Source organism: Microcebus murinus, chromosome 11, assembly GCF_040939455.1.
Source record: "Microcebus murinus isolate Inina chromosome 11, M.murinus_Inina_mat1.0, whole genome shotgun sequence".
Taxonomy (NCBI): domain Eukaryota; kingdom Metazoa; phylum Chordata; class Mammalia; order Primates; family Cheirogaleidae; genus Microcebus; species Microcebus murinus.
The window spans coordinates 33,496,401-33,568,489 of NC_134114.1; the positions used below are offsets into that span (position 1 = coordinate 33,496,401).

Sequence of the window (72,089 nt, forward strand, 5' to 3'; positions counted from 1 at the left end):
AATATTAGGTCATTAAATATGAAATGTCCGATTTTGAATCAAAAGTGTAGTTTATTATATCTCAAACAAGAAGCAATACAATTAATCAAAGTATGTGCCTAAACCATTGACACAGTTTTGCCACCTTAATGGTAGCTTGTTTATTCCAGCAGCAGAGTAGCCTGGAGAATGAATGGCAATGAAATTGCAAAAGGCGTTTTCCACAGCGTGTTGAGAATTGAATGTTTTTCCTTGCAAGAAATCATCCAAAGCCTGGGTGAAGTGGTAGTCAGTTGGTGCAAGGTCTGGTGAATATGGTGGATGACAGAGAATTTCCAAGTCCAGCTTCTGTAGTTTGAGCAGCATTGTTTGTGTGATATGTGGTTGAGCATTGTGTTGCAAGAGGATTGGCCTGTCTCTATTGACCAATTTTGGCTGCTTACTGAAAAGTATCCTCATTATTTCATCCAATTGGTTGCAGTAGACATCCACTATAATGGATTGACCAGGTTTCATGAGGCTATAGTGGATAATACCAGTGCTGGACCACCAGACAGACACCATTAGATTTTTTTGATGAATATTCAGTTTTGGACTGTGTTTTGCCACTTCATCTTTATCCAGCCATTGTACCAAATGCTTGTGATTGTTAAAAAGAATCCATTTTTCATCATATAACAATATGGTATAGGGATGGTTCACCTTTATGTCGTAACAGCAAAGAAAGGCAACCTTCGAGACCATGTCTCTTCTGACACTCATTTTATTCATGCAGAACCCATCTGTCCAGGTTTTTTACCTTGCTGATTTATTACAAATGGTCCAATATTGTTAGAATAGTAATATAGAACCTTGCTGCTAATTCACACATAGGTTAAGATGGATTTTTTTCCACTACAGCTTTCAGCTTATCATTATTCACCTTGGTCTCAGGTTGCCCACATGGCTCATTTTCAAGACTAAAATCACCAGAATGGAACTTCCCAAAACATTGACATACTGTGAACTTCATGAACTATATCCTTCCCAAACACTTTGTTGATATTCGGAGCTATCTGCACTGCCTTGCTTCCATGATGGAATGCATATTAAAAAATAACACGAATATGTAACCTTAACACTTGTACCCCCATAATACGCTAAAAAAAAATAACACGAATTTTTGACTTATCTATGGTTTCACAAAACTTCTCTAAAAATATGAAAGATAATCACAAGCCAAAACATGCTTTTGAAAGACTAAAGATGTAGCTTAACAATAAAATTAAAACAAGTGTCAAAGTGAAATGTCAGAGAGATCAACTGTCAAACTTAGTACTTAAGGAAATTGGACATTTTATACTTAATAACCTAATACCTAAGTAATCAGTGAGATAGATCTATGGTCCTCACGGCTGAGATTTTCTCTTTCCCATAGCATATAATATCCTCAAAATTCCTAGAGCTCTGTATTTTGATACTAAATCTTAAATGATTGTTCCTTTGGTCATTTCAAACTTATCTTTGAATACATGTCACTAGCTCATTTGCGACATCTCATTGCTAGTATTTGCTTTCATAGCTAGATTTGGTGTTTCTCATTTCACATTTGCAATTGTTAACTTAACCTATGATCAATTAGACAAATTTCCCTGATCTGCATAGCAATGGGACAGCCTTGGACTGCTGCCCAGTGTACTGGCTTCTCCTTCTCCTTTCTGATGTTGCCTAACATCTTTCCATCGACTCTACAAAGTCCAAATCTAGTCGGACTATTATTTTCTGTGCCTGTAGTCGAACAACCAAATCTATTCCACTTGGATTGCTCTTAAGTCTATGTAGAAATTCACTATGCCCAGAATAAATTATTTTCTCTTCTGAGACTTGCCCTCTAACCACAATAGGGATCCTATGCTACATGCTTACAAATAACTAGCAAACAAACCAATTACTCTGCCCTTTTCACACTTCAGAGTTTCCCAATAGGATAAGCTTATTGTTATACCCAGAAAAAAATCTTTCTCAACCGGCATATGCCTTTAGGCATGTCTTAGGTTTCATTTAGGTCTTTAAAAAAATAGATGGATGACTTCAGTCAACTTTTCTCTTTAATTTCTACTCGGATTCCTGTATATTGACCATCATTATTTACTTCTATGCACTATGTGTTGAAATGTCAATAAATTAGTAGTCTAGTACCTGTCTATATGCAATTAATAACTCTTTTCAAGCATGTAAGATTTTCTTAAAATAACATTTTTTAAATGATGAAACAATAAATGTTCATCATATGCAACTTGGAAAATAAAAAAGAGAAAATTAAAAATAAACATAATCTTACCCACCATCTGGAGATAACCATTGTGACTGCTTTTTTTGCAGTTCCTTAAATATTGATTCTGTAGGGTATTTACATTTACCCTAGAAGACTGGGGGATGGGTAAAAATGGGGGAAAATTCCAGAATGAGGAAATAGGATAAGCATATAAGAAGAAAAACTTAGAATGTAAGTAAAATACTGTTATTCTAAATTCACTTGAAGTTATAATGTATAAATGAAAGCAAGAGGTGATAAATTGAGCCAGGTTGATTATGGACAGAATGGGGGGAGGCGTTGGGGTAACAAGAAAGGGACCCCAGCTTTTACGTGATAGGATTTAGGGAACCAAGCTAATAGAAGAATGTGAATGAAAGATGATGAGATAGTCATAAAAGTGAAGGCGTGCAGAGACTAGAGTCAATGAGACAAGAAACAGAATGATTACAATTTCTCAGCAAAGTATTAAGGACTGTTGAAATGGGAGAAGAAAGAGGAGGAAAGATACTAGAGTTATTTCAAAAGATTACTGATGTAGAGGGAAGGAAATAACACTAAGGATTTGAATGTGATGGTTCAGGTAGCAGATAAAAGAAGCCTGGGAGAACAGGAATGTCTACGGTGAGAACATTTAGTTTAGAAATGTGCTGGAGGCAGTATTTGGACGTGGCAGATATGGCCTGAATTCCAACTTGATCACTTATCAGCTGCACGACATTGAATACATTGTATAATCTCACTGAGCCTTTCTGAACTTACTTTCCCATATGTCAAAATGATGTTATATTAAATTGTATCTTTCCCAAAGCATTGTTCTGAGAATTCTGATTTAGGATATATAAAAGTACTCAGTATTTTGGGGTTTGAAGTACAGTGGGATATTAGACAGTTCAACAGAGGGTTTACAATTTATTATTGGCATTTTATAAGCTTATGCAGTTATAGGCAGTTCATTGAGTTTTTACTGTCTCATGGTTAAATTATTTCACTCTGGCATTGAATTTCTTCCAACTTCATTTATTGTAATAAAGTTAAAATGAACATCTTTGCATATATAGCATAGCATTTTCATTTTGTTAACATAACCCATAACTTTTCCCCAATACTTACTAGAAAAAAAAATATATGGGAAATATCTGGTCAAATTTATGGAGTTTTGTTCCCCCAAATCTGACATTTGATTTCCCTACACATTCTAGAATTGAGTGTAGGCTCTGACTGTACTAAGAAAATGAGGAGCCAAAATCCTAGAATGTACATCTTCCAACTTTTTCGAGCCTGTAGTCTGTCTTTGGATCAGAAATAATTGCCTGGACAGCTATAATGCTTTCATTAATTTTTGTTTGTGTTCTGGGTTCTTTATGCAGTGATGGAAGAAACCCATCTCCTGTGTCAAAATCTAAATGTGCTTGTCTAAACTTAACTACATCTGATGTAAACACTCCTGATCTAAAATTCAAATTGCTTTAGGAATTTCTGTGTAATCACTGGGACAACAAAACTGAAGTTTAGCCAAAACCATTAAACCAGCTTCAAAATCAGGCGTATTTACATTAAAATTTATTTTTTAAGCTGCATTGTCAACATTTTTTGGTATTGTCAGGCACCAGAAATTTGTATTTTTCAGCACTTGTTAGAAAGTCTATATCCTTGTTAGAAACTTCCATCTAACTGAAAGAGCCAGCCAATAGCTCTTTATTGATGTGTGTTCTCAAAGGAACAGTTAACATTTTGGGGATTTTTTTTTAGAACTTGTCCAGTCAACTGTTGTACATGGATTTTAAGTTGCCTCAATTTTAATCTTATAGTATCTGATATTCTGGTCTTTAAGACAAACAATACAATTTGTAGTTTCTGTGTCATGTTTGCAGTTGAATTCAGCAGCATTCTAACATATATAGAATGCTTCACAAGGTTTTGTGCCATCTTTATGGTAGGCCATATCAGTTCCCTCTCTATTGTTTCACTTTAATGTAAATGCTGCCAAAGCTAGAGCTTGTTGACTAGATTTATGTTTTTATTTTTTATTATTTTCCAGCATATTGTGGGGGTACAAATGTTAAGGTTACGTATATTGCCCTTGCCCTCTCCTTCCCCCTCGAGTCAGAGCTTCAAGTGTGTCCATCCCCCAGTTGGTGCACATTACATTCATTATGTATGTATACGCGCAACCCCTCCACCCCACCTGCCCGACACCCGATAAATGTTATTCCTATATGTCCACTTAGCTGTTGATCAGTTAATACCAATTTGTTGGTGAGTACATGTGTCATGGCCCGTTTATAGGACAGAGGATGAACACAGAACATAAATCACAAAAATGCAGAACAAAAAGAAAAACGCGGACACACAGATAGACGGTTGACTAGAGTAATAATACACCGGGTCCGTTTTATTTTTATACTCTAAAAGATTAAAGTTAGTTCCTTGTATGTAACCGCCCAGGCATGGCAGCGATAGCCATAAATTCCGGAACTCATAGCCTTAGGGAAGCAAATATCCCCTGACTCAGAATTTCAAGGTGATTGCTCTAGGCACTAGGCATAGATAAAGGACTGAGATTAGCAAGGATGGGCAGGGTGAGCAACAGGGGGCATTTCTCATCCCCAGGTTCTCTTAGGGTGACCCCCTAAGATCTTCAGCTGAACCCCTGTGGCTGTGCATGGCTTAGGTCGCCTCTCCCTTGAGGGGTCTTACCCGTCATTGACTAACCAGCCATCTTATGGGGTGTATGCAGCAATCACAGGAACAATATGTTTATCATGTGGCCTCCAGACCCCCAATGCCGTGGGGCGGGGCCACTCTTGCTACTCGCAGCTCAGGTCCTTTGTTATGCCTCTAGGCAACACCTTTGTTTATCATAGGGCGTCTGTCTGGAACACATTACTTTCAAACACTCTGGGCAAAACACGTACATTACTCACTAACTTTAATTCTTAAACTAGGAAAATATATGTCAGTCCCCTACATACATGTGGTGCTTGTTTTTCCATTCTTGGGATACTTCCCTTAATAGAATGGGCTCCAGCTCTATCCAGGAAAATACAAGAGGTATGTCACCATTGTTTCTTATAGCTGAATAGTACTCCTTGGTATACATATACCACATTTTATTAATCCACTCATGTATTGATGGGCACTTGGGTTGTTTCCACATCTTTGCAATTGTGAATTGTGCTGCTATAAACATTCAAGTGCAGATGTCTTTTTCATAAAGTGACTTTTGTTCTTTTGGGTAGATGCCCAGTAATGGTATTGCTGGATCAAATGGTAGATTGACTTGTATCACTTTAAGGTATCTCCATATTGCTTTCCACAGAGACTGAACTAGTTTACAGTTCCACCAGCAGTATAGGAGTATTCCTATGTCTCCACATCCACGAAACAATAAATGTCCACTTGATTTTTAAAGCACTTTGACACCATGATCCTAATTTACTTCTAACTTTCTGCATCATGTTGTGCTCTATGGAGTATGTTCTTACTTGGTTAACTATAATAATATTAATATCACATTTATTAAAAAGTTAATATTTTGTCAGGCACTCTACTAAGTACTTTATTAATATTATCTCTATAAGAACCTTATAAAGTTAGAACTATTATCTCTGTGTTAGAGTTAAAAAAACCTGAGGCATCAAAAATTTAATGAGTTTGCTCAAGATCATCTATTTAGTAAACTGCATGTTTTAGACTTGAACCCAGTCTGGTTCTAAACCCTTCAGTAAACTGCATGATTTAGACTGAACCCAGTCTGGTTCTAAATCTTATTGTGTTGCTTATTATACACTATATTAGTAGAACACTAAATTGTCTTCCAATAATCTACAGAAACTTAAAATTTCCTATAGAGGTTTACTGCCTCTAGCAAACATTTGCATGGCCAAAAGCTAAGCAACAACACAACTTTGAGGGCATTTTTTAACATTCAGTTTCAGTTTCTCAGAATACATCTTAATTACTTTAAGTTTGAACACTGGATCATAACCCACCAGGTTAACTATGTCCAATTTCTGAGGCACTGAAGATGGTAGGAATTTATTTTGTTATAAATCTATGATAGTTTACAAATTTATGATAGTTTACAATATTTCTTTCCTGAGTTAAAAGAAATTTTACTTATTTTTAAAGATCAGCTTTGAGATTAGCAATTAGATATCAAAATTATTCTAAAAGTATACTTAAAACATACTTGTTTTTGTACACCAGATTTGACTATACTCACTTTTAAAGTCAGCAAACAGTGTCCCAAAAAACTAACCCAATTTCGATCAATTTGGTTAAAAATTATGTATTTACTTTTGGCAAATTTCTCTAAGATTAGTTCACCACATACATTATATGACTATATGGATTTTAATAGATTTTTGTTTAAAGCATTTACTATTTTGCAAATTCAGAGAGAAAACTTCAAGCCTGTTAAAGTTTTTCAATGCAATTTTGGAGTCTTTATTGATCTCTTTATTGTATCATTGAACTTAACTGTATCAAGGGTTTATTTCCTCTATAGTCATCTTAGATTTGTATAAGTAGAAGCTAGAAGACTTATATTACAAATAGGTAATTTTTTCATAATAACTGTTTTATAGTTGGGTATATTGTGATAGTCTGAAAATCTTGAGGGGATGAAGTTTAGCTACTTCTCTAACACTACCTCCCATGTATAATGAAAGTAAGTTTTAGACAAAAAAACTGCAATATATACATTTATTAAACTAACAACTATTAGTAAGCAAGCAAAAAATAGTTTATACACCATGTTTCATAAGCTTGATGAAGTTTCAGCTTTCTATTCTTTCTGGAGCTCTACTATCTTTGTAGAGTATCTTCTGTCTTACATGAAAGATCACTTTAGGAATACACAACATTTCAGAGGGAATGTTACCTTGACAGTAACATTAGGTCAACACAAATCCTACTAAACAAATGCTTGGATAAAGGGCTATTTGGAGATTAAATCTCAAACACCATTCTTAAGGGGAAAGCTGACAGACTTTGTTGGATTCTTATATTCTGTTCATAGAAGTGTAGGAGATTATTTCCAAAATAGTTTAAGCCAATTCACTTTACTTGAATAGCTTCTGATTTAACTAGTGAAAGCTAATATCTAACAGTTATTCCACTAATAAGAAAGCCATTATTTTTATCACTAGAAACATATTTTTGACATGTAGCATTCAAATTAACAAAGCTTATTTACATAAAGTGAGATGTGAATAAGAGATGTGAATAAGAGAATGTGGATTATTATCAAGCACGATGTGAATAAGATATACACATATATATAAAATATGTGTATCACACTGTATGGTCTATGGTGAGATATGTATGTAAATCACAGATATCACAAAAGCTTGAATTAGGAGGAAGCAAATAAAACTGGAGGTATGTGTTCAAAATTTCTTATATGTTAAATGATAATATTTTGGCTATATTAGGTTGAATAAATACTTTTTAAAAGTGGCTACTAGAAAATTAAAACTTACATACAGGGCTTGCATTTGTGGATCATGTGATACTTTTTATTAGGCAGCTCTATTCTCTATTCATACAAAATAGATGACCAGGTTCACCATCCTTGCCATTGTCTTTCAAGACCACTTCTGAGGGTAGGGTTGTGATACACCTTCTAACAATTTTTTATTTTTATCCCCTTACTGGCTATATCCATTCAGAATCCAAACTCAGACCTTTTCAAGATCCTTTTGGTGATTGTACAAAATTCCCCATTTACCCATCATTGTGCACTAAGACAGAGGCATTGATGCAACTGTGATGGGCAACATGTGAGTCTGCATTACCTGCTCTTGCAGCTCACTTGTGCTCTCTTGGCCTGCTCATCCTTGGTACTGGGTGTACCATTTTCATATTGTGACAGATTGTGCTAGGCCTGCCTGACTTTATGACTTGGTGGGTCCAACAGGATAGTTCCAGGTGCATGGTCACTTGGTGTCCATATGTTCTAGCATTCCCTTGTTACCAGGGCCCAGTGGCATGCCAGAGGCTGTTTTTCTAATAATGTGTAACTCTTCACTGCAGATGTCATCGCCTTGCTCCAAAACCCCAGGAGACTGCTTTGTGATTCTCTCACTGGGGCTTACCACTATATCCACACTGCATCTTTTTCCACTACTGATGTCTCCAGTACCACAGGGTCGGCTGGATAGTATGGTCCATGTGACCTCTTTCATTGCAGTCTAGACTTCTGCACAGGCCTTTCCTGCTAGAGCTCCACTCATACTAGTAGCCTTCCATGATAAACATATATGGACTGGAATACTATTTCTCTGTGTGGAAGGTATTACCTCCAGAAGACAAAAAGGCCTCCCAGGCATTGTAGTTCCTTCTTCATGATAGAAAATGTACGATGGAGGAATTCTGTTTTGTACTTTGGAGGGGATATCCTGGTACTACTGACCAGTAGACCCCTAAACATTTTATTGAAGTGGCAGAGACCTAAATCTTCATAGGGTTTATTGCTACAATCTATAATACCTGTGTCTCACCAAGGTCTCCAGCATGCTAATGACGTTTTGCTTGTCTTGATGGATCAGCATGATGTATTTGATGTAATAGATCAATATGGTGTTTTGTGTGATATCTACGGGATCCATATTTCTTTGGATAAAATTGTGACAAAGACCAAGATAGGCCAAACTGTAAATTAAGATTCTTGTATATTATCTATGTATACAAACTATTTCTAATCCTCTTTCCTGATTTTGATGGAAAGTTGCATTCATTATATCCGGGGCCACATGCTATGTACCTCAGGTTATATTAATCTGCTGTAGCATTGTTACTGTGTGTGCTTGGCAGTTGTAATCAGGGATAACTTTTACTTGATTGAGCTTGTGGTAAGTAGTACAAAGTCAATTTTCATGATCCATCTGGTTTAGTGGGTGGTTTCAGCAGGGTGCAAACGTGAATTAAATGAGAATATGACTGTTACCCTGAATCCTTTAGACTTTTTAAGGTAGCACAAATCTCTGCCATCTTTCTGGATGTGGTATTGCTTTTGATTTACTCTTTAGCTTCAAGTGTGTGAGTGGACAGTTTCACTTAGCCTTATACACAATAACTCATTCAAAAGGCTAAGAGCCCAATGTGTCCTTATATTTCAATATAAACCACATATTAGGGGATTGGAGAGGAATGACCTCTGAGTGGGTCTGTGGACCCAGTCGACTCACTGTATATCAGACTTTGGTCAAGATCCTATTTATTATCTAGGTCCCAATGCCCCCACTCTACCAGAGGCATTAGTGTTATTTTTGGTCTCCAGGTATCAATATCACCTTGAACTCTGTGTCAAAAGTCTTCTAAATATTGGGGTATTCCCTTTGACTCAGTGTACAATAACACAAATAATGGCTACAGGTCCCCTTAGGGAAGAACTGGAAAAATTATTACAGTGTTTATATTTACTTACCCTGGTGTTACAAAGCCCTTTCCCCTGGGGACCTAGAGATGTTTTAGTCAACAGATCCTAGACTTAAAAACTAGCTCAGGTCTAGATATGGGACAAGGGATTATACATTTTCATTTTGGCAACTTCTCATCCATTCATGATTTCTTTGGATTATATACGTAGTTCCATTGTTGGCTTTCCATCTATTTTGCCCTTGGCTACTGTGCTCTATTAATAATCTTCTATTACTCTCTACAGGTGGGGCCTACTTAGCTGCCATGCAGATGTGTTGATCCTTACCATAATCACAACCCACTGGAATCTGTTGATTAAGGACAACACCTGACTACTATTATTTCAGGGTTGTATTAATCCCTTGACTATCAGTGAGTGAAACTGCAGACACACTTGCCTACCATTAGCCCTGGACTGTGGAGGAGAGCCATCAATGAACTTCTTAGTGATGCTGGTTCCCTTCTCACCAGTGAATTCATGGTGGTCTTGCTGAATGATATGATCTCTAAATCACAGTCGCCCTGTGGAGTGTAATCCTTTGGTGGGTCTTTGCCCTTATATGATGTGTCCACTTCGGAATGCTCACTTCTCTGAGCTTTTTATTGTCTGCCACAATAATTCTAGCACTTAAACTTCTCTGAAAATGAATTATTTCTTTTAACAGACTACGAAAAACCCTAGCAGGAAGTTTGCACCAACTCCTGGGATTATTATTAGGGTGTTTCATCCTCTAATCCGAAAGAGAACTACCAAGATCACAAATTGTTTCTTAGATAGTCTAATATGAACCCTTTAATTTGGTATTTTCAAAATCCAGTCCCATGAAACATGCTTTCTAGGACTTGCATCTACTTTGGAACATAGTCTTTTCCTCCTTCATCAGACCCTTGCACTTGCCTGTGTATATTATCTTATGCTTTTACTTAACTTTGATTATGGGCCTAGTAGCCAGAATAGGTAGGAACCTTTAGAGAAGTACATTTTGCCTTGTGAGGGAAAGTCTTCTGAATTGTCTTTTGTCATGGGGTAAAAGTTAGCTCTTAATGGGGATTGGTGGTCTAATTGTGCAGGTTGTGAATATTCAGAGAAGTCTTGGGAGTCAAATCTTAGGGGATAACCACCCAAACTTTCCCAAGTGTCAGATTCTCAGGCCTGTTTTGATTAAACATTCAGCAATCTTTGGAGCTCAGCCACTTTTATTCTCAAATTCTGGACTTGATTTTCAGTTTTTTCTGCTTGCACACTTCATGAGATGAGGGCTTCTTTGTAAGTATCAGAAAGCTTGCCTGTTGTCTTTTTATCGCTTTCAATTTTTTAATGTCAAGTCTGTAACTTAATAACAACCATTCAATCCTAATATACTTGTATTTATTATTTATTTCATATATTTCTAACTACTAGTTATGGCAACTTGATACTGAATTCCCTACCATAGGCAGGCCATCCCAGATAAAAATCAATAAAACTTCTAAGAAGTGCATGGCAATCTTGTGCAAGGGGTCAATTGAGCACGACATACCATCGGAGATGAGATTCTCATTATTGTCTGCAATGAGTGATCAAATCCACAAATTCCATTTACCACATGATGTTTTGGATTATTCTTAGTGCCAGTTGTCACAGTTTGGGTCCTGCCAGAAGCAGACTCTGTAATGGAGTTCGAAATGGAAAAAAAATTATTGAGGAGTAACGCCTGTGAAAGGAAAAGAGCGAAAGTAGCATTAGGCAAGGACACCATGAGTTGCAATACCTGAGAAAGTGTCCACCACTCCAAACTTTTGAATTTTGATTAAAACTACTTTATTTTTTCTTTTGTTACTTGTGCTTTTTCTGCTATATCTAAGATGTTTTCTAACCCAAGGTCATAAATATTTACTCCTATGATCTCTTCTGACATGTTTTATAATTTTAGCTCATATATTTAAGTATGCCATTATTTTGCATTAATTTTACATATGTAGGTTTCTGACCTGGTAAATAACTTTTTCCTTTAGTAGTGGACAAGCCTTTGGTGTTGAGAGGCATCAGATAAAGAAAACTTTTTTTCAATGTATTTTCTAAGTGGTGCAAAACTAGATCTGTCACACATGTCAAAATAAACCTTAAACTATTATTGTGCTTTTGATAAAATTCAAGTTACTATCTCATTTCTGAAGTTGTTATATGAATTATTAATGTAGTTAGTAGTAACTATGGTAAGAATTTCAGATATCCAAGAGAATTTTGTTAATTAATGTATTTCTTGCATAACTCATTTTTATTTTTCACCAGAAACAGAAAGTTTTGAAAAATATCAGTAAGAAAATGCCAGTTGTCCTGGAACCCAGCCTAAGAATATACATATGTAAAAGTGCCACAGTTTATGAAAATACAAAGTTTAGTTGATTTGCTTCTGTTGGATCTCATCAAAACACTTTCTCCTTGTTGAAGCATTTGGGCATAGAGGGCACATATTTTCATTTAAAATGTGTTTGAATGCACTTTGACCACAACTCACTGAAAAGTCAAAATTTAAACCACATGTTAATGAATAGAAATAGAGATCACAGGGCAGATATTGCTCATAAATCAAAATTTGTTGGACATTTTTACACCTTCTTTCCATTTGTTTGCTAAACAGGTCTTATGACTCCAAATTTGGTCTAATTGATTAATGTATTTTGTCAGATGAAATGACCCAAGGAAAAATAATATGTTTTGTGAACTAGGTGATGATGCTAGACCTATAATTTTTGTTGTTTCAGGGTTGTTTGTGTCTTGTGGGGAAATCCTAATTTTTTTTTCAGAGTTAGAATTACATAATTCTGATTACTGTCACCACTTCTATTCAACATAGTACTGGAAGTCCTAGCCAGAGCAATCAGGCAAGAGAAAGAAATAAAGGGCATCCAAATTAGATAAGAGAAGGTCAAACTACCCAAGTTCACTGATGATATGATCGTATATTTAGAAAATCCTAAAGACTTTTCCAAAAGACTCTAAGAATTGGCACATAAATTCAGTAAAGTCTCAGGTTACAAAGTTAATGTACACAAATCAGTGGCATTTCTATGTACTAATAACAGTCAAACTAAGAGTCAAATCAAGGCCTCAATACCATTTACAATAGCTGCAAAAATAATCTAGGAATATACATAACCAAGAAGGTTACAGATCTCTACAAGGAAAACTACAAAACACTGATGAAAGAAATCATATATAACACAAATGGAAAAATGCCCCATGCTCATGGATTGGAAGAATCAACATTGCTAAAATGTCCATACTTCCCAAAGTGATTTACAGATTCAATGCAATTCCCACCAAAATACCAATGTCATTTTTCACAGAACTAGAAAAAAAATTCTAAGTTTCATATGGGATAACAAAAGAGCCTGAATAGCCAAAGTCATCCTAAGCAAAAACAACAAATTTGGAGGCATCACATTATATGATTTCAAACTATACTATAAGACTATGGAAACCAAGACAGCATGGTAAAGGTAGATACATAGATCAATGGAACAGAATAGAGAACCCAGAAATAAAACCATATAGTTACAATCAACTGTTTTTTGACAAAGCAGACAAATACATACACTGGGGAAAGGATGCTCTATTCAATAAATAGTGCTGGGAAAATTGGAGAGCCATATGCAAAAAAATGAAACTAGATCACTATCTCTCACCATATACAAAAATTAATTCAAGACGGATAAAAGACTTCCATGTAAGGCATCAAACCATAAATATTCTAGAAGAAAATGTAAGAAAAATTCTTCTGGACATTGGCTCAGGCAAAAAATTTATGACTAAGACCCTGAAAACAAATACAGCAACAACAAAAATTTTTTAAATGGGACTTAATTAAACTAAAAAGTTTGTGCACAGCAAAGAAAACAATGAATAAAGTAAATAGACAACCTACAGAATGGGAAAAATATTCACAAACTATATATACGTCCTACAAAGGACTAATATCTAGAATTTACAAAGAAAACAAATCAGCAAGAAAAAACCAAATAATCCCACCAAAAATTGGGCAAAAGACATGAACAGATTATTTTTAAAAGAGGATTTACAAATGGCCAACAAACATATGAAAAATTGCTCAACATTACTGATCACTAGGGAAATGCAAATTAAAACCGTAATGAGATACCACCTTACCCCTATCAGAATAGCCATTATTAAAAAGAAAAAAACAACAGATATTGGCATGGATCTTGTGAGAAAAGAATGCTTACACACACATGTTGGGGAGAATGTAAATTAGGACAACTTTTATGGAAAACAGTATGGAGATTCCTCAAAGAACTAAAAATTGACCTACCATCTGATCTTGTAATTAGCAACTTAATCAGTTGCTGTTCATATGCTGTTCATATGAACAAGACACCTAAATTCTCTGAGTCTCAGTTTCCTCATCTATAAAACTGGGAAAATTCTACCCACCTGGCATGATTAAATGTGAGACAATATGTGAAATAGGGACTAAAAGTTCATCTCTTCTCTCCTTTCATTTAAGCAAAACAAAAAGCTACTGGTAAAATAAGCCCTGTTTAAAAACATTAGAATTTTTTTCACATTAAAACTTCCACAGTTTAGCAATTAAATTCTAATTTTCAATTAATATATATGTGTGTATATGTATATGTATATGTATGTATTTCTGATTTAAAAGTAGCATAGTTTGTTGTCTTCTTCTACAGAGTTAGGGTAGATAAATGATCAAGCAAATCATATGGTTGTGCATATTCTGTAGATAATTCCAAAGGTAGAGTTTCAAAAATGTTTTGAGCAACAGAAGCATCACTAGAATCCGCATCAAAATGGAGATTTTTCATTCATTCTTTATTTCCTCAACAAATAGTAATTGATTAACTTGTGTGATAAGTCAAAGACTAAGTGGTAAAGAAACCAAACATGTTCCTTGCTTTAATGGAATTTATTCTAATAGCGAGAAAAAGATTAACCAAATAATCACACAATTAAACATAGCATTACAGCTGTGAGGAGTGCCATGAATGACAGATATATACACGGTAATGTTTTGATTTGAACTAGTTTGGAAGGTGAGGAGAGTGAGGAGATAATGATGGAGCTGACAGGTGACAACTCAGTGGGGGTTATTTAGATGAACAGAGGTGGAAATAGAATTTTGGCAGGGAAACAGCATGCATAAACTCCTTAATGTGAAAGTCCATACAATACATAAATGAGACCTAAAATATACTAGTTTAGCTGGAATAGAGGGAGAAAGGAAAAGATGATGAAGCTTTAGAAATCATCATCCCCATAAGACATGACAAGAATGTTTATTCTTGGTATAACTGCAATGGAGAGCCATTGAAATAATTCAAGCAGGGGTAGGTAAAGTTGTACATGAGGTAGATGACAATGAAATTATCATTTTTTACAGGTCACTCTGGGTGGGCAAGAGTAGATTTATTTAAACCACTAAGCTATCTATTTCAGCAGAGCAGGGGTGGAGGTATCAGGGAAGATAAATTTAGTCAGTGGTGATGGTGATGGAGATGGACAAATATTCAGAGGATATTAATAAAATAATCAGATCTTGGTGATGAGTAGGGTAAAAGGTAGTAATGAATAAGAAGCACTTTTAGGTTTTTGAATGGAATAACATTTATTTGCTATATGATTTGTCATCTTTATTTTAAGCTAGTCTGATTTCTTGAGTTATGTCTTATACTATGGAGAAATTTATTAATTTGTCACATCATGAAATTGCTGTATTAATGTTTTTGATATTTGTTTTTTAGATAATATATTACTGTATTTTTCATTCCAGATTATTCATTGCCAGGTTCTGCCAGTATCAATCCATTTGAATTTGGCAGAACTAGATAATTACTAAAGCTATTTTACTTTTCATATTTTGTACAATTATTACTGTTTGGAAATATACTCTGCAAAACTGAAAGTTTACCTTTACTATGAAGTTAATTAAAAAATTAGGCATAATTACAAAAGCAAACATCTTCACGATGGCAGTACTTTTCTAGAAGCAGGAAAAAAGCAAACCCATTGCAAAAATGTTTATGTCATTTCTTATGCACAATTGATGATTTTATAATTTTAAGAGATTTTTCAGAACACAGTCCAAGAGCATTTGCTATGGTCTCTGTTAGCTCAGTATTGCTTTCAGAAGAAAACACAAAAGCTGATTAGGTGATGAGATTAAACAGCAGCAGATGGTATTCTGGAAAGAAAACCCTGATAGGAAGAATAAAACTTTAAAGAAATGATTTAAATTGTTAGTTGTTATAAATATACTCAACTAATCAGAATTGGATATATTGGTTATTGGCATTTTTTGATTGATCGATGAAGAAAAAATGTTTTTTAAACATTTGGTACTGTAAATCTTATTATTTTACACAAAGATTCATTTTCTTCTCTTAATGAACAAAGCACAATGATCACAAACTAAATTTTTCTTGATCCTCGAAAGTCCAGGGTCATTGCTAAATGATCAGTTGTCATTACATATTGTCATATTATTATGGACATGGAAGTCATAAAGGCTAGATGTAACATGTATTAACTTCAGGCTATACACCAAAATTATGTTAAAATATAAAGCACAGATCAGTTTTTCTTTCTGCATGTCTCCCTGACTTTAATAGAAAAGACAAAAAAAATATTGCTACTTGAAGATTCTGTTTGTTAAATGAAGCTTTTCTTATGTCTAATCTTGGAAAGGAAGAATCCTAATGCAGAGATCTAGCAACTCTCAATTGCTAAAATATTGATTCCATATTTTCATTTTTAGATTGAGATTTGTTATAATAATAATTTTGTTGAGATATGGCTCTAGTTTATAGTCAATGAATACTAGTTTAGAGCCCATCTCTAAAAATATTGAAATATTTGTTTATTTAAGTTGATACTGGGCCCAGTTCAGTTACCTTAAATCTAGTCAAATCACATACTTTTTTAAAAAGATCTTTATTTTGAATGTCTGTTTCTACAGTTCTTTAAAATTAAAAGGAACCTCCATGTTTGCTATAGCAGATGTTGCCCTTCCATACTGTTTTAAAGATGGCTCATAGACAAATAGTTTTATCTTTTAAACATCTTCAAATAGATATTAGAAATGCTTACTTTTTCATAGATATGAATTAATTCATGGATTCAAAATTTCTTAACTTATCCAATCAGTTAGCTACATATTCAACAAATATTTATTGAGTGCTTACCATGTACCAAACATTGTTCTAGGTTAGTTGTAATCTATCATGCTTAAATATTATATTTTAATATTAAATATGTGTTTAATTAATATACGCTATTTATATATTATATATTTATTAAATATTTAAAAATACCTGCTATTTAGTATTTTCTTATATTCACAAATATAAATATTTATACCCATTAATATCCAATATAAATAATATATTAAATGTATATTAGTGAAATGTAGATTTTATCTATGTAAATGGTACTTACACTTCTCTAGCAGTAGAAAAATAGAGTTTTTGGCTATGAAACTCAGGTGTCATGAATTTCTTCTGTTGTCATAAAGGATTTTATTTTTCTTATCCCTACTTCAAATGAAGTCATGTCAAGATTAGAGGTATAGGTTGAAGATGTTAGAAGTTGGAGGCTAGAAAAGTAAAGTTGAAAATTACAAGAGTTAAGACTATAAGATCTGGGGAAAAATATTTTTGTTTTGGTGGTTTTTAGCATTAAGGTTTAATGTATGAAATAGCTTCATATTGGGAAAATTTCCTTTATATAATACATAGGTAATTAAAGATAACTCTATCAAGCACCAAGCAAATATCTCACTATTCTAACACACCATAGTTCCTGAAATATGCTATAGGATTAAAAGGACAAGAATGGAAAAACAAAAACCACATGTACTTACCATTAAATTGGTACTAACTGATCAACACTAATATGTACATATGGGAAGTAACATTCATAGAGTATTTGTCAAGTGGGAGGGCAGAGGAGGAGATGGATAAATTCACACCTAACAGTTGCAGTGTTCACTGTCTCGGGGATGGACACACTTGTTGGGCAGTGCAATGGCAATTTATGTAACTAAAGCGTTTGTAACCCTGCAATATTCTGACATAAAAAAAAATAAATAAGTAATAAAAAAGAAACTTCTAAGTGAATTTAGAACACTTCTAAAAATTTAGTAGTCTAGAATGAATTAAAAATTAGCTTATCAACTTTTCATATATGATTACACATTCAACTATTCTGAAAGAGTAAATAGTTTTCTCTTATGAAAATACTAATGACACCACATTTGTATTATTTCTCTCTTTAAATAAACCTGGTTTTTACAGAGGCTGTCCATGTGTAGAAAATAGATAAAAAATAAAAAACAAAACATTCACAAACTCATTGCTAGAGGAAACTATTGCAAATATTTTATTTATCGAACTTTTTTGGTATGTATATAAACATTTGAATCATTTTAAATCTATGTGTAATATGTAAATGTATTATAGTTTCTTTAATCCTCATTGTTGGGCATTTACTCCATTAATCTTTAAGACTAATATATTAACTTCCTTTAAGATTAACAAAGAATTAAATTTTTTTCTATAAAGTTTTAAAAGAAATTAGCCTTCAAAATTTACAAAATTTTAAGATGCATTGTGCCCTTGGGCAACTAAGAAATTGCCAATGTATATTTTAACCACATGGTGAAAAAATGTTGCCTTAACTGTTCTTGCCAATTTCATAGCTATAGAGTAAAATTTATCCTTACTAACTGATAAAAATCAATTGAAGTTAGAAGACTTATAATCCCTAAGCAATCTGTGGTGTTCTAGATCCACACCACAAAATCTGTGAGGGTTGCCATTTCTCCACAGTGTTACTGCACTGTCTTTAAGCAAGAAGTAGAATTGGTTCTGATTCCCTGGTTGTAAAAAATTATATGGTGAGTGTCTTCTATACTGGTGGTATTTACATGTCACAGTGGCTGCTCGAGGTGAATGAATATACATAGCCTTGCTGTCTCTTATACAAGTCTTGCCAGTTGTGCTTTTCCATTCCCATCCCCATGTGGCTATTTATTCAGAATCTGCCTAATGTGATTAGAATAAAGTCATCACTAATTGTGAATTAAATTTGTTTTGGTGGAATTCTACAAAACCTTCCTTCTTACTCACATATCACGGGCTTTAAACAAAAGAAATTATTTCTTTCTCACTCTACATGTCCAATATGGATTGACTGGAGATTCTGGTCCATGTATTTCTCCCTCAGATTCCCAGCTGCAAGAGCAGCACTATCTAGAAAGTTGCCAGATGCTATATCAGAGGAAAAGCAAGAGCATGATGAATCATGTACTAGTTCCTGAAGCATACACCCAGTGACGTTTGTTCCATTTCATTTGTCAAAGCAAGTCATGGGGCCGTATGTAACTATAGAGAGCAGGATATTATAGTAAGGAGAGCCAAAAGTACTTGGTGATCAGCACTAATGACTACTTCAGTCCCCCTTCACTCTCCCAACACTCCACATGGAGGGTTAAGAGTGTGTGAAGGAAAGGGGAACTGATACTTAAAAGTATGCTATGACTTTATGTGAGAAGAATAACAAAGAATAACCCACTGAGATATCTATTATCTTTTAATCAATAAAATAGCAATATCAGTTTTTCAAGTCATTCAAAATATTCCATTATTTGGACAATAACTTGGAAGCTTTTGGAATCAGAAGGTGAACTTTGTTGACTATTAATTTTGAAGGGTTAATGTACAAATAACTTTCGTAAAGAAAATATGTGAAATTTGAACCTCGATGGCCCTCAGTCTGGTATAGGATATAGTGGACTTGGAGTTGTTTGTAACATTCTTCATGCCTGGAGCTATCCTTCGATAGCATAGACTATGATTCTGTTGCTCTAGAGGAAGATTTTCATCACTGGAGTAGCTGTAGCTTCTATACAAATAACCTTGACTTTGGGAAGGAAATTTTCCTGAATACTACATGGAAGAGGTAATTGTGCTAGCACTTTTAGTAGTTCATTCTCGTGATGTTTTCTAATCAGCCCACTGGGAAGTTGAAGTCCTTATTCTGATGGACCACTGTATGTACTTTAAATACTCTATGTACTTTAACACTGTTGACCAGTCTTACTGCCTTGGAATATTGCCTCCCTCTGGTTTCTATGATATCACTCTTTTCTCTTTTGCTGGCTACTCCTCAAGTTCTTTCATTTGCTTCTCTTCACCTCTCTGCCCTATCAATGTGGGCATTCTACCCACTTGCTTTTGCTTCCCTTTTCTTCCACAATTTCCTTCAAATCTTTTTCTTTCTCAGTTGTGCCAGGGTGACTGCTTTAATTCAGACATTCAAGTTGCTCACTGGAACCATAATTCATTTGCCTTTTTAGGTTCTTCATTTTGATTCTCTGTCTGTACTGGCTCTTTTTTTTTTAGCCACTTTCCTTTTTACATAGGACAAATGAAAACTACTTAATGTAATAGCCAATGATGTCAGCAAAGTAGCTAACTTTTATTATTTTAAGTCTAATTTCCTGTTCCTCTCATAAAAGGTATGTCTGCAATCACATAAATGCACCAGGTTCTTTTATGGCTTCAAGGAAACATCATGCAACAATGGAAAATCATAGGGTTTTGAGATTGAGTATACTCAGACTCAAATCCTGGATTTGACAATTATGAACCCTTTGACATTGTGCAAGTTACCTAATCTCTCTGAATATCTGTTTCTTCCTCTATTCAATGAGAATGATAGACATGATTCACATGATTATTTTGCATATTAGGCCTGGTACACATAAAGCACTTATCATAATAATGATTGTAGTACATTTTCATAAATGGTAGTTGTTATTATCATCATTGTTATTGTTATGTCTTTATATCTACATGTCTACATAGGCAATGTTGCTTAGACGTAACATTTCTAACCTTTTCTACATGGCAAACTTATATTCATACTTTAAAACTACATAGGTCACAATGCTTAACACCTTTAACTGTCCTTCTGGGAAAAATTGTTTTGCTCCTTATCCCCTTAATCAGTACAATATGAGTGATTCTTATATAGGGGATGTCAGTGACTAAATCAGACTAAAACCTCAAAATAGTCCATCTTCAGATCGGCTGGTGGCCAATCTGAAGTGAACTTGTGAAAAGTGTTCTTCTGTCCAATACTCTGGTACTCTCCAGGACCTGGACTAGAAAATATGGATAGGATTGACCACGAGTAGCAAATGTTCAAACTACAGTAAGGGGAGTGTCATGGAGCAGGAACATAAAGCAAAGCAAAATCCTTATGACAAGAGAGACTATGTGTCCCTTGGAAAAGGATAGAGAGGGTGATTAGTACCTGGGACATTTTTGGTTCCAGGCAATTTCCTAATTCTAATTCCAGTTAACATGCATCTGTGCAAAATAAACAAACAAACAAGCTCTCAGGGCTAGCACATACTGAGCGTCTGGTCACTGCAATTAACTTGAAGATGTGCCTCATATGTTACCTTTTAGAAGTCTTTCCTTACTCTCCCCATGAATAGCTTTTTTAGGATCCCAGAATATTTTGTACATATATCCTTTATAGAACATATTCTAGTAATCTATATTATTTGCTCCAACTAGTGAGAGTTTCTATTTTTCTTTATAATTCAAGCACATAATCCATTGTCTGACATTCAGTAGGTGATAAATGAGAACTGATTTATGAATAATAAATGAGTACATAAAATGAATTTTCACTTTTCATTCTCATAGTACTCAGAAAGTGCATCACTTAAAGGTTAAGTGATTTAAAAAGAGTGTACCTTTATTTTTAAATTAAGAGCAATTACTTAAGCTTCTTTTCAAAATAAATGGCATTAGTTCACCCTAATGAAAAAGAGAGGTAAAAAGAGGAAGGTACAGTCATAAAGCCATTTTTACCTTCTTCTTTAATCTGAAATTCATGTAAGGCATTATGTAATGCATTCCTACTACCTGGCTTATGAAAATAGAGAATTGTGAACTATACTGAAGTAAGAGCAAAACCTTGGTTAAGTGAATTATACAATTTAACTCTGCATCCTAACACTCCATGAATTGATAGGGTCTGTTGTGTAATTAGTTTACAAAAGCAAGAGCATTGGAGTTATTTATGACAGATGTTCACCTAACTTAAAACAGGAAGAGTATATTTACTTCCATGTAGTTATTACAATGTAATTAAAGCCATAAAACCATATTATCTGACTTTCAAAGATGGGCTTGGTTTTATTCTCTCACTTAGCCCTATTGATTTGCAGTACTCTTCAGTGACCAGGCAAGGATCATAGATAAGGGCTGTAGATTGGCCACTGTGGACTTGCCAGGTATTTTGTTTATTCTTTTGCTCCATTTTTTTCAATACAGTGATGCAGATAGCCCTCTGAAAAATTGTATATTTGTTGGCAAAAACAAACCTAGGATATGGCTGATGAAAAAAGTCATTTTAGTTAATTTCCTTCCTCAGTGTTTCATAGTTCTTCCTGTAGAAGTCTTTCACCTCCTTAGTTAAATATATTCCTAAGTATTTTATTTTCTTTGATGCTATTGTGAAGGGTATTGAGTCTTTGATTTGATTCTAAAGCCTCTGCACAGCCAAGGAAACTATCATGAGAGCAGACAACCTATAGAATGGGAGAAAGTATTTGTATGCTACACATCTGATAAAGGGCTGATAACAAGAATCTATATAGAATTCAGGAAAATCAGCAAGAAAAAAAATCAAACAACCCCATTAAAAAGTGGGCAAAGGACATGGACAGAAACTTTTTGAAAGAAGACAGACTAATGGCAAAAAAAAAAAAAGAAAAAAACATATGAAAAAATGTTCAACATCTCTAATCATCAGGGAAATGCAAATCAAAACCACAATGAGATATCGCTTATCCCCAGTGAAAATGGCCTTTATCAAAAAGTCCCAAAACAATAAATGCTGGTGTGAATTTGAAGAGATAGGAACACTCCTACACTGCTGGTGGGACTGTGAACTAGTACAACCTCTGTGGAAAGCAATATGGAGATACCTCAAAGAGCTACAAGTAGAACTACCATTTGACCCAGCAATTCCATTACTGGGCATCTACCCAAAGGAAAAAAAATGACATTCTGTGAAAAAGACATCTGAACTAGAATGTGTACAGCAGCACAATTCACAATTTCAAAGATGTGGAAACAACTGAAGTGTCTATCAATATATGAGTAGGTTGATAAAATGTGGTCTATGTGTACCACAGGGTACTACTTAGCCACAGAAAACAATGGCAATCCAGCACCTCTTGTATTATCCTCGATAGACCTGGAGCCCATTCAACTAAGTGAAATATCACAAGAATGGAAAAACAAGCACCACATATCCCTCCATCAAATTGGTATTAACATTTATGTGCCATTATAGTAGTAACATTTATCAGGTGTTGGGCAGGTGGGAGGGGGAGGGGGAAGCAGGGCATGGGTATATTCACACCTAATGGGTACAGTGTGTAACGTCTGGGGGATGGACATGCCTTAAGTTCTGACTTGGGTGGGGCAAAGGCAACACATGTAACCTGAACATTTGTACCCCCATAATAATGATGAAATAAAAAGTCACTTTAGCTCCCATGTTCTGGTAATAGTTAGGAAGGAAATGGAGTTGGATATACCAGCAGATGCTAAGAAGAAATCTGAGTTTTATGTATAGATTTAGAACATAAACTACTGCTATCATTTTCAGACAATGAAGAAGCAGGGATATAATTGTCCTCTAATCTTCAGGTTGTCATTGTATATTAGTCTACATATACTTTAAAAAAATGTTGATATGGACTATCCACAGTTTGACCTTTACCATGTACCTTTCCCAATCAAGATAGCTTTGGTTACCTACCTTCCATGGTAAATCTGCTGGAGGGAAAGTTTTTGCAGGAAATAGTAGTTGAATTTTCAGAAAATATGAACCATCTCTTTATTCAAGGCATGGGGAAATATGCCCAGATGTCAAATGTCTGCTCCAATCAATTCAGCCCATTCCACCCATAATTATTTGCTTGTTATAGGAGATTTCCAACTCCTCCATAATGGCTCATTTGAGCCAGGGTAATATTATTCAGGGATTTGACAACATGTGCAAACTCTTTTTGAATTAATTTTCAAAGTCTTTTGTGACTGGTGTCAATTTGGCAACAGCATTCTTTCATATTTGTAGGCTCAAGGTCTAGAGTTTGGAGGTTGTTAAATTTAAGAATTTCCTCTCCAACAATTTCCTTTCACCTTCTAGAAGACAGAGGTACTGTGAGAACCCAAAATATTAGAGTTAAAATAGGGAGAAAGATCTAAGAGTCTGGGGTTATGAGGTTGACTTTTTGACTCTGAAAAGAGCTTTTAATAGCAACACAATTTGAGAGTAAGACTGGAGCTTAGAATCTGCCTCATTCAAGGCCTCTAAAGGCTCAGAATGAATAAGAAACTTTTTACATGTAAACATGGCACTTATTATAGAATGTATCATTTATACTACAGAAAAATCATCATATCTATATTGTACAGAAAAAAATAAATTATAGTGGAGACCAAATATTTGCTGATGTTTAAAAATTCCTTTTAAAAATTATTTATAAAAATTGACCTAAAGGAGACAGAAACATTTCACAACTTAATTTTACTCACTGTCACCCTGAAGAACTCATGAAACTCATAAAATGATATGATCCTCATGCACGTACACTGCATTGGGTTAAGCACAGTATAAAGAAAGCTAAACCACAATTCACAATTGCAAGGATGTGGAAGCTACCCAAGTGTCCATCAATACATGAGTAGATTTATAAAATGTGTTATATGTGTAACATGGAGTACTACATGGCCACAAAAAAAATGGTGATCTAGCACATCTTATATTATCCTGGATGGAGCTGGAAGCCCATTCTACTAAGTGAAGTATCACAAGAATGGAAAAATAAGAACAACATGTACTTACCATCAAATTGGTATTAATTGATAAACACTTATGTGCACATATAGTAGTAACATTCATTGGGTGTTGGGTAGGTGGGAGGCGGGTTGAGGGGTTGAGTATATTCACACCTAATGGGTGCGGTGTGCACTGTTTGGGGGATGGAAGCACTTGAAGCTCTGACTCAGGCAGGGTAAAGGCAATATATATAACCTAAACATTTGTACCCCCATAATATGCTGAAATAAAAAAAAAGAAAGAAAGCCAAAGCAACAAAGTTCTTTTCTAACCAAACATTTTGGTTTTGTATCTAGGGAACTTGGAAAGCTCTGTGACCCAATGTCCCAGAGAGTCTTTTCTCTTTTTTTTGGAGCCTGTAACTAATGTTAGAATTTTGTAGAACAAAGGGAATGGACAGCAGGATTGTGCTTTAGACGGCACAGTATCTTCTTTGCATTAGGCAGTTCATATTGTCGACAGACTCATTAGAGGTACTTTCACAGATACCACTTGTTTTAGTTGGTGATCCACAAATAAGTCCATGAAGATCCTCTACTTATATTTTAAACCTTGGATTAAGGATAAAAAATATGCCTATTTTGTTGTATGATGTATCCAGATGCAATTGCAGGAGTCTATGATCAAAGTTGGGGTTTTAAAATCCAACTTCCTTTTTGGGTATACATTTAACTAAATAATTCATTTAGTCTGGTTTGTAATTTTCTGTGTTAACAATATTATCACCAGTGTTACATCTACAGGAAATTATTTCTTAGGTTCCTATTTTCAAAGGTAAAAGTAACCCTTGTCAATGACAGTTAATCTTATTTGTAGCGTTATTACAAATTTTCTTACATTCTTTCACTTGGGTTATTGTAACACATTTTGGCTAAATGCTTCAGCTATATATACAAAGCCAATTGAGAATTTGGTCAGGGGACTGTCCATTAACATAAGAGAATTATTTTATTTAAAATACAGATTTTAACAAAATGTATAATTGATGGTGCTGTCATAGGAATATCATTTTCTATTATGTTGGTGTTATCTAAGCAAACACACACAATTATTTTTGCCAAAATGTTTGTCTATAATCATGTAGATTTTATTGCAATGTCTTATTAGTTTTTCATTTTCTTTGACATAATAAGATTCAAGGCCAAACAGCTCCATAAAATTAGATTTTATTATCTTCATGTTTGTTAAGTCAAAATTCCTTTCATTAATATTGCTCAAAAACAATTAGGTTTTTGAGGTTTAAATTCCTTTCTTTAATAGAAATGTCTATGGGGTTTGTATTTTTCCAAATAAAAGATATAGCAATGGTGATGATCCACATTTTAAAATATCCAAATTAATTAGAGATTTTTCTAAAAACTCTTAATAGCTTTAATGGAATTACCTATATTTTAGTTGAAAATCTGCAGTTTACAGATAAGATATTTGTCACATGACATACATGAGAAAAGTCCTAGTATATATTGGTCCTAGCAATATATTAGTATTGCTAGGTCCTAGGTCCTAGCAATATATTGTTATTGCTAAACTTTTAAGAGATGAAAAGCCTGGTTTTTATCTCTTATTTCCTTATTGGTTTGATTTCCCAATTTCTCACCATCATCTTGTTTCAAATACATATACTCAAAACAAATTTGGGTCAGTGTCAAACTTGATTTCTTAGATATGATTGCATGTACAGAGAAATGGTACACTATAGAACTATTCAACTGTACCATTTAATTTTTTAATATTTGGAAAAGTACTTAGTCAAATTTTTATGTACATATTATGGGCTAGGTACTTCTAGGTGCTAAAGATACATAGATAAATAAAATAAGTATTCTGATTTTGAGGAAATCACAGTCTGGGATAGACATGTAAAATACTAGTTGCCAAAGCCCAGTATAAGGGCTATAGTGGAAAAAGAAAATTATCTTTTTTTAGTCAAATAATTGAATACTGATAATTTTATATGAACTAGCCAAATACAAAATGATAGAAGAACACAGAAGAGGATGAGAAAAATTTGACTGTGGATATCGACAAAAGTTTCATAGAGATGTTACTTAGGCAATTATCTATGTGACATTTCCTCCCCCCCATTGTTCTCAGCTAAGATCAGTCCATTCTTATTGTAATATCACTCTATTAACTGTAGCTTTATAATGTTTTACTGTGTTTACCTGCTAAGAAAAATTCCTTTCATCACTTTTGTTTTTAAAATGAAAGATTCATAGTTAGCCTTGTTTATTATTCATTCAAAATTTTAGAATAATTTTGCCAGGTTTTGCTTGTCCTAACTACTCAAAAACATCTCATTGAGGTTTTATTTGAAATAATAGATTGTACCTTAAAATTATAAAAGCCATATGTGACAAACCCACAGTCAACATCATACTGAATGGGGAAAAGTGGAAAGCATTCCCTCTTACAACTAGAACAAGACAAGGGTAACCTCTATTACCATATGTATTAAAAAAAAATACTGGAAGTCCCAGCAAAAGCAATCAGGCAAAAGAAAGAAATGAAAGGACAGGAAATCCAAATTGGGAGCAGAAGGGCAAACTATCCCTTTTTGCTGATGATATAATCTTATATCTAGAAATCCCAAAGACTCCACCAAAAGACTTCTAGAATTGATAAATAAATTCAGCAAAATCTCAGGTTATGAAATCAATGTACACAAATCAGTAGCACTTCTATACACTAATAACAGTCCAGCTGAGAGTCACATCAAAGACTCAATACCATTCACAATAGCTACAAAGAAATAAAATGCTCAGGAATATACCTAACCAAGAAGGTGAAAGATCTCTATAAGGAGAACTATGGGAAACATGGAGGAAATAAATCACAGATGACACAAAAGAAAAAACATCCCATGCTCAAGGATTGGTAGAACCAACATTGTTAAAAAGTCCATATTGCCCATACTGTTGAATTTACAGATTCAACACAATCACCATCAAAATACCAATGTCATATTTCACAGATCTACAAAACATAATAATATGCTTCATTTGGAACCGAAAATAAAGGCCCTGAATTGGCAAAGCAATCTCAAGCAAAAAATAAATCTGGAGACATCAAATTACTAAACTTCAAATTATACTATAAGTCTTTAGTAACCAAAACGGCATGCTACTGGTATAAAAGTAGCGACATAGAGCAATGGAGCAGAATAGAGAACCCAGAAATAAAACAATCTACCTACAATCAACAGATCTTCAACAAAGTAGACAACAATATACATTGAGGAAAGGAAGCCCTATTCAATCAATGGTGCTGGAAAAATTGGATAGCCACATGCAGATGGTTCTCACAGGATCCACCTCTCTCACCACTTACAAAAATTAATTTAAGATGGATAAAGGAATTGAATGTAAGGCATCAAACCATAAGTATTCTAGAAGAAAATGTAGGAAAAACTCTTTTAGACATCAGCATAGGCAAATAATTTGTGACTAAGGACCCCAAAGGCAAATACAAACAAAAATAAGTAAATGGGACTTAAAAAGCTTCTGTACACTGAAGGATAATTGACAGAGTAAATAGACAACCTACAGAATGGGAGAAAATATTTTCAAGCTATATATATAATAAAGGGTGGGGGAATAAGACTGGGCAGGGCTGGGTTGGGTCAGCCTGCACTCAGGCCTCACAAAAGCTGGGAAAGTAGGTGTTTTGGTGGGTGTCAAAGGTCTGCTCTCAGGCTTCTAAGGAAAGCCACCACAGAGGGGCTAAGGGGGTCCTACCCAGCCAAAAATTCTGTTTGTGGAGGCAGGGGCCATCTGAGATCCCATAGCCTGGCTCTCAGGAATGGGTTTGTCTCTTCTCTCCTTCCCCTTCTTCACAGTCTCCCTCTGGTGTCTGCCAGAAGGCAGAAGCTCACACTTGTAGAGGTCCCCAAAATGGCACTGTGGGCTGGGAGCTTCCCTGTCCAGGATCCCACTCTGGGTTGAGAGTGTAGCTTTCCTGTGGGGAGAGGGACGCTTCATGAATGTGCTGTGGCTGGGACTCACACTATGTTTTCTTCAGTTCTGTCTAGATGGGCTCCCTTGCCTCCTGAGATTAGTTCACAAATCTCCCCTCCATGACACGGAGCAACATGATTGAGTCCTTGGGATATAGGATCTGGACTGTGGGCCTGTTCTTGGGTCCCTAAAAATCACTCCCTGACCATGCCAGGGAGAACTGTGTTGGTCTTGAGTTGCCTATGGAGTGCTCCATCTGCTTCAGAATGTTTTCTGCTCTGATGGAGTAGCTGGGCAACCAGCATGAGAGAGGGCCAGTGAGCAAAGAGCTCATAATTCCAGCATCCCTTAGTCCTCTGCAGGTCTTTAAGAGGAAATGTTTGAGCCCCACTCTCTGTGGAAGCCCCAACAGAGAGGAAGCAGCAGCTCCTGTCAGCTCCGGCTCAAGCATCTCAAGCAGCCACAGATGGGGAAGGGAAGGGAAGGAAAGGAAAAGAGTCTAAATATAAGAAAGCTAGCACTCTTGTCATTTCTGTCCCTCTTTCCAGGAGGCAGCCCACCTGGGATGTCCAGGCTCTGGAGTCATGTAGATCCCTCAGGACCCACTGGCCCCCTGTGTTTCCCAGAGTCTGGGCCGGAGTTGGGAAATGTTAGTGTGGGAATGAGCAAGATGAAAACTGAGGAGCTGAAGCCCCTTGGGTAGCACAAAGGTACACAGTGGGTGGAAAAGCAATACAGTGCCTGTCATCTTGGCTCGGGTCCGAAGTACCCCAAGGGGGATGGCAGTCTGGTGCTTTGTCCTCAAAAAGCTTCCAGTTCACTGGCAGCTACAGCTATTTGGCTTGTGAGGGTAGAAAGGTCTCCAGCAGCTCAGGGTCCTGCTGACTGCCAGAGATATGAGGGAGGGAGAAACAAACCTACATTTGCCCTTTTTGCTGAACTTCCAGTCTCTCTGGGGTTGTCTTCTTCCAATATCTTGTTCTGTCTTGTTCTGCTTTACAACTTCTTCCCATGGAAACTCTTGTAGGTTCTGACACTTTTCCTTCAGAATTATACCCAATGTATGATTGTTTGCTTGTTCTTTTTTTTGCTTTTTTTTATTTTAGCATATTTTGGGGGTACAAGTGTTAAGGTTACTTATATTGCCCATGTCCCTCTTCCCTCCTCGAGTCAGAGCCTCAAGTGTGGCCATCCCCCAAATGTTGCACATCTCACTCATTGTGTTTGTATATACCCATCCTTTCCTCCCCCTCCCACCTGCCTGATACCCGATAAATGTTATTCCTATATGTCCACTGAGCTGTTGTTCCATTAATACCAATTTCCTGGTGAGTACATGTGGTGCTTGTTTTTCCATTCTTGAGATACTTCACTTAGTAGAATGAGTTCCAGCTCTATCCAGGAAAATACAAGAGGTGCTATATCACCATTGTTTCTTAAAGCTGAATAGTACTTCATGGTGTACATATACCACATTTTATTAATTCACTCATGAATTGATGGGCACTTTGGTTGTTTCCACAACTTTGCAATTGTGAATTGTGCTGCTATAAACATTTGAGTGCAGGTGTCTTTTTTCATAAAATGACTTTTGATCTTTGGGGTAGATGCCTAGTAGTGGAATTGCTGGATAAAATGGTAGATCTACTTGTATCACTTTAAGGTATCTCCATATTGCTTTCCACAGAGATTTAATTAGTTTGCAGTCCCACCAGCAGTGTAGGAGTGCTCCTATCTCTCCGCATCCACGCCAGCATTTATTTTTTGGGGACTTTTGATAAAGGCTGTTCTCACTAGAGTTAAGTGATATCTCATTGTATGTTTGTTCTTTTTAATCAAAATCTTTTCCTTCTTTTTGAGATCATCTGGCATCTGGTGTCTCTGGTCAGCTATTTTCTCTGTCCAAATATTTTTCTTGTAAAACATAATTTTAATGCATGATAAAGCTCATGCTTCAAGGAAGCATTGACTCAAAGCCATCTGCAGGAAGCAATAGTAGTCATCATGGTTTCTGGTGGGTCTAATGCAGTATTCAGGAATTGATTTTGAACAGAAGCTTGAATGAGCAATAAGTTTCTAGATAGGCAAAAAGGAAGAGAAGCATTATTGAAATGTGAAATAGAATGTGAGGAAGTGTGAATTAATGGCTCTAGAATACAACCAAAGAGAGCTATAGTACTTTCAATTAAGAAAGTATTCAAATTCTTCATGGCCTTGTCCTGATACTGAGAACAAGTCAACAAAGTTTTTGAATAAGAAAAAGATAGCCATTTTATGTAGATTGAAGATAACTCTGGTATGAGGTAAATGTTGGGCAGAGAAAATATGAGGAGAAAACTTTAAGGGGATTGCTGCAGTACCACATTAGGTAGAGATGATGAGATTTTAAACATAAAGATATTAGGGAAAGAACATATTCAGTCTATGTTTCTAAGGCAAAATTATGATTTATTGGCTATGGAAGATGTTGAAGATTGTGCTGATGTTTCCAGCCAGTGGGTAAATGGTTTTGTCTTTAACAAAGCTATAAAAAGGGACGAATCCTTTGTGTTAGCAGATCCAGGAAATATAAAGGGGGTAATTAGTTTGTAGAGAAAAATAAGGCTTGATTTTGTGACAGAGTTTGATGTACCTGTGTTCATTCATACTGTGAAGTTCAATAGATAGTTGGAAATGTATGCTTGGAGTTCAATAGATCTGGGCTGGAGATACAGAAACTATAACAATTGTGAGCAAATAAAGTGAAAAACAGACCAAAGATGGAATCCTTAGTAACACCAATATTGAAGAGGAAAAAGGAGAATGAGGTAAGCTAAAGGTGATAAGAATAAACGGGTTAAGAAAAGGGAAGGAAATACAAGAGAATGGAGTTATAGTAACCATGAGAGAGAGTTTAAAGAAGAAAGACATTTGGTATAATTCAACATTCATTCCCAGTAAAAAATGTCTTAGCATCTTGGACGAAAAGACTAGAATGAAGCTTCTCTACATATAGAACTCTATAGCTAATCAACAGTAAACAAATTTCACACTCAAGGAAATACTTGAGTCATTTCCTTAAATTGAGAACCACAGAAGGATGCCTTATATGCTGAGCTATCTGATAACAATTTGGCAGGGTCCTCCATCATGTTCTGAGGTCTACTTTGCATATTGCCAAGGAGAACTCAGGAGCTATAAATCCAAGAATCCCATTCTCCATATGGGTCTGGTTTAGAGTCTACAAATAAGAAGCAGTCAGATAAAATTTGGAGGATGGGAAGGAAGAAGAGACTCTTTTTCCCCAGAGGAAATTACAGTCACAGGCATAGGAAAAGAGAATATTTCAACAAATAAAATATGTTTTGGGATAAAAAGACAATATCATAAAGACATGAACTCTTCAGAGCAGAATTTATGCAATAAAATTTATTAGGCATATTTGAGGGTGGAAAAAAGATAATTTGATAAAGTGACACAAATGTGGAAAAATGTATTTGTGAGAGTAGCCAATAAAAAATTAGAAGAAAATGAGAGAAACTTGCTAGATGAGTTGACAAAGAATACTTAGGGAAATATTTCTACCTATTGTTTTAAAATAGGGTAGTACTTGCCAAAAAAAATGGAATATGGTAAAATGCTCTCCAAAACAAACTCAGATATATTTAATAAATTATAATGTTAAAAGGATGGTGTTTTAAATTGGTGGAAAACAAATAATCTATAAATAGTGCTGGGGCATTTGGACAACCATATAAAATGAGGTGAAATCTCTCCCTCATACCACACACCAAAATAATTGAATATGAATTTAAGAGTTTAATATAAAACATAAAGCAATAAAATGATAAAGACTATCCACCGAAAATTTTTTTAAATATTGAAGTTAAATGGCCCTATTAAACATAAAATCAAAAATAACAGCTATTGTTCACTAAGCAAGTTCTTTGTTCCATACATTGTGTCACGTTCTCTATTTGCAAAAACTTACTTAATCCTCACAAGAAACCTAGAGAGTAGTAGTGGATTAGATTCATTTTTGAGAAAAGAAAACCAAATCATAGAGAAATTAAACTTGTCCATGGACATTCAGCCAGTGGTGACAGAACCATGAGAACCGTGTTTCCCCATGGAAAATAAGACAGGGTCTTATATTTATTTTTCCTCAGGAAGACACCCTAGAGCTTATTTTCAGGGGATATGTTATTTTTTTAAGTACGGTACAACAATCTACATTTATTCAAATATAGTTAAGTCATCGTCTTCTGGAACATCATCATAACTCTCCAAACCCCGAATTCCATCTTGAATTTTTTGCAACTCTATTTCCTTTAGAAGCATTGACTCCAATCTCTCACGTTGAACAAGAGAGCTCTCATGGGGCAGATGAGAAGGGCTGATAGTCTTCTTTACTGTTCCTCAACGAAATGCATGAGTTGTGCAGATACACTGCTGCGTAGCCACTACGCAGCACTACGTCTTATTTTCGGGGTAGGGCTTATATTGCACAAATGCTTAGAAATCCTGCTAGGGCTTATTTTATGGGTAGGTCTTATTTTTTGGGAAACATGGTAATGAAGTCTTGCCCTAGAGTTGATACTTTTACATGACTTTGAAACCATGACACTGAAAAGCACTATAAACAAAATGAAAAATTATATGACTACTGATAATTTGCAATGTATGTGGAAAGGGGATAGTATCTATGATAAATAAATAGCACTTTCACGTTAGTAGGAAATTGATGAACACATCATTAGTAAAATGGGAAAAGAATATAAACTGGTAGTTCTAAAAAGTAGAAAGTCATATGACCAATAATTACACAGAAACATCTCAGTCTCCTATGGTGGAAGCTGTTTTGGTTGTCTTCATACCTCTCACTGAACTCCCTTAAAAATCCCCACCCATATGCCCTCAAAGCAATGTTCAAACAATGTATATCAACTGGACCAGTGATGGGTGGGCATCTAACTCAAGTCAAACCAACCAAAATTCCACGTCCACAAGTTGAGAGTCAGTCTTACCACACATATGGTTTTGTAACAGAAACTCAGAAAACTTAAGTGACTATGGGCTGCCATGCAGATTGGGAAGTAAAAAATCTAATTAGCAAGGAAAAGAGAAGAATAAGCAGATTCACAGAAACTTTCAGAGTTGACAGGCTACAAATTACACTTTTGGGGTTACTGTGGCCTTTCTAGGCCCTGGTTTGGTTCCAGTCTTTGCTGAGCCTCTGGTGTGCTTATGCCCTGTGTTCTGGGAGACACAGCTGTCACCCTTCAGGCTCTAGCAAGCTACAGTGGTTTTCTATTATCTGCAATGAAAGGGTACTGAATGACACATTTTATTAGCAATAAAATAAATAAATAAAACCAAAACATTACCAAAATAAATTAAAATAAAAACATAAAAATATTTTTGGAAATTAAAAAAGATAATATTGAAGTTTTGGAAACTGATGGGACATAGGCTCTGCTTGTGCCAGTGTAAAACCAACAACATTTGTAGAAGAACATTTAACAATGCTTACATACAGCTTTGAAAATAGACATACCAATAATTCTACAAGTAAGATTTTTCTCCTAAGTAAATAATCAGAGTTATACATAAGACTATTTTTAAAATTGAAAGAATAGAGAATAACTTAAAATTTTAAAAGTAGATAATTTGTTAAAGAAATTATGGCACATTTGATATGACAGAGTTCTATGAACTCTGGACACAGTGCTGTGCACCTATAGTTCTACTACTCAGGAGGGTAGGTGGGAGGTTCATTTGAATCCAGGAGTCCGAGGCTGTAGTGTGCTATGATTGTGCCTATGAATAACTATTGCACTACAGTCTGGGCAACATAGAGAGAACTTATCTCCAAAACAAACAAACAAAGAGAATTTTATGGAGTCTTTAAAATTTGTGTTTTTAAATAAGGACCAAAAATCCAATGACTATGAATGAGGCAGGAAATATATGTGAGTGGAATAATTTGAGTGCAAGCACATATGCATACAATATGTGAGTTGTAGAATGTTTATGTCCTCTCTAAAGGGGTAAGCAGCTATTCAGTTCCAGCATTTTTGTCTCTTAAGTATGCAGACCTAGTACTGCCTGATCTTTTGATTTTTCAAAAGATAAAAATTTAATTTGATTATAAATTTGAAAACTCCTAAATCTTAATTATTAGTTCAGTTTAAAAACTTGCGGCAAGCAAATCCAAATGGTATGCTAAATTCATCAGAGAGGTCAATAGTTTGCAATTTATGTTTTAGAAAAATATTCAGGGTCGGGCACAGTGGCTCATGCCTGTAAGCATTCTGGGAGGCTGAGGTGGGAGGCTGAGGTAGGATTGCTTGAGCTCTGAAGTTTGAGACCAGCCTGAGCAAGAGTGAAACCCCATCTCTGCTAAAAATAGAAAAACTAAGAAAAACATTAGCCAGGCATTGTGGCATGCACCTATAGTCCCAGCTACTCGGGAAGCTGAGGCAGGAGGATTGTTTGAGCCCAGAAGTTTAAGGTTCCAGTGAGCTATGATGGTGCCACTGCACTTCACCTGGGGTGACAGAGTGAGACTCTGTCTCAAAAAAAAAATTCAGTTCTGTAGTTATGTGCTCAGTATATTTATTAATCCTAATAGTTCTTATGTTTGTTAAAGCTGTTTAAAAATAGCAGTTATCAAGAATGATTTTTCCAAGAGTTGGGGTTAAGGCAAATATTTCTGATCACTCTACTATTTTTCTGCAGATTCTAGCCAAAACAGCATCTAAAAAACAAAGCAATAAATAAATAAATACATAGGCAATAAATTTTAGAAAGTAAAGGCATTAGTTTTTATTCATATATGTTATAACCCAACAATTCTACTTCTAAGAGTTATTCTTGAGGATATAATAGGTTAATTGCACAAAAGTATCTATTCAAAGAATTTAATCAAGATATATTAAACTAGAAAAGTGGAAACAATCTAAATATTTAACAATAGTTCATAGGTCAAACAAATTTGACGCACTCTTACGATGAGATAGTCTATAGTCATTATAATATGATATAGATGTACCTGCATATAATTTAACAAGAAAAAATATCACTAACAGTACTTTAAGGTGAAAAGTAGTTTACAAAAATATTGTAATATAATTCCATTCCTATTTTAAAAGGTTGTGTGTGTGCGCGTGTGTGTATGTGAAATATACATCAAAGTTTTTTGTGTTTTTTTTTAATCATAAGGTTTATTTCATTCCATAGGAGGTTAACCTCATGATCATTATTACTATTGCTTTCATTTGTATAGTGCTTTTTTTTTTTTTTTTTCGGCATATTATGTGGGTACAGATTTTAAGGTTTCAATAAATGCCCTTCCCCCCCCTCCCCCCACAAGTCTGAGTTTCCAGCATGACCATCCCTCAGATGATGCGCATATCACTCTACATCAAAGTTTTAAATTGCCTACCGCTAGTGATGGAATTTGAATTTTCTTTTTTATTTTTCTTATTTATTTTTAACAATGAGCATGAATTCCCAATTTGGTCAAATAATAACACTGCACATTTTATTTTTAAACTGCAAATTTTGTTACTTCAATAATCAAAAATATATTTAACAAAATAGATTTAATTGTTTTAAACAACCAGTCTCCCACCTCTTTATTAAGGCATAATAAATCAAATCACTAAATAATTTTTTAAAGGTAGGGATGCTCAAGAGTGTCAAATAACCCAAAGAAGTCAAGAAAGATAAGTACTGGGGAGTGCTTGTGGGATTTGGTAATAAGAAGGTTATTCATTGTGACCCTACAACTTCATGTTAAGAAGAGAGAAAGTTTGTTTTGTTCCTAAAATCAAAGAGAGGTCATTTTCCCTTGTCTAAAGCAATTTGTTCAGTTTTAATACTACTTGATAATGTGAAGAAAGGTTAGTGGGAATGTTTTTATGTCCCTCAGCCTGCATTAAGCACAATAAGCACTTAATCAAACTTTGAAATAACTTATTTTGCCAAGTCATGTTATAGGAGATCACGATAATTACCCATAAATGAGTAATACTTAACAATGAAAAAGCATGTTAAGATTAAATATCTTCAAATGTTCATTAATACATTCTTTCATTCATTTATTCATTCAACAAATATTGCATGCCTACTATGTGCCTGGTATCATTCTAGATGTTCTGGGGTTTCATCTGAGAACAAAACAGACAACATGTATTCCTGGAGCTTATAGTCTAATTAGGGAAGAGACAATAAACAAGAAAGCAAAATGATAATTGGGCTGATGGGGATAAGTGCCATCAAAAAATCATGAAAGAAAGGGTATTCAGGAGTATGGTGAAGTTGAAATATTAAATGGGGTATGTCATGGTATGTCTAGGGAAATGCTAGAGAAGAAAGTGTGGACATGCCACGTGGGTCTTTATAGATTTTTGTGAAGATTCTATTGTTCCTCTTGATGTGATGGGAAGCCATTAGAGGTCTGAAGGAGAAGAGAGGTGGGCACTTTTACCCAGGTTTAGCAAGGCTCACTGTCACTGCTGTGTTGAGAATAGACTCCATGGGAGTGTGTAGGTCATTCTTCAATTGCCCCTCCAGATCCTTACTCTGCCCTTCTCTGCCCTCCTCTGACCCCTGTGGTGGCATCTCTGGGGCAGGCTTGCCCATGGCTTCCAAATGGGTACATGTAAGAGGAGATAATTTTAGGAGACCTGAGGGAGATAGGAGAGAAATTTGGGTATTCATCTCCTCTGCTGCCCTTCCTGCCATCTGATAGTGTCTCTACTGTTTGCCATACCTCATACCATTTAACATTTTAAACAATTAATATAAGTTTCCAAAGACTTAGCAATGTTTAAAATTTGCTTATATTTAGATCCAGTTCCTATTGGTATCATTTAGTCAAATGTTTAAATGCACCATTCAAAAGCTGTCTCTCATTCATTTTCTTCTTCTATAGAGCTTCATGCCAATGGCTACATGACAGGTCCTCTTTTTGCTGGAGTTTCTTTGGATGGATACCCTTCTGCTGACTACATCCCTGATGGTGGCAGAGGAAAGCCAGTATACTGCCCTGGCCATTTGGGGAGGTCTGCACAGCAGTACACTGTGGCATTCTGCCCATGTTTTTACCCGTAAGAAAAATATACACAAATAATAAGAACCAGCTGCTTCTTTCCTACACTGCCCCAGTGCAGTATTTAGCCTATAACTCCTGCTCATGGACCTTATGTTCCATAATAAAATTTGGGAAAAGTCTCTGCTGGTGGAGCCAATTGAGTATGTTCATTTCCCTTTTTACTATAGGGGGAAACATAGTATTTTCCCTGTTTGGACAAGTTTCTCTGTGGCTTAAATTTACTCGTGGCCTTTAAACAAGACCAGTTCCACAGTTAACCTTTCTTTTTCCCATCTGGGCTCAGTTATCATTCAGGTTCATTTTTTTTTTTTTTTTTTTCAAATTGGTTTTCTCATTCTTGGTCTGTGGCTGACTTCCCTCTGGGAGGTTGGCAATACCGCCCAGTAACTGGAATGAGTGCCTGATTAAAGATTGCAGCTAATGACATTTGGGATGGACACAATGTTGTTATGCTTTCATGTCTCTTTTTTTTTCTTCTAATAGTTTCTTATTAGTTAAAACCTTAAGTAATGCATGTGAGTTTCTTGGAAACATTAAAACATTTCTTTTTATCTGCTATAATTTAATGCCAGATTGTGTGTAGGCTAGTGACCCAGAAAAGCCATTTACTGATATATGGTGTGTAATTTAGCCAAACTGGTTTGATTACATTACTGGGTATGATTTAGGCCCATGGAAGAGTCAACCAGCAATTTCATTGAAGCCACACTCTGCTTTGTCATTCAAAGACCAGAACAGAAGCTTTAATTAGCCTGGTCGATTAAGCAAAAACCCAAGTTTAGTCAGTTACCTGGAGGACTATATCACAGGAGTCAATGTGAACTTGGACATTAGTTTTTAAAGAAAGTAATAATCAAGGAAATATCTACGTTTCCTTTCCTAGTTTTTCAATTGATTCTGTAATGACACAGCATTCATTTTTTGATCAAATGATGCTGACTGCAACTGAATAGTTTTTGAGTTCAGAGTGAATCTGAATTCATTTGACTCATGTTCTATTCATTTATAGTTAGAAGACACCCACCGGGAAAAAGGGATTGTGTTTTTTACCTTTGGTCTTTGGGGCCATTGAGCAAGTATTGGAATGCAGCTTTCAGAGATTAAAAAGAATAAAAAAATAAACTAGAGTTCATTTTAGTGACTCTTTGAGAGAATAATTTTTCTGCTAGTGTTTATTTACCAAAGAGCTAAAATGATAGTCTAGATTATGAAAATGTCTCTTTTTGATATAAAATATTTGAGAAATGCTATTCATTTTATAATTGGAAGATATGAATTAGATAGGCTTTTATATAATTATTCTCCTGTATACTATTTCCTTTTTCCTCTCTTACTGGTTTGACTTTTATCTCTTTGGGCTCTTTAGGAATAACCTCTGCCAGCTTGATATTGACAATTATTTTTGGATTTACCTGTTCATATCTTTATTGGAGACATTACTGAAGTGTGATCTTTTGTCAACCATTTATCTAGAAAATAACCAGATTACTTTGCATATGATGGGGAATGGGAGAAATTGGACCAACGGTTACTTTTTTTAGTCAGTGCTTTACTCTGAAGACTTAACTCTAAAATCTTTATTTTTGATAAAAGAAGGATCTTTTCTACTTACAGGGACTTTTTGAGCTGATTACTAGGGCTTTTTTGTTTGGTTTGGTCTGGCTTTTGATTGGGAGACAGAATAGGAAGTGAAGAAAAATAATAATCTTTGTGTTAATTTTTTCCTGACAATTTCTATGTTTTTATAGACAAATTCTGGAATACCTTAAAAGATAAATATCTGATTTTTTTTCCTCACATAAAGAAAGGAAATGTCAGACGTGTTAGCTGGATATATCCACAAACCTTTGTGGAAATATGCATATTATATGTTTATTATCTTTAATGTCATGGTATTAATGAGATGTGTTGGGATGTAGTATAAATAGTCCTGTGCTTGGAATCAGAAGACCTATATTGTAGCCCCAGTTTTTCTACTTTTTAGTTCTATAATTTAGATTAATCATATTGCCTCTTGTAAAATGACAGCAGAAAAGATGAGTTATTTTCCCAAAGAGATCACTGAAATCAATTCCAGTTTATTCTAAACTTGAACTTGATTGAATCCAGTACCTTCAACCTTACTTAACCAAGTGAAATCACACCAAACAATATCCTATAGAATGAGAGATCTGCACAAAGATGTTTAGGAAATGGTTCAGTAGATGGTCATTCTGGCTCTGTTTAGATTTAACATTTACGATTACATGTTTTCATATAGTAGCTAAAGTCAGAAAATATTTCATATTGTTTTAGTTTAAGTACCTTTACTCTACCAAACTTTATAAATGGATGTGAGAAAAAAAAAAAGATTTCAGAAATGAGCCTTTGGCTAGCAAAGGTGGGAAGACTCAGTATCCTTCTATTTATCTAACTCTGTTTCCTGAATACTGAAGATGTTAAATAATGTTTTGTGTAATTACAGAAAGACTTTCAAATCACAGCTTTAAGCTTAATATTATCTAAACTTTGACTAATAATTATGTATCATATGTAAGAAGAGAGCAAAAGAGCAATAGTTTATCTTACAACTTTTCTTGAATAATCAGAGTTTTTATGTATTCATCTAAACCCTAAACTACCAAAATTTTTCAGGAATATTAGAATTTCCTCTCTTAGCATTGGTTTACTCCGGGAATATAGATATCATAGGATATTTTTCTTTTAAGTTGTGTTAGAGCAATCAGGAGAAGCGAGCCATCATAAAAACTCTTTTCTTTTTAATCTTCTTTTAATTATTATGGGTACATACTAGTTGTATATCTTTATGGAGTACATGTGATGTTTTGATAAAGACATGCAATGTGAATTAATCAAATCAGGGTAATTGAGGTATCATCACCTCAGGCATTGATCATTTATCATTTCTTTGTGTTAGGAACATTCCAATTCCACTCATAGTTATTTTAAAGTAAAAAAACTCTTTTCTAAAAGCAGAAGATGTGACTGGTCTTATAAAGGTGAGTGGGAGGAAGGAGCTAAGTAGCACTGACCATAATTCAGTTAGGTTTGTAATCAAGACTAAATGGAGATCAAAAAGAAGGAAATGGGGATTTAGTCTTCATACAAAGAAAATGCTGAAAAACAAGGGACAACTGGATGAAATTGAATAGGTTACAGAGAAGGGGTAAGGAAATGGCAGGAGTGGAGACAGATGGAAAAGGGAGGAATTCTAAGAAATAAATTACTGGCTCTCTCTTTGAGGTATGTATTTGCTCTCTAGTTTTAAGTGAAACTTCGTACAGTTGTACTCAACAAGTTTAGTAAGAGAGTAAAACAGTTTTCTATAAAACCAAATAGTTGTAACTTGTGAATGTTACTCCCCCCACCCAATTTTCCTCCTTTTCCTACAGCCCCATCCTCAAATATTGAACAAGTCTAAATTCAATTTGGAATATCTGCCTCTAATTTGCTCAACATGAATAACTGGGTGCCTTATTAGTTAACTGTGAATTACTGAATATAATTTTAGGGCTGTTAATTTCATAGACAAATTAGTTATATAAATATGACAATGCTTCATTTTTACTTTTTAATTTTTTTTACAAGCTCATTTCTTTGCTGTTGTACTAAGGACCTTGTTGTTTACCAGCTGGTCTTAAAGGTTGTCCACACTTCTGTGCCCCGTGGACTACTCCACAGACAGTTCGCAAGAAGGCTATTTCTATTCTCTAAGAGACTCTAGAGTCTCAATAGAGTCTCTAGTCTGCTAAGATGGAGTTTTATACAACACAAAGTAATTATCGAAGTAGCATTCATCACCTTTGCCATCGATGGATCTTAATCAAGAGCGTGACATCTCTTCATTTTTGCCATATTTTATTGGTTGGAAGTAAGTCATAGGTTCTGCCTGCCCTCCAAGTAAAGGGATTACATGCAGGCATGTCACATTGAGGGGGCCACTGAAGGGTGTATCTACTATGGGAGGTATATAGAACCATTAGCAACATATGATCATTTAGAACGTACACAGGGAAGCTGGGCCCAGAGAGTTGCTGGTAGATACACATATGACCTTCAAAGCTCTAGAATAGAAGCAAATAAATCAGAAAATATGGTCCTCCACTATATATTATATATATATGACTTTTTTTTTTTCAGAATGGGTTCCTGGCACATAGCAAGTACTATAGTACTATATACATGCTAGCAATTAATGCTGATGAAATAAATAAGATTAACAGGTTAAGAGCCTGTATACCTAAGTTACTTATTGCCTTCTGGGAGAAAAAGATATATGAAAAGATAACTATAATACCATGTGCCACATGAAGTATGCATCAGTGTGGATATACTAGGTTTTACTGCTATAAAAAACAATCTCGGGCCGGGCGTGGTGGCTCACGCCTGTAATCCTAGCTCTCTGGGAGGCCGAGACGGGTGGATTGCTCAAGGTCAGGAGTTCGAAACCAGCCTGAGCAAGAGCGAGACCTCGTCTCTACTATAAATAGAAATAAATTAATTGGCCAACTAATATATATAGAAAAAATTAGCCGGGCATGGTGGCTCATGCCTGTAGTCCCAGCTACTCGGGAGACTGAGGCAGGAGGATTGCTTGAGCCCAGGAGTTTGAGGTTGCTGTGAGCTAGGCTGACACCATGGCACTCACTCTAGCCTGGGCAACAAGTGAGACTCTGTCTCAAAAAAAAAAAAAAAAAACACAAAAAACAATCTCCAGTTCATAGTGGCTTATAATTTATTTCTTATTGAAGCTACATGTCCAATAAGGGTTAGATGGCATCTCTGTCCAATATAGTCATTCAGGGATGACTATAATTAATAGATTAGTTGTCTTCAGATTAATTGTCTTCCTTGACAGATGCTTTCACAGTCATTGAGGCAGAGGAAGAGAATGTGGCAAATCACATACAGGCTCTTGAAACCTCTCGAAATAACATGTCACTTTTGCTCATTTATTTAGCCATGACAAGCTGAATGACCACTCTAACTTCAAATAGGAACTGCATATTTACAATGTGATCCTTTGGAAGATCAGAAATATTTGGTGGACTAAACTAATGTCTACCACAGTCTTCCCACTAGTCTCTCATACTGGGAAAGCCTCCTTCCTACATACACAACACTCTCCCTCCCCAAAGAAAATAACCTAAAGGTCCTAACAACCGCATCTAACTCAAATCCCAGGATCTCTGAGTGGTGCGTGATTGGGATGTAGCTTCTGTTTTTCTAGATACCTTAACACTAAGCTGATCACTTAGGTGTTTCTCTTGTATGCTCAATGTGTACAATGGTGCCCAGGGACTGGATAACCACAATTAGCTCACATTACTATTCAGAGGTGGGTGGATTGGAGACACACAACACATGGACAAATCAGGTAGCAAATGTGAATCCTGCTGGACACTCATAGTGTGGGCTCCCTACCCTGATATAGATAGAAAATGTTTCTTAATTAGGCCCAGATTCTGCCCTGTAAAAGGGGTTTCCTATTATACTGTGCTCTGTGGTTCTTAGTTGTGCCCTCTGAAAGTTTCTTTCTTTTTTTAAATTTTTTTATCCTGTTTGGCCACATCTAAAGTGGGTATTAGAAAACATGCCCTCCTTAGGGGCTGAACAGCTTTCTTAGCTCATTCTTGCCTGTAGAGTACTAAGGAACCATGGATGTTTTAAATCACATTCTCTCAGGATGATGGTTCTTTTGGCAGTACAACTCTCAAAAACTTAGTGGTTTCCTACCTATTCGCTTCAGCTTAGCTCCATGTGTCAATTGCCACACTCAAAATTCCTTTCTAGATAGAATTCTCACATTGCTATATTTCTTTGCCTCTCTCACTCACAACCCTCTTTCTCTTTAGACCTAAATGCAAGTTCTTCGACCCTAGCCAGCTTTAGTAGGATGATCACACAATAAGCTATTTTTTCTCTAATTAAAAAGACTCTTAGTCTAAGAAAACTTAGTCCATCCAAATATTTGAACAGTGGGTAGTACAGATATTTTCTTTTTTTTTTTGAGACAGAGTCTCACTTGTTGCCCAGGCTAGAGTGAGTGCCGTGGCGTCAGCCTAGCTCACAGCAACCTCAAACTCCTGGCTCGAGCGATCCTTCTGCCTCAGCCTCCCGAGTAGCTGGGACTACAGGCATGTGCCACCATGCCCGGCTAATTTTTTATATATATATCAGTTGGCCAATTAATTTCTTTCTATTTATAGTAGAGACGGGGTCTCGCTCTTGCTCAGGCTGGTTTTGAACTCCTGACCTTGAGCAATCCGCCCGCCTCGGCCTCCCAAGAGCTAGGATTACAGGCGTGAGCCACCGCGCCCGGCCTCAGATATTTTCTTGATTTAAACCTTGCCAAATAGAACTTAAACGTTGTCTCAGTTTAGCTTTATATTTCACAGGCTGGTGTTGTAAAACAATTGACCCTGAACTATTGTCTTATCTCTATTTCCCTTTATTTATTTTTATTTTTATTATTATTTTTTTAACATTGGTTTTGTGGTTCATATTGATTCATTTAGATTTACTTCACTCATTTTAACCCTTATATGAAGTTTTTGACCTCTTAAAATTTTATGAAATCTCTGGCTCTAAAATTTTTATTTTTTTAATTAATTAATTTATTTTTATTTTAGCGTATTATGGGGGTACAAGTGTTAAGGTTACATATATTGCCCATGCCCCCCATCCCCCTCGAGTAAGAGCTTCAAGCGTGTCCATCCCCCAAACGTTGCACATCATACTGGTCGTGCTTGTATATACCCATCCCCTCCTCCCCGATCCCACCCTCCTGACATCCGATAAATGTTACTCCTATATGTCCACTTAGGTGTTGATCCGTTAATATCAATTTGCCAGTGAGTACATGTGGTGTTTGTTTTTCTATTCTTGAGATACTTAACTTAGTAGAATGGGTTCCAGCTCTATCCAGGAAAATACAAGAGATGCTATATCACCATTGTTTCTTAAAGCTGAGTAGTACTCCATGGTATACATATACCACGTTTTATTAATCCACTCATGAATTGATGGGCACTTGGGTTGTTTCCACAGCTTTGCAGTTATGAATTGTGCTGCTATAAACATTAGAGTGCAGTGTCTTTTTCATAAAGTTACTTTTGATCTTTTTGGTAGATGCCCAGTAGTGGGATTGCTGGATCAAATGGTAGATCTACTTGTATCTTGCTCACCATAAGGCCCAGGAGGGTCACAGGCAGACTCCTCATCACCTAGAACAATTTCTCTCCATTTTTCTCCTTATTTAGCTGTGACAATGTTTCTTTTTCCAAATATAGGAATCAAATGTTTAAAATAAGAAAAGAATGAAAATAAATTAAGTTGGTCCATCTTTTTAGGAGCAGAGGGGGACATGCTCAATTCCTAGGCAGAAAGAAGGCGGCTCCATTTGGCAGTTTAAAAATCACTGATCTGGAAGACTGAGCCCAAGTACCTACTAGAGCACACAAAGCCCTCAAGGATATGCTCACTTGTCCTACCCCTTCTGGCCTCATATGTCATCATCCTTGCCCCCAAATGTATAAGCTGATAACTGGAAACTGCTTTTAGGAGCTCACATCATGATTTCCCTCATGATGCTTGTTACTGTACCTCTCTGTAATTCTTTTCTCAGTTGCTCTTTAGCTCAGTCTCAGACTAAGACCCTCATTTAACACTTCCTTGTCTCCCTGAGGTTGGGTGAAGGTCCATTTTTCTATATTGCTGTAGTCTTCTGTGCATGTCACCCTCATAGTTTCTCTCACAAGGTTGTCAATAATATGACTGAAAGAACTATTTATTATTTTTATATAGATATAAAATAAGTATGTTTAAAATGATTAGAGATATAAAAGAATTAATCAAAACTATAAGCAAAGAACAAGACACTGTAAAAATGAAATTAAGATATTAAAAAATAAGGTAAGGTAAGTCCCAACACACATTGACTGTACAAGATAATTATAATAATAAAATTTACCAGTTTGGTAGCATAAAAAAAACTAAAATGGTGAACAGAAGTAATGTGTCACATGGGAAGAAGTGATTGAGGGCAGATCTCTGAATCTGTTAAGCGGAGAATAGCAATGTTGACTAACTTTGACCTTTATAAGTCAATATGCATGATAAAATTTTCAAGGAAACAATTTAAAAAATGGGGAATGTTTGATTTCCTAACTAGCAAAGAATATAAAAATGGATAAGAAGCTCAATTTAACAGAAGGCAGAAAAGAATAAAGACAAAAAACATAGTAAGAAAGATAAAGAAATAGTGTCAGACAGTCCAAGTATATTGATAATTTCAATAAATATAAACACTAAATTTCATCAGTTAAATTTTTACATTGGATTTCCCCCCTCTCAGTTTTATTATTTATTTTTTATTTCAGAATATTATGGGGGTACAAATGCAGTGGTTACATGAATTGCTTTTGTACAGATTGATTCAAAGTTTTAAGTGTGTCCATCACCCAGATAGTAGGCATTGTACCCATTAGGTGTGATTTCACCCATCCTCTCCTTCCCCCTCCCACCTGCTTGATTTCCATTGAATTTCACCACCATATGTGCATATGAGTGTTGATTTATTAGTTCCAATTTACTAGTAAGTTCATGTGGTTTTTGTTTTTCCATTCTCGCAATGCTTCACTTAAAAGGATAGTTTCCAGTTCCATCTAGGTTGTTACGAAAAGCATTTGTTCACAATTTTTTTTTGGTCAGGAAGGAGGAAAGCTTTCTTTTCTTCCTTTCTGAATAATTAAATCCAAAAGCCACAAGCTAAGTTTAAGAAAGGGAGTCATATGTAGTGCTCATGTTTGTGTGTATGTGTGTTGCAGTAGTAATTGAGCCAGTAGGGCATCTGCAAGGAGGGACAGGGCAGATAGCCTGGTGTGGGATGTCAGAGCCTGAGAGGGAGAGATGAGTGCCTGCATCAGGCGGCAGAACTGATGGCAACAGCAGCAGCCTGGCATGCAGTGGTGGAACCTGCTCGGTCAGGTTGGTGACTGCATAGTGGAAGCAATGATGGTAACTTGGCATGGTTGCCACAGCCTGAGCGAAATAGAGTGTTGAGTGCCTGTATAGGGGGATGTGTCTGTGTAGCAGCAGTAATTGGACATTGGTTATACATAGAAGGACCAATTGAACCATAAAATCAGTCCTGGTAAAAATCATATCAAGGATAATGAGTGTTATAGACTAAATATTTGTGTTTCCCCAAATTCATGTATTGAGTCCTAACCCTCAATGTGATGGTATTTAAAATTTAAAGATGGTGTCTTTGGGAGGTAATCAGGATTAAATGAGGTTGTGAGGGTGGGGTACTCATGATGGGATTAATGCCCTTATAAGAAGTGACACCAGAGCAGTGTGTTCTCTCTCTGTCTCTGTCTCTCTTTCTCTCTTCCATTCTATCTGCAAGCCAGAAAGAGAGCCCACACCAGGAACTGAATTGGCTGGCACCCTGATCTTAGACTTCCCAGCTTCTACAATTATAAAAATAAATTTCTATTGTTTAAGCAACCCAGCACATGGAGTTTTGTTATGGCAGCCAAAGCAGACTATACAATGGAAATTATATTTCTCACTATGGGAGCAGGGGGCAATAAATATGGAAAGGAAAAAAAAATCTAAAATTAATCCTGTGATATTGAATTGGAATTGGAGACATTAGTATGAACTCATGTTTTTCAATATATACATATAGATGAATGAAAAATACATGTAGATGTAAATATGTATGCATATTTTTACATATATTCACTGCTTATACCTACTGAGAGACCTGAAGAATTCCACTACCAATGTGCATACCTAGAACACTGACCTTTGTTTCTAAATATAATTCTCAACTATAAGGAACTAGGGTTCTTTAGGGAGCAATGTCTGGTTCCAAGGTTGGGGCAGGCAAAGTACAAGATGAACATGGAAAATCTTATTGTGACAGAAAGTGAAGAAGTGCTCAGAAAATGATGTAGAAAAAAGCAGCTGGAAGAGGCTCCCATTAGCTGAATATAGGGATGATTTGAGCATCAAAATGATGGCAGTAATGGATTATAACCCACTGCATGAAGTAGAAAGTTATTTGTCCATATGGAGGTAAATAAACAAATGCATAAATAAATGGGAAGAAGAGAAAGCTCTTTGCTGTAATAGAAAGCCAGCTAATTAATGTAGATGGAATGATGGAATGAGGAATCATCATTTGGCAACCATCTTACTCACAATTCAGTCATAAAACATTAATGGATGCTGAAACTAGTCGGAGAAATTTGATGAGAAATGGAATATTTACTTAGTCTCAAAGATTTGTTAATTGCAAAGGGAAAAATAACTTTAGAATGAGGAAACCTAGAAGACACCACCTTTATCCAGTGATGAAAATTAACACACTAGTAATAAGAAAAATTGAAATTGTGTACCATCTGGTAGAATAAAATAAGGACACAGCATCACTTTCATCACTTCTGTGATATTCCTTCAAAAAATGTATAACCTGAATTTAATCATGAGGCAATATCATAAAAGTTAAACTTTAGTCACATTCTACAAAATGGTCTTGATTGTCAAAGTGTCAAGGTCATGAATGTCCAGGAGAGTCTGAGGAACTATTTCAGACTGTGGGAGAAAAACAGACATTGCTTAATGCAACATGTAGCTGTGGACTGGTTAATTTTGCTATGAAAACATTGTTGGGAAAACTATTAAAATCTTAATGATGTCTGTGGATTTTATCATAGCCATGTATCAATGCAGCTAAATTCCAGATTTTAGTGGTTGCATTGTGTTTCTGTAGGTGAATGTTCTTGTTTGTGTGAATTACACATAAAGTATTCTGTGGTGGTGGGGTGTGATGTCTCTAATTTACTCTCAAATCATTCAGAAAAAACATTCTGTGAGTACAGTTATAAATGATTTGTTAAAATTTGAAAATATTTCAAAATAAAAATGTATAAAACCCAGCCATATGCTATTTACAGGAGATATACTTAAAACATAATAAAATACTGCAAGGGATAAAGAAATATCAAGGGGAAAATATGAATCAAAAGAAATTTGTAGCGATGTTTTTATCATATGAAATAGACTTCATGGGAAAAAAATCTTACTAGTGATAAAGCAGACCACAATATAATAGTAAAAGCATTCACAAGAAATACATAATAACTTTGAAAGTTTCTATGCTGAAAAACATAACTATTAATATTAAGTACAAGTTAATATAATGGTATTACAATAAGTTTACAGATCCCTAGTTGTAGTAGCATTTTAACACACAATTCTCAGTATTTGACAGGTTTAGAAAAAATTTAGTAAGGATACCAAAGATCTGAACTATACAATTCACTAACTTGAAATAATGTATATTTATAGACATCTACACCTTCATATTAGAGAATTTACATTTTCAAACATATATGGAAAATTTACAAAATTTGACCTGCCATAGGCTGAAAAACAGGCTCAGTAAATGCAAATAGTGAGTGTTATACAAACCATGTTTTCTACCAATGCTATCTATATAAAATGGAATCAAAAACCAAGTCAACCATAATGCACACACACACACACACACACACGTACAAAACACGGTTGTAAACAGTTCATTTTTCAACAATAAATCATAGTGGATATTTAGAAGGGAAGAACAGTACCAAAATGTATAGGATGCAAATAAAGGAGTGCTTACAGGTAATTTATACCCTCTGAAAGCATATGTTAAAAAGGAAAAAAATGTTTAAATTTTAAGACTAAAAACTTCTAAAATCTAATATTAATAGCTGTTCTTAAGCTCAAGAACTGAGGAAAAGTCTAACAGAATAATAAAGCAGAGTAAAGAAAATTATAGAGAGGGAATTATTATTATTTGAGTGAAATAAAAAGCACCCAAATATTAGAGAGAATAAAGAAAATCAACTGAGAGATAGTCCTTTAAATATATAGATAAAATATATTTGCTATAGCAAGAATGATGATAAGAAAAAAAACACCTAAATAAGCCTTGTTAGGAATGAAAAAGGGAAAACTCCACAGGTGCACAGAGACTGAATAAATTATAAATGAATTCTGTGGAAAACTTTAGTGATAATTTTGCTAAAATGGACAATTTTCTAGACAAATATAATTTAACAAATATAATTTACCTATAAATCCATTGAAGTAATCAAATCAGTGGTTTTAAAATCTGCCATCAATAAGTATCATACTCAGGGAGTTTTAGAGGCATATATAGATAAGTTAGATAATTTCTATATTCTGTAAATGTTCCAGACACTAGACAAGCAGGGGAGACTCCCTAGTTCTTTTTATGTGCCTATCTATATCAGAAGCTTTCTCTAAAGCCATCCCATACTCTATTTCTTCTCTCTCCCCCAATTCCATGTCTCCTTTCATTTCTAATCTGTCTCATATGACCATGAATTTCCATATTAATATAACCAGGCAATTTGCAATTTTTAGTTCAATTCAGAAATATTTATTGAGTAGTCCACTATATTTCAGGCCCTGTAATAGTCTTTGGAATAAAAGAGACATTTGCAAAACAGATTGGCTGCAAGCTAGATGCAGTTGAAACCTCAATCTTGAATGGAAACACAATTGGCAATTTACAACCCCCGAAATCATCAACTCATCTACATTTTCCCCCTTTTTACCTTTTCCTAAATATTCTGGACTATTTTGTAGATATGATTTTAAACACAAAACAAATGACACTACGTTTTTGGTAGTAAGTGGTGCTTGATATTTTTTATTCTACTTTGCTATATTCTGTATAATTCTATTTTATTTCATTTTTAAAAGCTACATTTATTTCATGAGTCTAGTTTGAATATATATATCTCATATCTATATCTTTTTTGAAGACAACTCAAATGAAAACAACTTATTAAAGCTAATGGGATAAGGCCAGCAAAAGTCAAATTTTTTCTGTTGGACTCCAGAACAACAAGTACTAAAAATTTATGTCCTGCAGTTGAAGAATTTTGATTATGTTGCATCCAGGCTTTTAAATTTGTTTCACAAAGAGTTGGCTAAAAAAAAAAAAAAAAAAGCCACCAGACTTTCCAGTTTCTTTCCAATGACCTTTGAAAGGAAGAAGTACTGAAGGGGATTCTTAAGGATGAGCTCACAAGTAAGATGGGAGGAGATTATACCCTTTTACATTTTAGAGTGTGAACTTATTAAATCCAGCTGAATTTTTTGGACTATCATCTCTATGTTTTTCAAAAGGGAAATTACCAATAAAAATTTACAATTGGGCAATTAAAACCTGGGATACTTCCACATTTTTTCTCATTTAATTTAACCTTTAGTATGTACTAGTGATGAATATCATAAAAGTTCATAATAACACAAAATATTAACTTTTATAAAGTGAGAGAGTTTCATTTGCTGGGATATAATCAATTTTCTTCATTTGTATGTTGAAGAGAAATCTAAATACATATTGAACCAGAAAACAAGGTAATCTATTTTTAGAAACCTTGATGAATCATAATACAAATATATATTTATGTTTATATATAAAAAACAATTGAATTGGAAGATACTTAGCACAATTACATTAAAAAAAACTCTTTATAAAGAATGTATTAGTGTATTAGTCAAGCTCTCCAGAAACAGAACCAATAGGATGTAAGAGGAAATGTATGACAGGAATTGGCTCATGAGGTCATGGAGGGTATGTCCTGTGATCTGCCATCTATAAGCTGGAGAACCTGGAAAGTTAGTGGTGTAATTCAGTCCAAATCCAAAGGCCTGAGAACTGGTGAAGTGGGGGACGATGGTGTTAGTCTAAGTGTAAAAGCCAAAGGACCAGTGTATTGAGGCAAGAAAAAAAGGGATGTCCTAGCTCACAGAGAGAGAGTGAAGTCACCTTTTCTCACCTTTTTGTTTTAGGTGAGAAATCTACTTAGTCCCTACTTAGATTGGATGGTGCCTGCTTTCATTGGTGAGTGCAATCTTCTTTACTAAGTCTACTAATTCAAATGCTAATCTCTTTCAGAAACACCCTTCACAGACACACCCCAAAATAATGTCTCACCAGCTATCTGTGCTTCTCTTAGTTCAGTCAAGTTGACATATAAAATTAATCATCACTAACAAATTAAGAGAAGATTTGCTTTGGACACTTTTGAAAGATAATGTACAATTATTATATTACTTGTATATGCTAAATAACCATACTTATTTTATACATATTTAAATCTATCCTTGCAAAAATAATAGGTGGTAAATGATAGTACATGGGAAAGCTGAGGCTCTGATAATGAAGTAGTTAGTGGTAAATCCACGATGAAAACAAACTCTGGCTTGTGTCTCTTTATAAAACCTGAGCCTGTAACTTCAAAATACATGTATTTTTCAGAAACCTAAATATTACTATGGCAGATAACTCCCAAATATTACTATCACAGACATTTTCTCCATGTTGTAGACCCTCTGTAGATGCATAGATAGATTTGACTCAATGTGTCCCAAAATGAACACCTTATCTTCTCATTCCCTCTCACTTTTGCTCACCCCTGCCTTTCCCCAAACTTCCCATAGCCTGACCACTTAACAATCTCCCTTTTCCTGTTTTTAACCAATAGTTCCCTCAGTTACCTAAACCAGTGAGCTGGGAGACTTCCTTAACCCCTTTCGCTTCATAACCGTCTCCACTCCACTCATATCCAATTGTCCATTAAATCTTACTCCTTGAGAGCTCTCGAATCATTCCTCTTTTCTTAAGATGAGCAGTCACTCTAGTCAAGCCAGTTTGTTCCTCTGATCAGTTTGTTCTTGGCTATTGCCATGGTCTTTTCACTTATTTCTGACTACAATTTTCCTCTGCTCTTAATCTATTCTCTATACAGCGCCTATAGTGATCTTCATAAAATGAAAACCTCATCACATCTTTCTTGCTTAAAATCCTTCCATGACTCTTCATTTTCAGCATAAAATCTATGATCCCCTTAGTCTGACACACAAAGCCACTCATCTTAATGTCATCTTTCTCCAGTTCCTTAACTCTCAGCTTTCCCTATACCTAGCCTTTCTAAATTACTACCAATTTCCTGAGCATCTACAACTTCAACTCCAAACCTTTGTATCTGCTGCAAATTCAACTTAAATTGATCCCCTCTAATCTTCTGTTTTAGGAATTCCTTGTAAGTTTTCTCATATGGTCCTCGGCATGTATATATATAATAGTAATTCTCATACTACGTAATAATAATCTATCTTCCTACCTGCATTAGACCATGGGCTCGTTTCGGGAAGATAGTATGTCTTATTTTTTGCATCTTCAGAGCTCAGCATAATATATGGCACACAAAAAAGGCCAAGCAATATGTTGTGTGAAACAGTATGACATAGACTATATTTCATGACCAAGTTTCTTCAGTACACTAAATAGTGATGAATGGCTTGAAAATTAAACTAATCTCCAAAATGTGCCTGATTTACTTATAGGACTCTAGGACAAACACTTATTTTCAAAAGTGAATCTCCTATCCTTGTAAAATATATTTGATTTAAAATTAGAATAAATACTAATATTAAACATTTTATAAATATTAAACATTTATCTTAAATAAATGGGAACAGACTAAAGGTCAAAGAAAAATAAATACATTGGACATTCACTTTAATATCATGAAAGTGTGGAATATTTACAGAATGACTCTGACAAGACCCCCACCTAGGAAGGTATAAAATAGTAGAAAGAAGGCAAAAGCTGAGGACATGAATTAAACTCCTTGGGCCTCGGGTGTAATTGGGTGTAGCTCTCTCATCAGTAACACAGAAATGAAAAAGCTGCCTCATCTAGCTGTACAAGCCTGTGATGAAGCTTGGATGAGAAAAACTACATGAGACCATTTTGTAAACTAAACAAATATATCCAATATGAGATTTGTGGCTATTAGGTTAAAAGATAATCTATTTTGTGGAGCCTTCCTGAATACTCATCTGGAGAACAGCATCACTGGAATAGAGCTCTTCATCATGTGTTGTCTATATCTCTTCCACTGTAGTTAGCTTTCCAAATAGTGTTACAACTTTGCATCCCCAGTGCTCAGTATAATACATGGGATGCAGCAAGTGCTCCATACATGTTTTCTGAATGACTGACCAAGAGAATGTTGGTATAAAGTGTTCTTTACTGTAAAGTGATTGAAGAACATTTGTTACAAACCAGTGTTACAGAAAGACTCAATGGTTTTGGTATCACTAATATTTTGACTGTTTTAATAAATTAACATGGGAGAGAACTTTAAGAAAAAAAGAGAAATATTTAAGGGTTAATAAAGTTTGAAAGAAACACTTAAAGTTATTCCAAAGAATTCCTTATCTTCTTTTACTTTCAGAATCTTATTATTTATTTTAGCTTTAACCATCACTTTATTCCTCCTAACAATGACATAGATTATACTTTTTGTTAAAATTGTTATTTTGGAAAAATTTTATATTTATTTGAAATTAGAAAATATAGTACAGAGGGTTTCTGTATATTTTTCAACCTCTGTTATGTTTCCCTATGTTAAAATCTCACATAACCAACTTATTTTTTATTTAAAAAAAATAGAAGGTAATTTAAGCAACTATTTGGTGGGAGTCTCCAAGGAAATTACGTGATATCTGTTAGAATTGCAGAGAACAGTATAGGAACCACCAAGTCAATCATAGATAATTACAGGCATGTAAAAACATCTGAACTTAGAACTTTTGCTTTGTAGGAAAATAACAGAAATCTGAGAGTAACTTGTAGATCTGTTGCTTGATTTGAAGTAATTCTTATAATGAATACAAAAGATATTACCCTCTGGAAAATGCTGAAATAAAAGACAGTAATTCTAGTCACTGTACATCAGAAAAGGGCTGAAGCAATTCTGTGTACTACATACAATTGATTTAACAATCAAGTCATTATGAAAATGAACAACTATGGATATATATAGAAATATACATGCGTATTAATAGAAACCATATAAGTTCACACAGTGGTGAATTGTAAGAGTATTCATTTTATTTCAGCAGAGTATATGTAGATCTATACTTTGTATTATGGAAGTATTAATTTCCTTGAAATATAATTGTTTGGATTTATTGTGAACTTAAGTATTATTTAAGTTTCTTTGCAATGAATGACATATTTTATTTGGTAAAAACAATAAATTATTCAAGCAAGGATTAATACAAATAGTCTTTCATAGTATATAAATATAGTAAAATGTATTTCATATGAAATAAATAAATAGGGCTATATAAACAGTTTTTTGCTCCTTTTTTTACCATTGAATATACTCCACATATATTCTTTCTGTTTACTACATTCTTGCTGCATTATGCTAGGTGTATAATATTAATATTATCTATGGGTCTAATAATCAAATATTTTAGGTTAGGCTGCTTCTGGAGTTGAGACATACCATTTAATAAAGTAGACATTTGAACACATTCAAATGATATGCCATTTTTCCCTTCCTTCTGCTATACTTAAAAATATTAAGATGCTAGGTGATTGACTCAATAAACTATGGCTCTCAAGGGGCTGTAAGTGTGCATAATAGGCCTGAGAACAGCACGAGTAGAGTTTTATCAAGATACCCATCTACGACTGGAGGGAGAGCTGCTGTTTGCTCTGTATTCACTGTATGTTCTTGAGCAAGTCACCTCACATTCTTGAACCTCAGTCAACCCATTTGGAGAATTAGGTGAAAGCTAAGCCTTAGTGAGAAACAGATGCTACATCTGAGATGAGTTTTCTTGTGTAAACAAGAATTCCAAAGTTTATTCCAAAGAAAGTTGCTGTGTGAATGGCCATGATACATAGCCTATATGAGGTGTAGATGACTGGCTTTGGAATAAATATACTTCTTAATAGAAATTATAGCATCATAATATTATATCTAGGTTCCTTAAAATATTTTTATCTAGTTTTTATTGCCTTCTACTTTGTTACTAGATATATATTTTGTCATGATTTTTTTATGTAGAATTTAGTTAACACTCTTGGAGCATATTATGATTTTTATATAAAGTATAAAGTATACTTCTATTAAGTATCAAGATAGTGTCAATTAAGTTGTCCAGATAGGAGGAAATATAATTCAAAATAGTCTAGTTATTATCCTAGTGAAAGTTGGTTATAGTTAAGTCTTCTTCTTTGGGGATAAAGTTAACAAAGGTTTTAATTTTTTGTAGATGACAGCTAAGTTAGCCTTTTGTTTTAATTCCTAGTAGATTACCTGTCACTTTGGTAAATTCTTACATTCTAAAATATATTGCTACTAAAGAGATAGCTAATTTAACAAATTGAAAAGAATTTTTTAAAAGAAAGCAAAACTCTCTGAGAAATGATAGTGTAAGTTGTCTGATTGCTTTCTCTCTTCAACTGCTACTTGTCGGATTGAAATAGCTATGAGCATCAAAGTAAGATCTGTTGTTCCAGAAACTCTCCGAGCTTGTTATAGGTCTAAACTTATATCTCCTTTGTTGACTACATATCTTGCTATCATTGGTGCAAATTTCAAAGCTTCAGGTTAAATGTGCCATGGTTTTCCATTGCATAACTTTTTTTGTATTTTAGCCTGGGAATAAGTAACATGTGAATCAGCAAGCTAATGGATACTGCTGAGAATTGTGTCTGCTGGTTTGTGATGATCTGAGATTTTTGGGTTTTTTTTTGTTGTTGTTGTTTTGGCAGCTATGGTGTTCCTACATTTGACATTAGCTAAAGGAGCAGTAGCTTGGCTTTTGAGTGGAAAACAATCCAGGAATTTCAGAGGAGAGGAGCTAAACAACAAGAGGCCTGGAGCTATTATCTTCTGAAGAGAGATGAAAGCACTCCTGTCCCTGTTGTTTCCCGGTTGCCTGCACAAAACTCTTTTGACTTCAGCGTGAAAAGAACATATCTGCAGTAGAATTTGGCCCTGGGTTTCTTTAGAAACTAAGAAAAGTCCAACTGAGTAAGATGTAAAATAACTGTTGGCTATATTATGATTACTCATGGAAAACCAAAAATGTGATGTGTGTAAATCTAAGTTTAGAGGGAAATGAGGAAAGCCTACATTTAGACTTAGTATCTAGAGAAAATATCCAATGGAAATATTCAATTCACTGAACATTTGGGAAACAGACTAGATGAAAGCAGTAAAAGGCCCACTATTTTGACATTTTGAAACTATTTTTAATGAGCTATCATTATGAAAAATCTTATACTGGTCTCATTTGGAGCAATTGAATTATAAATATTTTACCTCTAAAATTCTTATGCGAATGGTGTGAATTCCAGAAGAAAAAAGAATTCCTCATATAATATGTTCCTCATATAAATATGTATTCTTCATATATGTGTGTATAAATGTAATATGTATATATAATACTCAAATGCACATGCAATATTTCACCAGGCTCTTACTAAAGAATATTATTTTATTATTTGTTTTAATTTCAGCATATTATGGGGGTACAGATTTTAAAGTTTCAATAAATGCCCATTTCCCCCCCTCCCCCCACAAGTCTGAGTCTCCAGCATGAACATCCCCCAGATGGTACACATCTCACTCATTATATATGTATATACCCGCTCCTCTCCCCCCTGCCCAATACCCTATTACTGCAGTACCTATGTGACCACTTAGGTGCTGTTCAGTTAATACCAATTTGCTGGTGAGTATATGTGGTGCTTGTTTTTCCATTCTTGGGAAACTTCACTTAATAGTACGGGTTCCAGCTCTAACCAGGAAAATATAAGATGTGCTATATCACCATTGTTTCTTAGAGCTGAATAGTACTCCATGGTATACATATACCACATTTTATTAATCCATTCTTGGCTTGATGGGAACTTGGGCTGTTTCCACAGCCTTGCAATTATGAATTGTGCTGCTATAAACATTCGAGAGCAGGTGTCTTTTTTGTAGAGTGTCATTGGATCTTTTGGGTAGATGCCCAGCAGTGGAATTGCTGGATCAAATGGTAGATTCACCTGTATCGCTTTAAGGTATCTACATATTGCTTTCCACAGAGGTTGAACTAATTTGCAGTCCCACAAGCAGTGTAGGAGTATAGAATTTTTTTATTTCCATCTTGATTTCTTCATTTATGAAGTAATCATTTAGTAGGAGGTTGTTTAATTTCCACGTTTTTGTGTAGAAATGTGTGTTTCTGTTAGGGTTGATTTCTACTTTTATTCCACTGTGATCTGAGAGGTACATGGTATGATTTCTATTTTTTTAAATTTCTTGAGATTTACTTTGTGTCCTAGGATATGGTCAATCTTAGAGAATGTCCCGTGAGCTGATGAGAAGAACGTATATTCAGTGGATTGTGGGTAGAATGTCCTGTAGATGTCAGTCAGACTCAGTTGTTCCAAGGTTTTGTTTAAGTCCATTATTTCTTTATTAATTTTCTGTTTGGAGGATCTGTCTTGTGCCGTCAGTGGGGTGTTGAAATCTCTGGTGATTATGGAGTTGCTATTAATCCATTTGCTTAGCTCCAGTAAGGTTTGCTTTATGAAACTGGGTGCACCTAAGTTGGGTGCATATATATTTAAAATTGTTATCTCTTCTTGTTGAAGTGTGCCCTTCACCATTATATAATGACCATCTTTGTCTTTCACTACTTTTGTTGCTTTAAAAACGAAATCTTCTGAAATTAGAACTGCCACACCAGCCTTCTTTTGGCTTCCACTTGCCTGGAATACTGATCTCCACCCTTTTACTTTTAGTCTATATGCATCCTTGCAGGTTAGATGTGTTTCCTGAAGACAGCATATACTTGGCCTGTATTTTCTTATCCATTCAGCCAGCCTATGTCTCTTGAGTGGAGAGTTTAAGCCATTCACATTTATTGAGAGAACTGATAGGTAAGGTAGATTACTGTTCATTCTGTTGGGTTGGATGTTGTTGCTTTGATTTCTCTCTTGAGCCATTGTATTATCTGGCCTTTAATCTTTGGGTTTTGGTTGTTTTTATATTCATGAGTTTTTATTATGGTGTTCTGTGCATAACACTGTTTTGAGTAGTTCTTGTAGGGCTGGTCTTGTCTTGGTGAATTCTCTGAGACTTTGCTTCTCTGAGAATGTCTTTATTTCTCCTTCATATATGAAGCTTAGTTTTGCAGGGAATAAGATTCTAGGGTGGGCATTGTTTTGTTTCAGAAGAGTGAGTATGGGGCCCCAGTCTCTCCTTGCTTGTAAAGTCTCATTAGAGAAGTCTGGTGTTATTCGAATTGGCTTTCCCTTGTATGTCACTTGCTTCTTTTGTCTTACAGCTCTTAGAAGGGCCTCTTTAGTTGATATTTTGGTCAGTCTGATGACTGCATGTCATGACGTCTTCCTGTTTGCATTGAATCTCCCAGGGGTCCTCTGAGCTTCTTGAACTTATATATCGAGATTTTGAGCAAGGCCTGGGAAATTTTCCTCTATTATATCTTCAAATAGCTTGTCCAACCCTTGGGTGTTATCCTTTTCCCCTTCTGGTAACCCTATGACCCTCACATTAGGTTTCTTCACATAATCCCACATCTCTTGTAGACTTTGCTCTTTTCTCTTGTTTCTCTGCTCTATCTCTGTGATGGTTTTATTTAGTTGGAGGGTGTTATCTTCAATCTCTGAGATTCTTTCTTCTGTTTGATCTACCCTGTTCTTGAGACTTTCCACTGTATTTTGTAGTTCCCTGAATTGATTCTTCATTTCCAGGAGTTCGGTTAAAGTTTTCTTCATTGTGTCTATTTCTTTGTCCAGGTCCTGGAGGCTTTTTGTGGTTTCTTTGTGTTGGTTATTGAGTTGTTGTTGCAGCTTGGTGAGTGTTCTTATGGTCCACATACAAAATTCCTCTTCTGTCATTTTGGTTGCCTGATTTTGGTTGTTGCCCGTTTCTAGGGGGCTGGGGCTCCTCTTTGGGGGAGAGTTTTCCGTTTGGTTCTTCATATTTCCTGAGTTCTTTCGCTGATTTCTTCCCATATCGATCAGTTGTTGTTTCTTTCCTTTAGGTTTTTGTTTGGGTATTCACACACCTTGTTTAGTTTCTGAGCCGTTAGGTGGTGTCTGTGGGTGAGATTCGACCACTCCTTGTATAATGAGTCAGTGGGTGCCGTGAAAAGGCTGTGCGGGATGCCGTCCCTGTCAGTAGGTGGCGATTGCTTGGAGGAACAAGCTATGCTGTTGATTTTGAGTCCTGTTATCAGCTCTTGTTCTGGGCGGAGCTGAGTTGGGTAAGCCTGCCCTCAGGCACCACCAATGTCGTTAGCAGGGATCAAAGTTCTGCTCTCTGCTTCCAGGAAAAGCTGTCAGTGCGGGGCTGGAATGGTCCCGCTCAGCCAGAAAGTCTGCTTGTGGGGGTGGGGCTGTCTGAGACCCTCAGTCTGGAGTGGGCCTCGCTTCTTTCCACCCTCCCCAACTCTGCAACTACTCCTGGGCCTCTGCCAGCAGGCCAGACCACACGCCACCAGGCCTCCCCGGACTGTGATGCCGGCGGGGAGGTTCCCTGCGCAGGAACACCACCTGGGTTGGGCGCACGGCCTTCTCCTGGGAGGAGGGTTGCCCTCTAGGACGCCGATCCTCCCCTGGAGACACACACACCTCAGCAGGCTGTTCACAAATATCCCTTCTGTGCCCCGGGCAATGCTAGCACGGGATCTGGTCTGCAGGTCCGACCTCTGGGTCCCAGAGTTCAAACTGTATCCCCACCAGGGAGAGGAGTTCTGGTCCCAATTCCCCCACAGGGAGCCCAAGCTGTGTCTGTGTCTCTCAGCCTCTGAGTCAGCACCGTTCTTCTGGGAACACGGTGCCAGCAGCACCTGGGAGGGCGGGCGGGTAGGGAGCTCACAGTCTGAGTTCCCCTTAGTCAGCTGTAGGGTCCCAAAAGGGATGGTCCCATTCCCTGGAGGTGCCTCTGGCTGGTGGCTGTATTGTCTCTCTGGGCAGCCGCGGGTAGGGTTGGCAGAGGGGAGGAGGAGGCAATATGGCGCCTGCCGCGCGGCTCGGGAATGTGCACACGGAGGTGCCCCGAGGGATTTGGGAGCCTGGTGCCGTGTCTGCTACAGGCTCACCGCTAGCTGGCGGTGGCTGTATCTGGGCTGGTGTCCGCAGGTCTCTACACCTGCTGGGGAGCCCACCAGCAGTCCCAAATGCAGGGGAGGGGAAAGGTGATTTATCCACCTACCCTTCCTGCTGGTCTCCGGGCTGCTCTGGCGGTCTCAGCTTCCAGTTCTCCTCTGTAGCCTCCTCCCGTGGAGTCTCCCAGGGTCTCAGGTAACCCTCCTTCCAGCCCTCGTCTGCTGTATGCTCGCCTTCTTGCTTCTTTTTTCTAATTTCTGCTAGAATCTGTCTTTTCTGCAGAGACACTCTTTCTGGCGGTGTTTCTCGTCCGCCATCTTGATCCTCCTCCAAGAATATTATTTTTAAGTGTACAAAAGAAGAGTAGTTTTTCATCCTTTGAAAAGCCAATTCCTCCTGTAGTGACCCCAATTTACCTATGGCCTGTGAAATACTGACCTCCTTGCCGTTCCTGGAGTTGGAAGTGAGATTGAGGAACACAAAGTAGGACATACATGTGAGAGCTCTTATGAACTGGGAACTCTTATGAATTGGAGCTATATGGAAATAATTAGTACAATTTTCATTTGGAACAGAGTTCAGATTCTACCATTAATCTATGATATCAACATATGTAAAGAATAAGAAAGTTACAACAGTAAGAAAAGTTGGGAGGAATGAATTCATGAGCTAATCTTGGCCCTGAAACTTTGCAAGAGGTGAATCAATGGTATTAAATGTCCCATTTTCAACCTCAGTGGAGGCACCTTTGGTAGAATTATTTTTTTTTTAATTTCAGGGTGTTATGAGGGTACAAACATTTTGGTTACATTTTATGTCTTTGCCTCACCCAAGCAAGGGTTACAGGCATGCCCTTCCCCTCTACAATGCTCACCGCAACCTTTAGTTTTGAGTGTACTTCCCTCAACCCCCTAATCCCTGAAGAATATTACTACCATGTGAGCACCATAGTGTTAACCAGTCAGTACCAATTTGATGGCGAGTACAAGTGGAGCAAGCCTATTCTTCTGATCTTGTGATACCTCACTTCAGATAATGGGCTCAAGCTCAATCCAGGAAAATATAAGAGGTGCTAGATCACTGTCATTTCTTATAATTGAGTAATATTCCATTGTATACATATACCAAATTTTAATAATGCACTCATAAGTTGACAGGCACTTGGGTTGTTTCCACATCCTTGCAATTGTGAATTGTGCTGCCATAAACATAATATTCATTTTTATGCTTGAATAGAATGAAACATGAATGTTCCAAAAGTTTTACAGAATGTATTATTCACAAAGACTATTAATGAAAAGTTTGACAGAAAAGAAAGTTTTAGAAAGTAGTTGTTCAGTTAGCTCCTATTTTAAGATAGACTGCACACAAAACAAACAAACAAACAAAATAAAACAAAACAGAAACTTAAGTCTCCACTGGAATCCTTAGCAGAAGCATATATAATCCTTGGAAACACATATAAGATTTTGCAACATGCTTTCTTAGTTATGTATCTATTTGGGGGGAAAACCTTTTTCTGCTTATATACATATCTGAAGTCACATTAATGTATATATTATTTATGCTCTGATGTTCAGAGTATATACAATACTGAATGTGTAAGGTAAGATGCATTTTAATTTGATAAAATTATGATCACAAAAGAGTTGTTTATTTTTTAAAAATCAATATGTTTAATCTGTTAAATGTGACTGAAAACATTCTTTTTTCTTCTCTTGTGATGTACAGTACCTAAATAGCATTGCATTTCTAAGTGTTAGTATTTTTAACATTGGTTTTTTATATTTAGACTTTTCACTGAAGAACTCAAAGTTCTTTAATTAGCATCTCATCTAACAATTTGTAAGTCAGGGAATTTGAAGAGAAACATATGGGGGGGAGGGAACAAAGAGACTTTAAGAAAAATGAAAAATCTTTAAGAAAAATCTTAAAACCAAAGATTATTATTCTCACTTTTCTTCTTCCCCAGTGGTAATAGGGATCGCCTCTATGCTCTTGGGAATTAAGAAAAAGTGGGAAAAGTGTTTCTTTCTATTAATGACTGTTTCACCTCTTCTCTGACTTGAGATTAATTCTTATATTTCCATTCGGTTGCTCAATAAGTACTCCCTGTGCCTTAGAGGGGAGCCAGGAGTATGAGGTGATTATTGGTTTAACTAGCATGACTTCACAATAACATCTGTTTCTCATCTTTTTTTACCCAAATTTCTTTTTGGAAAAATCAAATAATTACAGTGAAAAAGATTAATGGATGTTCCCCATCCCTTTACCTACTCAATAATCCTGAACATGGCCAGTTCTTCCCTCCTTTATCTTTTCCATGAAGTTCATCAGTTGTATTTGCCTGTACAGAATCTAGCCACTATTCTTAAGATAACAACTCTCTATTTTCATTTGAGGAGTCACCTTTCTTCTATTCTCAGTCCATGTGGTACATAGATGGGGTTATTCTATCCACTTGGACCCATGGATGGCTACAACTGAGGTCTGTCCTTCAGAACATTCCATTCCTCTGACCACAGTGAGATCCAATTCAGGCTAATGGTACTTGATTCTGGGACTTCTGTTGGAAACACTGACTTTTTTAAAAAAGTTATTTCCATCAGACTGGCTAAGCTATGGGAAGATGTGATTTATTACACGGAAAAAAATTACCTGCAACCCAGAGGAAAGCAGAGATATGATAGGTAGAGGGACCATTGCTGATAATATAATTTGAGTATCTGCATTCCACTAGGAACTCAAATCCAAAACATCTGAAGATAACTAGTCCTGGAATTTTTAGTTATAAATACTTTCCTTCCAATATTTATTTATTTAGCTTAATTCACTTTGAATTCAGTTTCTGTCATTTGGGTCAAAAAAATTCTTCTCTTCATATTTCACTCCCAAAGCACTTGTGCTTAGTGTCATATAAACAAAATACCAATATGATGCTTGTCAGACTCATTTACTAGTTGTAAATTGTCTATAATCTAATATGTAGATACAGATGTCATCTTCATAATCAATTTTCTCTATCATTTTGTTTTGAATTTAAAACATGGGCTATTATAGAATCACAGGATTTTCAAGTTAGAATATCTGATACCATTTCCTCCAACCCTTTCAACTATCTGGCAGTGTAGTACAACTTGGAAATCATTAGGATATGAGAGACTGTGCACAGATAGACTGCATACCTATTTTATTACTTGTTACCTGAGTAATTTAGAACACATTACTTAAGTTCTCTGAGTATCGGTTTTCTTGAGTATTGTTCTAAAGATGTCTGGCTCATAATTGGCACTAGACGTTGTGCCTTTTAATTTTACTATTATTGCCAAGAAGCATAGCTAGTTAATAATATTTCTGCCTTGAACACAAAGCATAAAACAATGTCAATGTGAGGTTTCTTGCTATTCTGTTACTATATATTAGAAGGTGGAGTAACATGTATTTCTGAATCCATTTATTTGTTATTTTTTAAAAATTACAGAATAAATCAAACCTAAAATAATAGTTATTTACAAGGGTGAGACAAAATAGTATATATCTCTGAATATATCATGTTTTACAGATTACTTTGGAAACATGTAAGTTTTACATTTCCATGAAATGAAATTAAATGAAAATTAATCCTTTACATTTGAAGGCATAATAAAATTAATGAACCTTATTCTGTACCAAGTAGGTGCAAATATATGGTTTGCAAATATTTTCTCCCATTACGTAAATTGCTTTTCATTTAGTTGTTTCCTTTGCTGTATAGTATCTTTTTAATTTGATATAGTCCCACTTGTTTATTTTTGCTTTTGATGACTGTGTTCTAGTTGTCATAGTTGAGAAATTATTACAAAGACCAATGTCAGGGAGATTTTCCTCTATGTTTTCTTTTTTTTTTTTTATTCTTAATACAAAACCTTTAACAACTTTATTTTCCCTACTAATTTCTTTTTTTTTTTAATTTTTTATTTTTTCATATTATGGGGGTACAAATAGTTAGGGTTACATATATTGCCCCCGCCATTCCTCCTTCACGCCTCCCCCCACCTTACCAAAACATCAAGCATGTCCTACTCTCAGGTGGTGCGCATCACACCTATTTTGTAAGTGTAAATTCTTTCCCTTCTCCCCCCTCCCATTTGCCCACCACCCGATAAAAATTTGTTTGTTTGTTTGTTTATTTTTTCCCTTTTTTGACCTTTGGGTTACATTGTATATCTTAGCCTTTCCCTTGGAAGATTTAGATTTATTCCCTCTCCCCCCCACTATGCTCACCACAAGCCTAAGAGGTGTATCTCCCCCTCCCCCAAACCCTAGTGGGCACTATCCCCATTTGAGTATCATAGTTTTAATCAGTCAGTACCAATTTGATGGCGAGTAAATGTGGAGCCCGTTTTCTTGATCTTGTGTCACCTCACTTTGGATAACAGGTTTAAGCTTCATGCAGGATAGCATAAATGGTGCTAATTCACTGTCATTTCTTAGAATTGAATAGTATTCCATTGTGAGCATATACCAAATTTTAGTTATCCACTCGTGAATTGACGGACACTTGGGTTGTTTCCATGATCTTGCAATAGTGAATTGTGCTGCCATAAACATTCGGGTGCAGATGTCTTTATAGTAGAATGTCTTATGCTCTTTCGGGTAGATGCCCAACAATGCTATTGCTGGGTCGAATGGTATTTCTATATCTAGCTGTTTGAGATATCTCTATATTCTTTTCCACAGTCCTCTATGTTTTCTTCTAGGAATTTTGTGATCTCAGGTTTTATGTTTAGGTCTTTAATTCACTTTGAGTTAATTTTTTTGAGTGGTATAAGATAAGGGTCCAATTTCATTCTTTTGCATGTGTGTATCTCTAGTTTTTCCAACAGTATTTATTAAAGAGTCTATCTTTTCCCCATTGTGTATTTTGGTGCCCTTATCAAATGTTAGTTAATTAGTAATGTAAACATACACTGCATATGTGTATGTTTATTTCTGTCCTCTCTATTTTGTTCCATTGGTCTATATGTCTGTCTTTATGCCGGTACAATATCTTTTTAATACTCTAGATTTGTGATATAGTTTGAAATCAAGAGGTGTGATATCTTTCACTTTGTTCTTTTTGCTCGAGATTGATTTGGCTATTTTGGATCTTTTGTGTTCATATGAATTTTAGGATTTTTTAAATTTCTGTTAAGAATGCCATTGGAATTTTGATAGGGATTGCATTTGGTGGCAGTGTGGGCCTAACATCTACCCTAAAAATATTCTGTATATGCTTGAGAAAAATGTATTTTGTGCTGCCATTGGATGTAATGTTCTGCATATGTCTGTTAGGTCCATTTAGTCTATATTGTTGCTCTAATTCATTGTTTCCTTCTTGGTTTTCTGTCTGGATGATCTATCCATTGTTGATAGTAGGCTATTAAAGTCCCATACCTTTATTGTATTGGAGTTTATTTCCCTTTCTTCTTCTGTTCATATTTGCTTTCTACATTTAGTGCTTTAATCTTGGGCCCATGAACATTTTCAATTGTCATATCATCTTAGTGAATTGACCTATTTATCATTATATTATGACCATTATTGTCTCTCGTAGAGTTTTTGACTTAAAGTCTATTTTGTTTGATGTAAGTATAGACACTCCTGCTCTTTTTTGGTTGCTATTTGCATAAAACATCCTTTCTCATCCTTTTACTTTCAGTCTGTGTGTATCCTTAGAGCTCAAGTGAGTCTCTTGTAGGCAGTATATAGCTGGATATTATATTTTATCCGTTCAGCCACTATATGTCTTTTAATTGGAGAATTTAGTCCATATAAATTTAAAGTAAATATTGATATGTAAGGACTTACTGTTGACATTTGGTTCATTGTTTTCTGATTGTAGTTTATTTTATCCTTTCTTCCTCTCTTGATGTCTTCCTTTGTAATTTGATGAGTTTTTTATGGTGGTATGCTTTGAATCCTTTCACTACTTTTGTGTATGTATTACAAGATTTTTTGTGTGTGTGGTTACCATTAGACTTACATAAAACATCTTCTAATTATGACAGCCTATTTTGAACCTAGTTGAAACTTAGCTTTGTTCACTTCCAAAAACTCAGTACTTTTACTTTTCCTACCCTTATAGTTCAAGTTATGGACATTACAATGTACATAGTCTTTATATTGGTACCTAGCTTCATGAGGATAGTAATTGAGTATTTATTTCCATTTCCTGTGTTTAAAAGTACTGTTGTACTGTTGCTGTAAGAAATCACACAACACCTCATGAAAGAATTCTGTATGCAAAACCCCTATTTACTGCAACAGATTTGGCCCCTGGAAACTGTGCTGTTTCCTCTTCATACTACTGGAATTTAGCTGAAAAAAGCATGGTCCTAGCCTCACAGGTGGTTTTGCTGAGAAGGTTTCTGCTGCATTTGTATGGGGAATTGAAAATAAGGGAAATCTAATATACAGCAAAGGACCATTTTCTCTGAAGAAAAATAAAGGCAGAAAAAAAAGAAAAAAGAAAGAAAAAGAAAGGTAAAGATAAGTAAAAGGACTGTGTTATATATATGCTCGTCTTTCTCATAATAAGCTTGGTCTTTTGTCTGAGAAATATTCAAAACGAATGAACCACTGTGGGCAGGTTAGGTTGATCTTTACTTCCTAAGCAACTGTCTTGTTTTAGATAAAAGGCAGGTGTTTTCTTTAGAAATATAAAATGTTAGGCATTAATAGGGTTTTTATTAATTATTTTCTGAGCTGTGTTATAGTTGATGCTGTCTCATTTTTTCCATTATAAATCCCTTCTTCTCAAGGGGCTGTAACTCCCCCAATAAAAAGAATGGCTTCAGGCAAACACTTGAAGCATTCATTCTCAGCTTAAGAGGACTTTTGTTTTCCCAGGTCTTGAAAATAAAAATCCATTAAATTCTTTTTAAATTATAGGAGTGTTAAAGTGAAAAAATCCAGGAATTACTGTTTTCATATGTGTGCTCTTACTACTTGGGCTCAGAATTGTTTTTTAAGCAGGAATTTTGCAGGTCCCCTCTGATTATATTAACAGCCACTCTATTATCTGAGATAATTCAGTATTTCCCATCTGTACTGAGTCCACTGGCTCCCTCAGAGGTGCTTACTAGAGATAGTTTGGTGGTTATTTTGTGCTGGATGATTTCTCTCTCCCTGATAGATGATCCAGTGTCTCCCAGAAAAAAAAAAGAAAAAACAATAAAAACAACAACAACAAAAAAAACCCCAGACCATTCAGTACATTGTCACCTTCCCTCAGTGAAACCCTATAGTGATCTGTCATCCTCAGGGCAATGGGGTGCAGTAGTAAGATGTCAATGCATGGCAGGAATTAAAAGCTCTGGTTATGCCAGAGTGGTCCTAGGTTTTAGGATGTGACTGGGGATAAACTCTGTAGCCTAGTAACATGAAAAGGCCCCAGTATCTTTAATATTCTTTCATTTATTTTAAAAGCAAGATTTCCAGGAGTTCATTGCTTCTGGAATGCATACATGCACACCTTACACATTCAATTATCTCTAGCTACTTTTGTCCAAAAAAATGGCTTAAGAGAGAGAATAGTTCCTTTACAATGTGATGCAATTGTCTGGAGAGACTACTTTTAGGAATAGATCATAGAAAGAATTATAAAGCAATGTCAATAAATAGTTCTGTGAAAATCAGTTGTTTATATAGAAAAGATGAAATTAGATTCCTATATTATACTACATAAAGATACAGAAGCTTTTTTAGAAGCAAATATAGAGAAGGGGTCTCATAAAGAAGACACAAAATTTCTAAACTGTAAAGTAAAATATTGGCAAATTTGACCATATATAAGTGAAAAAATTCTAAACAACCGTAGGCCTAATAAGGTTAATAGATAAACAATTATTTGAAATACATATAGTGTCCAAGATATTACCTAGAATCTATAAAAATGCCTACAAACATAAAATAATAAATGAAATAATTAAAAATGTATGTAAAAGATATAATAGGCAATTTATAAGAGATGAACAGCCAATAAACTTAAGAAAAGTTGTGCTATTTCAGAAATAATCAAGGAGTATAAATAAAAACAAAGGAGAGATACCATCCTACAAACATTATATTGTTAAGAATTGAGGCCGGGCGCTGTGGCTCACGCCTGTAATCCTAGCTCTTGGGAGGCCGAGGCGGGCGGATTGCTCAAGGTCAGGAGTTCAAAACCAGCCTGAGCAAGAGCGAGACCCCGTCTCTACTATAAATAGAAAGAAATCAATTGGCCAACTGATATATATATAAAAAATTAGCCGGGCATGGTGGCACATGCCTGTAGTCCCAGCTACCAGGGAGGCTGAGGCAGAAGGATCGCTCGAGCCCAGGAGTTTGAGGTTGCTGTGAGCTAGGCTGACGCCACGGCACTCACTCTAGCCTGGGCAACAAAGCGAGACTCTGTCTCAAAAAAAATAAATAAATAAAAAAAAAAAAAAAAAAAAAAAAAAAAAAAAAAGAATTGAAAATACTTATATTATCAAATGTTACTAGGATATGGAGAAGTGAGGACCTTCATATGTTACTTAATGGAAGTAGAAATTGGTAAAACCAATTGGAGAAATTTTGACAATATATAGTAATATTGAATATTTGCATATCCTTCAAGACCCACAAATTTCAGTTCTAAGCATATGCTTTTGATAAACTCCTGTATATGTGTTAAAGGAGATCTATACATGAATATTTCTTGGAGTGATGCTTGTAGTGGTGAACAACTGGAATCAGCCTAAATGTTCATTCACAGAGAATTGGTAAATCAATTGAATGAAGCATAGCATACTATGGAATAGTCTACAGTAGTTAAAAGAAATACAATAAATACATATCTATCAACATAGATAAATTTTTAAAACAGTGCACATAAAAAGCAAGTTGCAGAAATATATATTATCTATATTACCATAACATTTACATATAATTTAAAATATGAATACAGACTATAGTTATATTTTTGGTTACATAAATTAGTAGCATATAGTAAGTTTTTCACTTATAGCAAGAAATGAAGAAATATGTGGGAATGATTAACACTCAATTAGGATAAATATTATCTGTGGAGAAAGGGGAGAAAGAATAGGGTCAAGCTCATAGGAACCACCATTGTTTCTGTAATCCATTATTTCTTAAAAATAAAGGATTTGGGAAAAGTATGGGATAATGTTAAGGATTTGATAAAGCTGGATGGTGGGAATGTGGGAGGAAAGGCTTCCTGAGGATTTCCCATTCCTTTGCTCTTATTTATCCATGTCATTCATAATGCACCTTCTTCTTAGGAGTCCCTTTTTATCTAACCCATTTACCTATGACTCTTGCTCAACTTTGTGTCATTTAGAAACTCTCCATTTATACTATATCAATTTGCCACTACCATACCAATTTGGACTTGTCAATTTCTTACTTTCTAAACCTTTTAGTCAAAGAATGATAGAACTAGAAAGGCCTACTATCTACTGTTATTATAGAGCTGGGAGATGGAGACCTAGAAAACATTCATATATCTGTGCACTGAACATCAAACTGGGTAATAACTGCATTCAAAAGAAAGAATCTATTGTTGTTTTTCTTTTCCTCTATATTCCAGGTTCATCAAGCTTTTCACAAAGTGCTATACACATTAGGCAAAAAAAAAAAAGTTTGAATAGATGATGAGAGGAGACTAATTTTGAGCAGCAAAGGCTTGGGCAGTCACAAAGCAAAGTGCTAGAACAGGAAAAACCAGAGTAAGGCATGATATCATAGAATTGGAAAAAGGGGGCTGTCCCAATTCCATACATGAATAAGAATAGTCATGGAATGAAACTGTGGACTGTGGCTTACAGTATTTTAAGAAAATAAGGAGAACATGGAAGGGAGAATTTTTCTATTAGTCAGCTGTGCATTTTCGGCACCCATTCAGTTCTAGATTAACCAAAGGTACACCTGCTTATTAAGTAAAATAAGCAGGTGTACCAAAGAAAGGCAGGGTGCTAAAGAGTTCCCCTGACCTGATCCCAGTCATAAGTCTTTCACTGTCTCCCTTGACTTTAGTCCAATTTTTGTATTGCTTTTCTCTGCCATGTTTTACCTTAATTTACATTACTAAACGTTTTCTTTGGCATGGTAACTGATCAAAATTTAAAAGTTTGGTTTGAAGGTGTTGTCAGATACCACATTTGTTTCTATCTCATGGCTTGAGACTTTTGCTTCCATCCAATGTAAACATAGCTGGCTGTAAAGGATCCCTAAGCTCTGTACTTCAAGCAATGGAAGTGCTGAGAGGACACCATTGTTGGACTGTGCTGAGGACATCAGCTGGCCTGAATCCAGTCTGCCACTTATTTATTAACTTATATCTCATGTGTTTTGAAAATCTCCTGTGTGTCAGGCACTGTGCTGATACTGGGAATGCATGATGAAAAGATTTAATCCTATTCCCCTTCAAGTTTATAATAGTTGATGAGTCTGACTGATAAGAAGCAATCATAGTACAATGTGTTAAATCTTATGATGATCTGTTTAATTAATACTCTCAGCCATGGGTCAGACTACGTATGGTAGTGGCATAGACCCAAATGTCTTCTTTCTACCAGACACAGTTGATTTTACAGGAACTCAGAAAGTGAAACCCAGATTTTTTTTTATTGAGAAAAAACAAAACTTAAAATACACACAGTTAGGCCATACTTATTTATAAACATATACATTTCAACTTTTCTATTTGGAGTAGCAATTCTCAAACCATAATTGCCTAATTCCATTTTCTATGGTATGTATGCATCCTCCTTGCAACCAAAGGTAATTATCTCTAAGTACATGAACCTAAAATTTGGATTAGGACTGCCTAAAACCACTCTGGAAGTGCTGAAACCACAATAGAAGAAGGAATGAGTATAATACCAGTGTGGGTTGTTATGCATAAACATTAAGATATGAATTTAAAAAACATGAATCAGTAGCTATATCCGAGATCTTTTATAACTTTACTACAACTAATATAAATCCATTAATCCTCCTTTGATTTTACTATTTAAATAAGCAGTTTAAGATTTCTTCAGAGCTAGGCCTAAGTTATAGGGGAGGTACATATTTTGTATCCTTGGGAAACTAACACTATATGTCTATTTCTATATATTTATACCCATATCTGTATCTATTATATACTTCATCCAAATACACAAAGATTTGGGATATAAATATTAATAAAAGGTCAGTGTAACACTCTAAAGTGCCCCAAATATTTTTCATTTATCATGAAAGGTAAAAATGAGTCTGACTCTTATAGAGTGAGGAAAGTGGGGCTCAGAGATACTCTGTGACTTTTTCAAGATCATACAGCTGTTTAATGATAG

The 72,089-nt window shown here is 35.4% G+C and overlaps 1 long non-coding RNA gene across 1 annotated transcript; it reads right to left on the reverse strand.

Moving 5' to 3' along the window:
• Positions 1–11,094: 11,094 nt before the first annotated feature.
• On the reverse strand, positions 11,095–28,871 carry LOC105857773 (uncharacterized). Its single transcript, XR_001147847.2, has 3 exons — positions 28,658–28,871; positions 17,157–17,313; positions 11,095–11,348 (listed from the first exon to the last, which is right to left on the reverse strand). It is a non-coding gene; the product is annotated as an uncharacterized LOC105857773 (long non-coding RNA).
• Positions 28,872–72,089: the final 43,218 nt, after the last annotated feature.